The sequence below is a fragment of the Hypanus sabinus genome, chromosome 2, assembly GCF_030144855.1.
Source record: "Hypanus sabinus isolate sHypSab1 chromosome 2, sHypSab1.hap1, whole genome shotgun sequence".
NCBI lineage: Eukaryota > Metazoa > Chordata > Chondrichthyes > Myliobatiformes > Dasyatidae > Hypanus > Hypanus sabinus.
The window spans coordinates 12,545,734-12,617,822 of NC_082707.1; the positions used below are offsets into that span (position 1 = coordinate 12,545,734).

Genomic DNA, 72,089 nt, shown 5'->3' on the forward strand with positions numbered 1-72,089 from the left:
CTTAGAAAGGTTGTACTGGCATTGGAGAGAGTTAAGGGGAGGTTCGCAAGGATGATTCCAGCATTGAATGGGTTATCATACAAGGTACGTTTGATGGCTCTGAATCTCTACTCGCTGGAATTCATAAGGATGATGGCTGTGATCTCACTGAATACTTTCCAATGTTGATAGGCCAATGCAGAGTAAATGTAGCAAGGATGTATCCCCTGGTGAGAGAGACAAAACAGAGATGCGCAGAAATTTATTTCCCAATAGAGTGGTGGATTTGTGGAAATTGATGACACATACCGCTGTGGAGGCCAGGTCGTTGGGTGTATTTAAGGCAGATATTGATTGTTTCTTGATTGAACAAGGCATCAACGGTTACGGAAAAGTCCGGGAGCTTGGGTTGAGTTGGATATAGAAAAAGACAATTAGCCATGTTTGAATGGTAGAGTAGACTCGATGGGCCAGCTGGCCTAATTCTCCTCATATATTTTATTTCATAGGTATTATGCCTGGAGTAGAGCTTAGGGCATCAATAGTGTTGGGCATAATGGCTGCGTTGCTATCTGTCATACAGCATTCGTGCTCATTAGCAGCCTTCTGATCTTGTTCCTCCCAATGTTTTGTCTGATATTTACGGTTCTTCCAAAATGCATGGCTTGTACGGTTTCAGGATAGTCGGATTCTCTTTGTGATCTAAGAGACTGCAGATGCTGGAACCTGATGTTGTAGTGGTATAGAAAGAGAAGTGGGCGCAGTTGCTGCTACAAGAGAGAAAGTTCTCAAAATATCGAAAGGCATGAAAGAATTTAAGTCATCCGTACCAGATGAACTGCACCCTAATTTTCTGGGAAATGTTAGCGGTAGGTTTTGTAGTGGCAGTAGAAATGATCTTTCACAATTTATTAGACTCTGGCATGGGTCCAGAGGACTGGAACATTGCAAAAGTTACTCCACACTTTACGAAAGGAGGAAGGCGGCAGGAAGGAAATAATAGACCTGTAAGCCTGACCGCAGTAGTTGGGAAAATATTAGAGTTCGTTGATAAGGATGGAGTGATGGAGTCCTTGATGACACAGGACAACGTTGTGCAAGTGCCGCATGGTTTATATCAGGGAAAGCCCTGACTACCGAACCTGTTGGAAGACTTTGAAAATATGACAGTGGATGCTTTATATTTGAACTTTTAAGAGGCTTTTGACAGGGTGCCACAGATGAGGAAGCTTACCAAGGTAAGAGCCCATGGTGTTACAGGAAAGTTACTAACGTGGTTAGAGTATTAGTTGAATCGTAAAAGGCAGCGAGTGGGAATAAAATGATACCTTACTCGTTGGCTGTCAGTGACTAGCGATGGTCCGCAGTGGTCGGTGTTGGTACTACTTTTTTTCTGCGATATATAAATGGTTTAGATGATGGAATAGATGTTTTTGTTCCCACGTTTGAAGGTGATAGGAAGATTGGTGGAGGGGCTGGACGTTTTCAGGAGAGGGGTAGGATGCAGAAGGACTTAGAATGATAGGGGAATGGGCAAGAATATTTTGAAAAACGCATGTTAACGCACATTGGTAGGAGAAATAAATGTGCTGACTATTTTCTAAAAGGAGGGAAAATCCCGGAATACGAGATGCAGAGGGACTTGGAATTCCTCGTGCAGAATACCCTGAAGGTTAACTTGCGGTTTGAGTCGAAGTTGAGAAAGACAAATGACATGTCAGCATTAATTTCAAAAGGTCGAGAATACAAGAGCAACGATGTGATGCTGAAGCTGTTTTAGGCACTGGTGAGGCCTCCCCTTGAATATTGTCAACAATTTTGTGCACAACCTCTTTGAATAGTTGTGCCGGCGTTGGAGAAAGTCAATAGGGAGGATCACTAGGATGATTCTAGGAATGAAAGGAACGAGGGAAGTTTGATGGCTCTGGATCTGAACTAGCTGGAATTCAGAAGGATGATAGCAGATATTTTGGAAATGTTCTAATGTTTAAAGGCGTATTCAATATGTTTCCAAAGGTGACTGAAACAAATCAGAAATGCGCAACAATGTCGTTAACCAAAGGGTTGTGAATTTCTGGAGTTTATTTCCAGGTGAAGATGGGGAGGCCTAGTCGTTGAGTGTATTTATGGCAGAGCTTCATAGTTTCTTAGAGAATAGACAACAGACAATAGGTGCAGAAGTAGACCATTCGGCCCTTCGAGCCTGCACCGCCATTCTGTGATCATGGTTGATCATCTACTATAAATACCCTGTTCCTGACTTGTCCCCATATCTCTTGATTCCCCGATCCATAAGATACCTATCTAGCTCCTACTTGAAAGCATCCAGAGAATTGGCCTCCACCGCCTTCCGAGGCAGTGCATTCCAGACACCCACAACTCTCTGGGAGAATAAGTTTTTCCTTAACTCTGCCCTAAATGACCTACCCCTTATTCTCAAACCATGCCGTCTGGTACTGGACTATCCCAGCATCTGGAACATATTTCCTGCGTCTATCTTGTCCAATCCCTTAATAATCTTATATGTTGCAACCAGATCCCCTCTCAATCTCCTTAAATCCAGCGTGAACAAGCCCAGTATCTCTAACCTCTCTGCGTAAGACAGTCCAGTCATCCCAGGAACTAACCTCGTGAATCTACGCTGCACTTCCACTACAGCCAGGATGTCCTTCCTTAACCCTGGAGACCAAAACTGTACGCAATACTCCAGGTGTGGTCTCACCAGGGACCTGTACAAATGCAAAAGGATTTCCTTGCACTTGTACTCAATTCCCTTTGTAATAAAGGCCAACATTCTATTAGCCTTCTTCACTGCCTGCTGCACTTGCTCATTCACATTCAGTGACTGATGAACAAGGACTACTAGATCTGTTTGTATTTCTCCCTTATCTAACTCTACACCGTTCAGATAATCATCTCCCTTCCTGTTCTTACTCCCAAAGTGGATAACCTCCCACCTATTCACATTCAATGTCATCTGCCAAATATCTGCCCATTCACTCAGCCTATCCAAGTCACCCTGAATTCTCCTAACATCCACATCACATGTCACACTGCCACCCATCTTAGTATCATCAGCAAACCTGCTGGTGTTATTCTCAATGCCTTCATCTAAATCATTGATGTAAATAGTATACAGCTGTGGTCCCAATACCGAGCCCTGTGGCACCCCACTTGTCAACACCTGCCATTCCGAGAAACACACATTCACCTTTGCTTTCTATTTGCCAACCAGTTTTCTATCCATGTCAATATCTTCCCCCCCCAATACCATGAACTCTGATTTTACCCACCAATCTGCTATGTGGGACCTTATCAAATGCCTTCTGAAAATCGAGGTACACTACATCCGCTGGATCTCCCTTGTCTAACTTCTTGGTTACCTCGTCGAAAAACTCCAATAGATTAGTCATGCATGATTTGCCCTTGGTAAATCCATGCTGGCTCGGCCCAACCCTATCACTGCTATCTAGATATGCCACTATTTCATTTTTAATAATGGACTCAAGCATCTTCCCCACTACTGATGTTAGGCTGACAGGGCGATAGTTCTCTGTTTTCTCCCTCTCTCCTTTCTTAGAAAGTGAGATAACATTAGTCATTCTCCAATCCTCAGGAACTGATCCTAAATCTACGGAACATTGGAAAATGAGTACCAATGCACCTGCAGTTTCCAAGGCCACGTCCATGAGTACACTAGGATGTAGACCATCTGGACCTGGGGATTTGTCAACCTTTAGTCCCATCAGTCTACTCATCACCGTTTCCTTCCTAATGTCAATCTGTTTCAATTCCTCTGTTACCCTGTGTCCTTGGCCCATCCATACAACTGGGAGATTGTTTGTGTCTTCCCTCGTGAAGACAGATCAAAAGTACTTATTATATTCTTCTGCCCTTTCTCTGTTTTCCATAACAATTTCACCCAATTCATTCTTCAAGGGCCCAACATTGTTCTTAACTATCTTCTTTCTCTTGGCATACCTAAAAAAGCTTTTGCTATCCTCCTTTATATTCCTGGATAGCTTGCGTTCGTACCTCTTTTTTTTTTCTCCCCGTATTGCCTTTTTAGTTAATTTCTGTTGTTCCTTAAAGATTTCCCAATCATCTGTCTTCCCACTCACCTTAGATCTGTCTTCCTACTCACCTTAGATCTGTCATGTTTCCGTTTTTTTTTAGTGCTATGCAATCTCTGACTTCCTTTGTCAACCACTGTGGCCCCTTTCCCCCTTTGATTCATTGCTTCTCCGGGGGACGAACTGATTTTGCACCTTGTGCATTATTCCCAAGAATACATGCCATTGCTTTTCCACTGTCTTTTCTGCTAGGATTTCCGTCGAGTTAACTTTAGGCAGCTCCTCCCTCATGGCTCCATCGTCTCCTTTGTTCAACTGCAACACTGACACCTCCGATCTGCCCTTATCCTTCACAAATTGCAGATAAAAAACTTACATATTGGTCACTACCTCTTAATGGCTCCTTTACTTCAAGATCGCTTATCAAATCCTGTTCATTAGACAGTACCAAATCCAGAATTACCTTGTCACTGGTCGTCTCTCGGACAAGCTGTTCCACAAATGCATCCCGCAGGCACTCTACGAACTCCTTATCTTGGGGTCCAGCACCAAACTGATTCTCCCAGTTCAACTGCATGTTGAAATCCCCCATAACTACTGCGGCATTAACTTTACCACATGCCAATGTTAACTCCATATTCAACTTGCATCCAATATCCATGTTACTGTATGGGGGACTGTAGACAACACCCATTAGGGTCTCTTTGCCCTTACTTTTCCTCAGTTCTATCCACACAGACTCTACTTCTCCTGATCCTATGTCCCCTCTTGCAAAGGACTGAATCCCATTCCTCACCAACAGAGCCACCCCAACCCCTCTGCCCATATTTCTGTCTCTACGATAGCACGTATACACTTTTACATTCATTTCCCAGGTCTGATCTCCCTGCAGCTATGTCTCCGTTATCCCAACAACATCATAGTTACCCATTCGCACCTGAGCTTCAAGCTCTTCCGCCTTATTTCTGACACCGTGCATTCAGATATAGAAATTTTAGCCCATTTCTCCTCTCTTTGTTTAAATCGTTGCCTATTGTGCTTAACCCAGCTCCCCGAACTCACTTCGGGCTAGATTCCCCTTGAATTTTGTTGTCCCTTCTAAATTTATTTATTCTTTCTGCACATTTAACTCCATGTTCCGTCAGACCATCCCTCTGTACATGTGTCCTCCTTATCACTTGTTCCGCCTCACCGTTCTCTACTACACACTTAATATTCCGGAACCATGTAGTCCCCACCTGCCCTTTAGTCTTCATCTCGCTAACCTCTCTCGTATTCTGGATCCCTGTCCCCTGCAAATTTAGTTTAAACCCCGCCGAGAAGCACGAGCATACTTTCCTGCAAGAATGTTAGTACCGGTCCAGTTCAGGTGTAAACCGTCCCGTCGGAACAGATCCCACCTTCCCTGGAACAAAGCCCAATTATCTAAAAACCTGAAGCTCTCCCTCCTCACCATCCTCTCAGCCACGTATTAATCTATATAATCCTTCTGTTCCTTGCCTCACTCGCACGTGGCACAGGTAGCATTACTGAGAGTGTTACCCTGGACGTCCTGCCATTCAGCTTCGTACCTAACTCCCTGAACTCACGACGCAGGACACTTTCACTCAGCCTACCCACGTCGCTGGTCCCTACATGGAGCACAACATCTGGGTTCTTGCCCTCTCTCTCGAGAATAACCTGCACCCGATCTGAGATGTCCCGGACCCCGGCACAAGGGAGGCAACATACCATTCGAGACTCCCGATCTTCCCCAAAAAATCTCCTATCCGCCCCGCCCCCCGACTATAGAATCCCCTATCACTACCGCTCTCTTCACTTCCCTCCTCCCCTTCCTAGTCGAGGGTCCAACTTCAGTGCCAGAGTCAGGACCACTGCAACTTATTCCTGGTAGGTCATACCCACCAACAGTATCCAAAACGGTATACTTATTGTTGATGGGAAAGGCCACAGTGGTGCTCTGCTCTCTCTGTCTGCTCCGCCTGCCTCTCTTGACTGTCACCCATTTGCCTACCTCCTGACTTTTCGGTGTGACTACCTCCCGATAACTCTTATCTATCTCTGCCTCTGCCTCCCGAATGATTCGTAGTTCATCCAGCTCCTACTCCAATTCCCTATCTCGGTCTGATCGGAGCTGCAGTTGGAAGCAACTTTTGCAGGTGTGGTCATCAGTGACAACTGTGTTGATCCTGACCTCCGATATACTGCATACAGAGCACATCACGGCTCTAACTGTCTGCCTTATTACCTGATCCTAGATTAGTCAGAATAAATCAAAAAAGTACCTAATGATCTTACCTTTTTTACCTCAGCAAGCACGTACTCAGGCTCACTGATTTCCTCTCATCGAAGCCCCCTTGCGCTGAAGCCCGCTGAGCCAAAGCCCAGCCCTCTGCTCCCACGCACTCCGCTGCCGGCACCGACACTGACCGCTCCTAAAAGTGGGCCTCTTTTTAAAACCCGCGCTCGCCGCTGACATCATCCGCGCCTGCGCAGTTTTACCTTCCTCCTCCGGTACTGTCCAGGAAGGTCCGACGGTCGCGGCCTACCTACAACGGCTGATCCTCCGATCTTCCGTCTCAAGTCGTCTGTAGACCTCGAGCACTCCTTGCTCCTTGTTCTTGATTTGACATGAAAATGAGATTAAATGAGATTCAGGAGAAGATGGGAAAAAAATAGCATGATTGAACGGTGGAACAGACTCGATGGGCCAATTCTGCTCCAATGACTTATGTCCCATGTATTATAAATGCAGTAGTGTTTTGAAGATATCTGATGCTGAGCACGATCGTAGTAGTGGCGCTGCTACCTCACATGAAGCATTCGTGCTCATTATCAGCCTTCAGCTTTTGTTCCTTACCATGTTTCATCGTCTGGTGTTTACTGTTCTTCTAAAATGCGTGCCTTGTGTGGTTTTAGGACATCTGGGTTCTGTTGGTGATGTAAGGGAATGCAGATTTTGGAATCTGGATGTGTGTTATGTGGATTCTTGGGGGCAGAGACAGAATATAACAAATGGATTTTAAGCTCAACTCTGGTCTGTCATTGATGATAGCTGTATCATTGTTCCTTTTAAACGCAGGACATAGAACATAGAACACCGAAATTTCCAGCACATTGCAGTCTGTTCGGTCCTGTTAGAATTTCTCTAGCGTACAGTCGTCTTTTTGTTTCGAACTCCATGTCCCTATTTAAGAGGCTCTTAAAATAAGCTATTTTTTAAGTCGTCTGTTTCCACCACAGACGACTTCTGTGAAATCCACGCACACATCACTCTCTGTGAGAAAACAAAACTTACCTCTGAGCTATAGTTTTTTTTAATTATTTCTATTTTTCTGTAGTTATTATTTCACTTAGTATTTATTTCAGTTATTCTGGATGGGTTCTGTAACTAATGAAGGAATTAAAAATGAGTTACCAATTATTAACCGTAAGAAATCTTCATACGCTCGTGGTTCCTTCTTAATTATTGTAATGCGTCTACTCTCTGCTGGGATTATAGATGTACCTGCTATTATTAGATATATATATATATGTATATATAACTCACTGTGAATTCCGCAGCTGTTACCCCGACGTACCAGCATCAATAAATGATCCCTGGAGTACCATGTCATCATCGGAGATGTAACACATTAGGATAGTTGTAGCTGTTGTAAACCGCTTTGGGATGACTTCAGATCTTCATTGAGACAATATAAATCCACGTTTTCCCGATCATCACAACAGGTCCCTCCAACTGAGCAATGAATCTGTTTCTGCTCTTACTGTTGCTCACATCTTCGCCACAAACACATGGAATCGTTTGCAAACGTCGAACAAAAGCCATTTTGCCCAATTTATTCAAGGATGGGGATATCATTCTCGGCGGAATATTCACCATGCATTTAGATGTAATTCATGACTTCTACTCTTTTAATTTTTCACCGGAAAGCTCTATGTGCAAAAGGTGAGTTTACTGCATCCGGTAGAAATTGTTCTTAGCCATTCATTTGAACATTTAATTCAATATCCTATTATCATTTGAGAATGTTGCATATTTTTATCGTTGACTTTTACTGCTTTAGATACAGCATGGTAGGACAGTATGTTTATCTTTGTGCATCAAAGTGAAATAGTCGTGCGTTTCGTACGATCCACATCCTACATAGACAAAGAGTTATGAACAGCTAACATTCATATTTTGTTAATAACCACGTTAGTCATCGTGCCAAGGGGGAGTGATTTTAATAGTTTTGGGGGAATCTGAATTGTCCTCTGCACTGTATTTAAAAAAAAACACAGGCACAATCTATATAGGGGCCTAGACCCTTAAGCCAGACAGAAAAGGGAGAGGCGAAACCAGACTATGGGGCTGGCAGTGTGGGGTAGAGTAGGCGAAGGAACACAAGCAGATAGAGGATAGATAAGAAAAGGTGAAAAGAAATATGGGCGCATGGGACGAGGAGCTAAAGCAAGAAGGCGGAAAACATTCCAAGATGGTTAAGGTCTTTCATAATATCAAGTGATTTATCACGCAGTAAGAAGTGTGAATCGCCGGGCATGGTAGTTTACATGGTATATTGAGATGTGTCGACAACCTAATTCGTTTTCTGCAATAATTGCAGTTTTCTCAATAGCGCACTGTCATTCCCAGTCATGATGCAACTGGATAGGATTATTTTAATCATCGACTAGAACAGTTTTGAATATCAAGACGACTTTCCAGGTTATGCATTTCTCAACGGAAACTAGATTAGTGTTATGCCAAACCTTTCTAAATTCCCTGTGTATTTATAGTTAATTGATATCGCACATTCCAATACTGTTCAAAAATAATGATGAACATTACTTGAAGATACCAATTACATTAACCCTATCGTGAGTCTTGATGAAAGGTCTCAGCCTGAAACGTCGCCACTGTATTCCTTCCGATACAAGTCGTTCGACCAGTTGAGATCGTCTAGAATTCACCATGGAACCATAGAACATTACAGCACCGAAAAGAGACTTTTGGCCTTTCTTGGCTGTGCTGGAACATTTTTCTGCCTTGTTCCACTGACCTGCACCTAGACCATATCCCTCCATAGACCTTCAATTAATGTACCTGCTTTTCTTAAATGTTAAAAGTGAGCCTGCATTACCACTTCAAATGGCAGTTCATTCCACTCTCCCACTACACTCTGTGTGAAGCTCCCCCAATGTTCCCTCTAAACTTTTCCTTTAGCATCCTTAACCAATGCCCTCTGTTTTTTACTCTTCTATCCTCAGTCGAGAAAACCTGCTTGCATTCACTCTACCTACACCCATCATAATTTTATACACTTCTATCAAACCTCCCCTCTTTCTTCTACGCTCCAGGCAATATAGCCTTAATCTATTCAGCCATTCTCCGTAACTCAGTTTCTTACATTCCGGCAATATCCTTGTAAACATTCTCTGTACTACTTCATCTTTATTAATATCCTTCCTGTAATTACTTGACAGTAACTGCACACAATACTGCATACTCGGCCTCAGCGATGTATTAAACAACCTCATCATAACATTCCAACCCTTTTACTCAATGCTTTGTTTTATAAAGGCCAATGTGCCAAAAGCTATTTTTAAGACCCTATCTTCCTGTGACGCTACGTTTAGGGAATTATGTATCTGTATTTCCAGATCTCTTGGTTCTACTGCACTCCTCGGTGTCCTACCATTTACCCTGTATGTTCTAACTTGGTTTGCCCTTCCAAAGCGCAGTTCCTCATACTTGTCTGCATTAAACTCCATCTGCCATTTGCCAGCCCATTTTTCCATCCGGTCCAAATCCCTCTACAAGCTTTTAAAACTTTCCTCACAGTCCACTACACCTCCAATATGTTAGGCCTTTGTTACAAGGGGAATTGAGTACAAGAGCAAGGATGTCCTTTTGCATTTGTACAGGGCCCTGGTGAGACCACACCTGGAATATTGTGTACAGTTTTGGTCTCCAGGTTTAAGGAAGGACATTCTGGCAATTGAGGAAATGCAACGTAGATTCACTAGGTTGATTCCTGGGATTGCAGGGCTGTCTTACGCAGAGAGATTGGAGAGATTGGGCTTGTACACGCTGGAATTGAGGAGATTGAGAGGGGATCTGATTGAAACGTTTAAGATAATTAAAGGATTTGATAGGATTGAGGCAGGAAATATGTTCCAGATGTTGGGAGAGTCCAGTACCAGAGGGCATGGATTGAGAATAAGAGGTCAGTTATTTAAAACAGAGTTGAGGAAGAGCTTCTTCTCCCAGAGAGTTGTGGAGGTGTGGAATGCACTGCCTCGGAAGACGGTGGAGGCCAATTCTCTGGATGCTTTCAAGAAGGAGCTAGACAGATATCTGATGGATAGGGGAATCAAGGGATATGGGAACAAGGCAGGGACTGGGTATTGATAGTGAATGATCAGCCATGATCTCAGAATGGCGGTGAAGACTCGAGGGGCCGAATGGTCTACTTCTGCACCTATTGTCTATTGTCTATTGTCTAATATTTGTATCATCAGCAAATACGCTGATCCAATTTACATTATCATCTAGATCATTGATATAAATGATAAATAACAATGGACGCAGCACAGCTCCCTGTGGCACACCACTAGTCAAAGGCCTCCACTCGGAGAAGCAATCCTCCACAACCACTCTTTGGCTTCTAGTGTGTAATCCATTTTGCTACCTCACCATGTAGAGCTCGCGACTGAATCTTCTAACCATCCTCCCATGCGGGAACTTGTCAAAGGCCTTACTGATGTCCCTGTAGGCAAAATCTACTGCCTTCCCTTCATACACTTTCCTAGTAACCTCCACGAAAAACTCTAAAAGATTGTTTAAACATGACCCACGACGCACAAAGCCATTTTGACTCTCCGCAAATAAGTCCCTGTCTATCCAACTACTGGTAGATCCTATCACTGTGTACTCCTTCTAATAATTTACTTACCAGCGACGTCAAAGCTTCAAGCCTATAATTTCCCGGATTAATTTTGGAGCCTTTATTAAAAAATGGAACAATATCTACTGAGCTATTCGCCAATCCTCCAGCACCTCATACGTGGATACAGACATTTTAAATACATCTGACAAGGACCCTGCAATTTCAACACTAGTCTCCTTCAAGGACCTGGGGTATACTCTGTCAGGTCCTTGGGATTTATCAGCTCTGATTTTCCTGAAGACAGCAAGTAACTCCTCTTCTTTAATCTGTATAGGTTTCATGACTACTTGTTTGCCTCATTTCCATAGATTCCTTGCCAGTTTTCTTAGTAAATACAAATGCAAAATCCCATTTAAGATCTCCCCACCTATTTCGGCTCCATAAATAACCGACCACTCTGATCTTCGAGGGGAACAATTTTATCCCTCACTATCCTTTTGCTCTTAATATACCTGTTGAAGCTCTCAGGATTATCCTTCACCTTGACTCCTAAATCGACCTCATGTCTTCTTTTCGCCCTCCTGATTTTTTCTTAAGTATTTCCTTCCACCTTTTATGCTCATCAAGCACCCAATTGGCTCCTTGTTGCCTATACCTGACAGATATCTCTCTTCTTATTTATCAGATTTCCAATATCCCTCAAAAACCAAGGTTCCTTATTCTTCTACACTTTGCCTTCAATCCTGACAAGAACTTACAAAACTCTGCACTCTCAAAATTTCTTCTTTGAAGGCCTCCCACTTCCCAATCACATCCTTGCCAGAGAACAACCTGTCCCAATCCACGCTTTTTAGAAACTTTCTGATACTTTCTGATTTTCCAGTTTGATAACTCAACCCGTGGGCCAGATCTATCTTTATCCATTACCAAGTTGAAACTAATTGTGTCATGATAATTAAACCAAAATTTTCTCCTACAAACACTTCCGTCATTTGCCTAACTCGTTCCCTAATAGGAGATCTAATATTGCATCCTCTCTAGTTGGTACCTCTATATATTGATTTAGAAAATTTTCCTGAACACATTTTACAAACTGTAACGCGTCTAGACCTTTAACAGTATGTGTTTACGAATCAAAATGTCGAAAATAAAATCCCCTACTATCACAACTTTATGTTCTCTGCAGTTGTCTGCCAAATCTTTGCATACGTGCTCCTCTAATTCTTGCTGACTATTTGGTGGTTTATAGTACAACCACATTAATGTGGTCATAACTTTCTTGTTTCTCAGCTCCACCCTTGAGGCCTCGGTAGACAAGCCCTCTAGTCGGTCCTGCCTCAGAACTGCTATAGCATTTTTCCTGACTAGCAATGCCACACGCACCACCCAACACTTCATCCCTCTGCCACTATCAGGTCTGAAACATCAGAAGCCTGGAACATGAAGCTGCTACTCCTGCCCCTCCTGTAGCCTCGTTTCACTAATGGCTAAATGCCTTAAATCTATGTGTCAATCCATGCCGCCAGCTCGTCGGCCTTCGACAAAATATTCCTCGCATTGAAAGGCACACCTCAGAAGATTATTACAACTCTCGTATTTCTGACGTTGCATGAACTGTTCACATAATTTATTTTCACTCCCGCTTCACTAACCACTGTGGCTGTCTGGTTCCATCCCCCTGCAAATCTAGTTTAAACCCTACCCAATAGTACTAGCTAGCTTCCCTGTAAGGATATCGGTCCCCCTGTAGTTCAGGTGGAACCTGTCTCTCTTGTACCGGTCCCACCTGCCCCAGAAGACGTCGCAGTGATCATGAAATCTGAGACCCATCCCCATCCACCAGCTCCACAGCCACAGATTCATCCTCCAGTGCATCATATATTTACTTTCACTGGCACGTGGCACAGGTAGCAATCATAAGATTCTACCCTCGACGTTCTGGTTTTAAACTTCCTACCAAGCTCTCCATTCACATTTTTCAGAACCTGCTCACTCTTTCTTCCTACGTCATTGGTACCGATATGTACCATGATATCTGGCTGCTCACCCTCCCACTTCAGAAAGATGTGCAGGGATCAGTGTCATCCCTGACTCTGGCACCCGGGAGGCAACAAACCATTCGCGCGTCTCTGTCATGACCACAGAACCTCCTGTCCGAACCTCTAACTATCGAGTCCCCAATCACTACCGCTCTCCTCTTCGTACACCTTCTTTTCTGGAACTGCCGATCCAAACAGTGCCTTAGATCCGGCTACCGCAGCGCGACCCAGGTAAGTCACCCCCCACCCCCAACAGTATCCAAATCGGTATACATGCTGTTGAGTGGAATGGCCACAGCCTGTCCTTTCCCCTTCCCTCGCCTGACGGTAACCCAATTACTGTGGCCTGTCCCTTTGGCGCAGCTACCTCCCAGAAACTAATTATAAACTCCTCATTTCCACGAATGATCCGGAGGTCATCCAGCTCCTGCTCCAGTTCGCTAAGTCGGTTTGTGAGGAGCTGCAGCTGTATGCACTTCTTGCAGGTGTCGTTGTCAGGGACATCGGATGTCTCCCTGACTTCCCAAACCCTGCAAGAGGAACATTCCAACATACTGCCTGGCATTCTCTTTAAACTTACTAGTTAAAAAGAAATCCAATGAGAGAGAGAGAAAAGTAACAACAACAATAACTTACCCGAGCCTGTTGAGCCAAAGCCGTCCCACTATGACTCAGTGCTCTCCGACGATGGTCGCTTCTTTTATAGTGCGCTAGCTGACCGGCTGTCTTCATCTCCTCCGCTCTCAATTGGTTTGCCATTTCAAAAAACACTGAAAAAGCTCACGAATCCTCTCTTTCTCAAGCTCTGACAATGGCCGTTTCCCTACACAAAACTTCTTTTACAGCATTTGTGTGTTTGTTCCTCTGGATTTTCAACATTGTATACTTTTTTGTGTGTTTCTATACTGATTTATTTTCTGCCTATCCTGTTTACAAGAATGTTGCCCGGACTTGAGAAACTGAGTTACAGAGAATGGTTGAATAGATTAGGATTTTATTCCCTGGATCAGAGAAAAATTTGGAGAGATTTGACAGAGGTGCATAAAATTATGATGAGTAGCTAGATTGAATACAAGCAGGCATTTTTTCCACTAAGGCTAGGGGAGAAAAAAAAAACAGAGGGCATGGATTAAGGATGAAAAGGGAAAAGTTTAAAGGAAACATTAGAGGGAGCTTCTTCACAATGACAGCAGTGGGAGTGTGGAATGAGCTGCCAGTTGATGTGGTGAATGTAGGCTCACTTTCAACATTCAAGAAAAAACGGGCAAGTAAATTGATGAGAGGGGTATGGAGGGACATGGTCTAGTCTAGGTGAAGTTCAGTGGAATTAGGCAGAACAATGATCCGACACAGCCAGAAAGTGCGAGAAGACCAGCTTCTGTGTTGTAATGTTCTATGGTTCTATGGTTCTACCCACCAGCAGCTTAAATTACATAATTGTAATGTGATGTTAACGGTACTGGCTAACTCGTTAACGGTACTGGAATGTAACATTGCTCAAAGAGGATTCTGATCATTCTGTCAATGGATGAAATCTTATAGGGCGACCATATAACATGCCATCAGGTCAGCCCATTCCATACTCGTTATAAGGACATAACAGATCCTGACGTTGCTAGAAATCTTGAAAAACGCATACAATGCTTTGGTGGAACTCAATGGCGGAAACAGTATCTAACGTGGGGAATAATGAGTGACTGTTTCGGTCTGGAAACCCATTATTAGAACTGGAAATGCGACTATTGTCTGGTTCTGCGCACTTCTGCTCCAGTTCTGATGAAGGGCCTCCGTCCAAAGTTGCTTATTTCCCAATGGAGAGTAAACTGGTATGTAGGTGAGCTCAGCATTTAGGATCTATTGTCTTTGCCTTGTGTTCCATGTATTTGTGAAGTGGATCGCGTACTACTAGGTATATGTTCGCTGTTCACCTCTTGTATGGTGTCCTCTTTGAGCGAATTTTGTATCTTGAGCTGGTGAAATTGGCAACAATTAATGTACGTCCGGAGCCAGGATTAGTGCTGTGAATATCTTTTAACGACAAGAAAATTGTTCCATTTTAAGCCTTTAAAGATTCAAATTGTTTAATGTCACATCCTGATTGAATTAAAAATCTGCAGACTTTTATGAACTTATCTTATGTTTATTCAGTTTTGGGTTTGCAGGTTTCCGACTGGCTCAGACGATGATCTTTGCCATTGAAGAAATAAACCAGAATGAGAATCTACTCCCGGGAATCACACTTGGATTTCAGATTCACGATGACTGCTGGTCCTCCACGATCGCCTCAAAAGCAGCACTCGCTTTGATCAACGGAGCTGAAGAATCAATTGAATACCCTGAATGTACAGTTTCCTCCAATGTCGTTGCCATTATTGGCTGCGGTCCATCTGCGAATTCCATTGCAACTGCAAGAACAATTCAATCCTTTGGGATCCCAATGGTAAGGTGTTAAAGTCTTGACCTCATTTCAATTATGGCGGTATATTTCTTAATTGGCACATACACAATAACAATAAAAGTGCTTTTTGTGATATTGCAGTCGACGAAATAAACCAAAAAGTCGATATGCAGCAGTTACAATAATTACCTGCAAGAACTTTATTTTTTCGTCTATTTATTTTTCTATCATATAACATTGAACACTACATAGAAAGGTGCAGCCCAGGAACATTCGCTGCAGACCGTGTGCGGTGCCGACATGATTGAACTATTATTTAAATGACCAAATAGTTGTTCACTATTGCCTAAAAAAAGCATGTCCATGTCATTCCTTCTTGTGCACATTCATGCAGCCACACAAGAGCTTTTAAAAAAATACTGTTGTATTTACCTCATTCAAAACCCCAGGAAATGCATTCCAGGTACTGGACACTATGCAGAAAATGTGCCCGGCACATCTCGTTTTATCTTTCCCATCCCTCGCCTTATATGTCTTCACAATGGTATGAAAAATAAGCATTTAGAGAAAGGAACAAAACAGGAACAATCTACTCTATCTGCAATTTGTTTATATCAACTCACCCCTCATCTACTTTTGCCCCAGAGGAAACGATCAATTGTTTCCAAATTCTTCATACAGTTTATGTCTTTGAAGAAAGATACCATCCTGGTAAACCTCGCCGGCATCCAAAGTATCCATATCGCTCATATAATTAAGCTACCTCGACCTGAAGTCCCATGTGGCTAACCAATATTTTGATACATGATCAATAAATGGGTTGTTTATGCAACGTTGTAAATTATGCCATTGATATTATGTTTATTTTTCATGTTGCATATTTAATAACAGTTATGAAGAATCAAAAGTAGATTCACAAAGCAACGCTAGCCATGTATCAATCACTTGTAGTCAAAAGTCGAACGCAAATTTTCATTTATTTATCTCCATCTGTACAGGTTAGTTACTACTCAACCTGTTCCTGTCTCAGCGATAAGAACGAATACCCAAACTTTTTTAGAACTATTCCCAGTGACCAATACCAGTCAAAAATTCTCGCTGAACTGGTGAAATCTTTTGGCTGGACTTGGATTGGAACAATTAGAAGTAACACTGATTACGGTATTTTCGGAATGCAAGGATTTGTGGAACATGTGGAGAAATTTGGGATCTGCATTGCCTACTCTGAGTCATTTCACAAGACCGACCCAGCAGAGAAAATCAGTAAAGTTGTCCAGGTGATTAAACAGGCGTCTACTAAAGTGGTTGTCGCCTTTGTTGATGATAGTGACATGAGAATTTTATTGAAAGAAATAAAGCGTCAAAATGTAACCGGTATACAATGGATTGGAAGTGAAGCGTGGGTGACAGGAAATTTTCTCTCCCCTGAAGATAAAGGAATTTATCTAACCGGGACAATTGGCCCGGCCACGCGAAGGATAGAGATAGATGATCTAAGAGATTATCTTCAGAATATTCATCCTTCCAACTTTCCTGGCAATATTGTAACGGAGTTTTGGGAAACTCTATTCAACTGCTCTTCTACCACAGACAACGGGACAACTCCAGAATACTTTCGAAGTCAATTTCGGCAATGCACAGGAAAGGAACAGATGCAAGGGATAGAAAATGACTACCTTCCGGCGATAATGGACGGGAGTTCATACCACGTGTATACAGCTGTCTACTCTATTGCTTACGCACTACACAATTTGTTAACCTGTGTAGAAGGCAACGGACCCTTTATGAATAATACATGCGCGCATCTTGCAAATTTCGGGTCTTGGCAGGTAGGCATGTATTTGATTTGTTAAGTCAGGTATGTCATTACGAACGCTATCAGGTATGCGTTCATTGTGAGCATATAATTTGTTCCATTTTCATTTGCGGGTATTCCACCATAACTACTATATTTTCAGAAATGATTTTTCCCTGTGGTAGTTAAACATATATTCACTGAAAGTCTTTTCTAATGTTTAGCGCATCAGTTTGTGAATAATAGCGGAAGGGATCAGCTAATATCCAAAAATCCGATCTCTCCCAATAACAGTGTTGTTCAATTTTGCCCGTTTGTAGAGGGTATAGTTTGAAGAATGAATGTTGCACAAGTCAGTATTTGAACACGCCCAATTTACAGCAGCTCCCAGTAGATTTTAGTACTCTTAATTAGTTGGTAGTGAGGGGGTAGACTCGAAAATACAAAAACATCGAACAGACTGCACTTCTATGGTTTTGCGGTTGTGCTCACGCCTTGAGGAGGGGTGTGGGTCTCTTCGTTATATCGACAAACTACAGCTTCTTTTTCAGTAGTCATACCTGGAGATTCACGTGAAATGTATATTTTCTTAAACACCCTCACCAGAATTATGTAGGTTATGTTTCTGACCCGCTTCCAATATCAATAGAGAAAAAAACAGATTTCTGGAGGAAAACACCGGGTCGCGTAAATGGCAGTCGATCCAATTCTAGTCACGAATTAGGACGGCCTGTTGAATTCGAAGAATATTATTGTGATTTTTGACATCAGTTATTTTAGTCCGGTCTGGATAGTTGGCAATCTCAGATTCCACCTCCTATTTATATGGTACATATACAGCTCATTTCAATCATTTATTGTACAATAACTTTGAAAGTCTACTTACTTCCCTGCTGAAGAATAACCTCTATTGTTTCCTCCAACCACCTCACCCCTCCCTCCCCCGAAGTTGATGCACTACCTGCGTACCGTGAATTTCACAGCGAAGAAGGGCGAAAATATGTATTTTGATAAAAATGGAGACCCGGTTCCAAGATACGAATTTGTGAACTTACGAGCGAATTTCCAGGGGAGCCTTGACATTGTAAGCGTCGGATATTACGATGGGTCGGCTCCGCCAGGGCGCGAACTAATGATAAATGCCGGAGATATCTTGTGGAGTACGACCGGGAATACGGTATGGTCTCTCTCTTATTATCTATTTGCGCTGCCGAAATGCAAAACATTTTCATACCCTGGATATGGCTGATTTTGCTCTGAATGCACTCGCTTAATGTGATGTTAGGTCAGTCTCCACCGTGTGGTGCATTTTCTTAAGTGTTTTAGTTAATGAGGCATGAACTTATTCCAACTTATAGGTAACAACGATAGAAGGTGAGATCGGATGTCCAGCTGGAGAGTATCGAAGAAGGAAAAAGATCACGATAAAGACGCTTATCCTTTCCAACAGAGCTCCGCAGGCATTTTATTACTGAGATTTTCTTGAATCTCTGCGATTCTCTAGCCCCAAGGGTGGTGAAGGCAAAATTGTTGATTGTGTTTAAAATGGAGTCAGATAGATTAAACGTGAAGGAGAACTGGCACATAAAGTAAGTTGAGGCTGTCGTAGATTCGTAATGAACAGTCTGAATGGTGGGACAAAATCGAAGTACCGAATAGTCTACTTTCCTATCGCTTTGCTCTCGAGTAAACTATACTTTCTATTTGTTTGTGCCGCTATAACATTTACTAACCTTGCATACAGTGTGGATGAACGCCATCTTGGATTTGCTGAGACATAGACTCATAGATTTATATACATATGGGCATATGTACAAAATAAAGGGAGGGAAGTTTTGGGGAGGCATCAGGAGTAAGTTTTTCACACAGAGTGTTGTGAGTGCCTGGATTAACTTGCCAAGGATGGCAGTGGAGGCTAAAATATTAGGGGTATTTAAGAGCCTCTTGGACAGGCACATGCTTATAAAAAAGATGGAGGGTTATGGGGTAGTGTGGGTTCAGTACCTTTTTTTAGGGATTATATGGGTCCGCACAACATGGAAGGCGAAATGGCCTCTACTGTGCTGTAGTGTTCCATGGTTCTATGGTTCCATTTATGGAACATTACAGCACAGAAGGAGGCACTTCTAACGATCTCGTCCAAGACCAAGTACTAATTTGTGAGTCCCTTAAACCTGAACTCCGACCTCAGCACTCCATGCCTTTCCTATCCATGTACATATCGAAACATCCCTTAAATTATATAAAAAAATACAATTTTGCATCCACCACGTCCGCTGGCATATTGTTCCACAATGGCATGAACCTCACAATGAAGAAGCTTGCCCCTAAAGTTCTCCTTAAACTTTTCACCTTCGTTATTTAATCCAAAACCAAAAGTTCTATTGCCACCCTCCCTGAATAGCGTAAAAGAATACACTCATGTATTGTTCCTATCTGTACGCCCCGCAGTTTATTACACCTTCGTCCAAACTACCGTTAGTTTTTGAAGGTCTAGGAAATTAAGCACTAACCAGTACAAAGCTTCCCTATAATTCAGGGCCTGAAGTCCAAACAAAATCCATCTCACTTTCCTCTACACACTTTCAATCTTATTGAAATCCTTCCAGCAGGTAGGTAACATCACTGCACACAATACTCAAAATTAGAACTCACAAACGTTATATACAACTTCAATATAAATCCCTACTCCAGTACTCAATACATTGGTTTATGAAGGCCAATATGCCAAAAATATTTTTGAAACTCTCCACTTGTACCGCTAATAGTCAGAACTTTTCAAATAAGATTCCATAATAAGTATGTTGAAGTCCCAGTGAGAGAATGTAAGATACCTAATCATTAATAGGGAACGAGGCAGAAAAGATGAAAGAACTATATTTTGAGGAACATTTAACGTCTGGTGATCACAATGACGTTGCTTTCAAAACAGATATGCGAGAAGATAATCTGTACCGTAGGGTGAGATTCTAAGTTGGAGAAACGCCACATTTGATGGTGTGAGGAATAATTTCACACCCGCGTATTGGGACAGATTGCTTTCTAGTAAAGTTGTACTTTGCAAATTCGAAACTTTCACTCTACAATATTTGTATCAGCATATCCAAATAAAATGCAAAGAAAGCGCATGTAATGAACCTTATTCTTCAAACAATATTGAATCACTGTTTACACAGAAAGGGAAGGGAGATGCACAGCAGGCAGGTGCAGGTAGGACCTGACTCGATGCTTATGGCGTAAAAGAACTACAAGATAGCAATTAATAAAGAAATCAAGAAGGCTGAAAGAAGGAATAAGGTTGTCCAGCAGATAGGTGCACACGAATCCTAACGGAATCTCTAGATATGTTAAGAGCAAAATGAAAGCGTGGATGAAACTATGTCATCTGAGAGATCCGCATGGTAATCGATGCGTAGAACCAAGAGCGATAGACGAGATATTAAATGTTTTTCTTTGTATCTGTATTTACTCAGGAGACGGGACAGATTCTATAGATGTGGTGCAACGCGGCATCAGCTTCATGGACCCTATGTAGATTACAGGGGAGGAGCTGTTTAATTTGGCAAATTAATTTTTTGGATACGACCACAGCGCCTGACAAAGTGTTTCTTCGGATCCTGTGGAGGCAAGTGTGACAATGGCTGGGGCCCAAGCAAAGATATTTAAGTTATGGGTGGCAACAGGTGAGGTACCAGAGGATTGGAGGATCGCAAATGTTGTTCCACTGCTTCAGCAATGTTCCTCAATAAAACTAAGAATTCATAGTCACGTAGCCTGACATCGGTTGTGGGAAAATTATTGGAATGTATTCTGAGTGACAGGATATATTAAAATTTGGATAGACATAGACTGCCGAAGGATAGTCAGGTAAGGCTTTGTGCGTGATAGGTCGTGTATAACCATTCTCACAGAGTTTATCAAGGAAGTTCTATGAACATCCATGAAGGCATGACAATGGATGTTAATTGCATGGATGCAGCAAGGCATTTAACATGGATCTGCACTGAAGGTTGGTCAAGATGAACCATTCGTTAAGAATTCAAGATAAGGTAATGCATTTGATTAAGCATTAGCTTGGAGAGAGAAGCCAGAGACTGCGAATAGACGGTTGCTTCCGTGCCTGGAGTGTCCAGTGGAGTGCCACAGGCTCTGCGATTGTTTGTCTACCTCAACAATCTGGATGATTACGTGATTAACTGGATGAGCAATTTTCCGAATGCCACCAAGGTTTGAGAAGTCCTGGATAGCAAGAAGGACTATCATGACTATCATGACTATCATGATTTGAATCACAAGAAATAAAAGGGCTGGGAATGGCTGGAGATAATGCAGATAAGTGCCGGATGTTAGACTTCGATCGGACCAATTAGGGTAGGTCTTACACTGTGGAAGTTACAACAATGGCATTTTGGAATACAGTTTCTAGAATTCACTGAAAGTAGTGTCACAGTTGGATAGAGTTCTAAAGAAAGCTTTCGGGACATTGACCTTCACAATTCAAGTAACTGCGTACAGGAAATGGGTTGTAAAGTTGAAGATGTATCAGATAATATTGATCTCTAATTTGGAGAAGTGTGTCCAGCTTTGACACCTATCGTGAAGAAAGATGGAAATAAGATTTAGTAAGTATAGAGAAGTTTTCCAAGGATGTTATAGCTCACCTAATTGAAAAAGTAAGATTGAAAGGGTCAGGACTTTATTCAGTGAAATATAAAAGATTGAGATGAGATTTTATGGTTATACAGAATACGAGGGGTCTTGATAGGGTATTTTCAAATAGGTATTTATTTTCAACAAAGATTGGGTGGGACAATAAATAGAGGTCAAGTGTTAATTGTGAAAGGTGAAAGGTTTAAGGGCAACACCATGAGAAACGTATCCATGCAGATGATCGTCAGAGATTGCAATGGGCAGCCAGCGCAAGTGGTGCAAGCCAGCTAGATTTTCATGTTTGAGAGAAGCTTCGATAGTTACATCTACAGTAGGTGTATAGGGGGCAATGGATCCAGCGCCTTTCGATGGCAGAAGGCTATGTCCCTGTAACTTAATGCAGTTTTACCTCACATGTAGTTGCTGTATATATTTTCCGAATAAATGCAGATGGAAGAAATTAATTTAATATGCCCTTAAATTGAGCTGGCGCCGAACGTGCGGGAGACAGAGTGGGACGGCTATGGCTCAACGAGTCTTCGGCGAAAACGGGTCGAGGCGGGGGACGTTACTTGTTTGGAATAAAAACCGGACGTGTGGCTGTGAGGCAGATGTTCTCTACAAGTTTTCAGGTGTGGCATGTCCGGTAAGAGTCCCAGCCTCCCGGAAGGTCTCATCTGTTCCAGGTGCCTCGATCTACAGCCCTTTAGGGACCGAGATAGGGAACTGGTCAGAGAAAGTGAAAAGCTGGTGGGGAAGAGCTCGCGACAAGTAGTCACATCGGAACCTTGGAGGCAGATAAGCGCATAACAGTCAGGAGAGGGAGCCAGATAGTAAGAAGTACCCCTGGGCCTCTTCCCCCTAAAAATAACCAATCTTGTTTGAGTACTGTTGTGGGGGGGGGGGGGCAGTGCCTACTTAGTGAATGCAACAGTGGCCAAGCCTCTGACACAGACTCTCGATTTGTAGCTCATACGGGTAAGGAAAGAAAGAAAGCAGCAGTACCAGGGGCAATATAGTTATGGAGTCAAACAGGGGATTCTGTGGACACAGTAAAGAAACACAGGTTGTAGTTTGCCTCCCGGATGGTTCTGATCGCATCCAAGATATTTTGAAGTGGGAAGAGGAACAGCCAGAGGTTGTAGTACATACTGGTGACAACATAGGTAGGAAAAGGGTGGATGTCCTGAAACCAGACTCCAGGGTGTGAGGAGGGAAATTGAGAAACAGGGCCTCAAAGGATGTAATTTCGGTATTAATGCTTGTGGCATGCGACGTTGAGTACAGGAATAGAGTGCGGTGGAGGATAAATGCGTGGCTAATGAATCGCAGCAGGGGGGAGGAATTCAGATTTATGTATCTTTGGGACTTCTGTTGGTGGTGGGGTGACCTACAGAAAAAGGATGGGATGCTCTTGAATCCAAGGGAGACCAAAATCCTGGCAGGGATCCTAGACAAAGTTCAAACTAGAATTGCTGGGGTTGGGAAGTGAACTGAATAGAAGGAAGAAGGGGCGGTTGAGTCACAAGTAGCGAAGGCTGGGAGACAGTGCGAGAGGGATGATAGGCTGGTGATAGAGAAGAGATTCATTCTGTTCGATGGTTTGAGATGCGCCTATTTTAATGCTGGAAGCTTCATGAATAACGGGGATGACCTTCGAGTGTGGATCAATACTTGGGCTTATGATGTTGTGGCCTTATAAAGACGGATACTCAGGGGCAGAAATAGTTACTCAGAGTGCCATGTTTTAAGTGTTTCAGAAAGGACAGGGGTGGAAGGAAAAGAGGTGCGGGCGCGGAACTGCTGATCAGAGATAACGACCCGGCTGCAAAAAAGGAGGGTACATTGGAGGGAATGCCTACTGAGTCTCTGTGGGTGGAAGGTAGAAAGCCGAAGATGCTAATAACTCTACTAGCTGTTTAGTTTAAAAGCCAGTTAATGGAAATAGGGACATCGAGGAGCAGTAAGTGAAAGGTGTAATGTTAACTGTGTTGTGGTGTTATTTGTGGTGGTGGTGGGATATTTTAACCTACAAAATATTGAGTGCATGTACCTAGAGCAAGGATGGGTTGGAGTTTGTTAGGTGTGTTCAAGAAGGTTACCTGACACATTATGTAGACACGGCTACAAAAAGAGAGGCTGTGCATGATCTGGCATTAGGAAATGAACCTGGTCAGATGTCAGATTCCGCAGTGGGAGAACATTCTGGAAATAGTAATCACAATTTTATCTCCTTTAACTTAGCATTAGAGATGAACATACAAGTTGGAAAACTGTTTAGTTGGAGTAAGGGGAAGCGTGAAGCTCACAAGTAGGAAATTGGAAGCAGAATTTGTTAAAATATGTTCTCCGGGAAATACACGGCAGAAGTGTGGCAAACGTTCAGGGAATATTTGCGTGCTGTGCTGCATAGGTACGTTCCAAAGAAACAGGGAAAGAATGATGCGGTAGAGGAAACGTGGTGAACAAAAGCTCTTTGAAAATCTAGTCAAGAAGGAAAGAAATGCATACGAAAGTTTCAAATAACTTGACGATCTAGAAGATTATAAGGCTTGGAGAAAGTAGCTCAAAAATGAAATTAGGAGAACCAGAAGGGGTCATGGACAGACCTTAGAGAGAAGGATTAACGAAAACCCCAAAGCATGCTATATATAACCATATAACAATTACAGTACGGAAACTGGCCAATTCGGCCCTTCTAGTCTGTGCCGAACGTTTACTCTCACGTAGTCCCACCTGCCTGCACTCAGTCCATAACCCTCCATTCCTTTCCTGTCCATGTATCTATCCAATTTTTATTTTAAATGTCAAAATCGAACTGCTTCTACCACCTCCATTGGAAGCTCGTTCCACACAGCTACCACTCTCTGATTATAGAAGTTCCCCCTCGTGTTACCCCTAAACTTTTGCCCCTTAACTCTCAACTCTTGTCGTCGTGTTTGAATCTCCCCTACTCTCAATTGAAAAAGTTTATCCACATCAACTCTATCTATCTCGCTCATAATTTTAAATTCATCGATCAAATCCCAACTCAACCTTCCACGCTCCGAAGAATAAAGACCTAACTTGTTCAACCTTTCTCTGTAATTTAGGTGCTCAAACCGAGGTAAACATTCTAGTAAATCTCATCTGTACTCTCTTTAATTTGTTGACATCGTTCCTATAATTCCGTGACCGGAACTGTACACAATACTCCAAATTTGGTCTCACCAATGCCCCGCAGTTACTTGCAAGGTAAGTGGACTGGAGTCCGTGCTAGGAAAAAGCAAGCCCCAGCCGGGATGCTTTCCCGTACATTGTACTCTGCAAAGGAAATTATATTGGACTATATCTGTACAAGGAGATTCTCGGCGGGAGGACAGAAACGAACGGAATCCCGGACGCCGCCATTCAGCTCTTTACTTATGTAACAGATTTTCCCCCAAGCCATCGGACTACCAAACTATTGCCCTCTGCTGTGCCTATTGTCTTGTTTAATATTTATGGTAATGCCTGCACTGTACTGTGTACTTTATGCAGCCCTGGGTAGGTCTGTAGTCTAGTGCAGTTTTTGTGTTGGTTTACGAAGTTCAGTGTAGTTTTTTATTGTTCATGTAGCACCATGGTGCTGAAAAATGTTGTCTCGTTTTTACTGTGTACTGTCCCATCAGTTATGGTGGAAATGACAATAAAAATAGACTTAACTTAACTTGACAAATATGTGAAGGGCCAGAGAATAAGACAGGAGAGAATAGGACCAATCAAGTGTGTCAGTGGAAAAACTGGGAATGCAAACGGAGCAGAGAGCAGAGTTACTTAATGAATACTTTACTTCAGTATTCACTGCGGAAAAGGAACTTGGCGATTATAAGGATGACTTACAGCGGACTGAATAGTTTGAGCATAGAGACATTAAGAAAGAGGATGTGTTGGATCTTTTAGAAAGCATCAAGTTGGATATGTCTCCGGGATCGGAAAAGATGTACCCCAGCCTACTGCAGGAGGCGGTGGAAGAGGTTGCAGAGCTTCTGGCAATGATCTTTGCATCATCAGTGGGGACAGGAGAGATTGCGCATGTTTGGAGGTCTGCAGATTTTGTTCCCTTATTCAAGAAAGTGTGTCGAGATACCCCAGGAAATTATAGCCCAGAGAGTCATACGTCAGTGGTTGGTAAGTTGGGGAGAAGATCCTGAGAATAAGAAATTATGAATATTTGGAAAGGCATAATATGATTATGAATTGTCAGCATGGTCTTGTCAAAGGCATGTATTACGAGCCGGACAGAATTTCTTGCGGATATGACTATATATATTGATGTAGGCTATCCGGATTTTAGCAAAGCTTTTGATAAGGTACGCCATGCCAGTTTTTTTTGCGAATATAGAGTGGCATGGTATCCAAGGGGACATTGTTTTGTGATTTCAGAATTGGCTTTTGAAAAGTGTTTATAAAGGAGTCAGATTCTACATGGAGTACTTTGAACAGTGATGGGCCTCATGGATCTGTTCTGGGACACCCACTCCTCGCGATTTTTATAAATAACCTCGATGAGAAAATGAAGGAATGGATTAGAAAATTTGCTGATGGTACAAAGGTTGCGTGTGTTGTAGATATGTTGAGGGTTGTAGGAGGTTACAGCAGGACATCAATAGGATGCAAAAATTGCGCTGAAAAACGCCGAAAAGTGTCCAAACCAGATTATTGAAAGATAATTTTCATTAGTGGGTCAAATATGATGGCAGGATACAGTATTAATGACAAGACTGTATATAGTGAGGAGGATTAGAGACAACATTAGGTCCTAGTCTATAGGACACTAAAAGCTGCTGCGCAGGTTGGTTGTATGGTTAAGAGGGTTTACGGTGCATTCGCCTTCAACAACCGTGATATCGAGTTTAAGAGCCTCGAGGTAATGTTAGAGCTATATCAGGTTCTTGTTAGCCCCACTTGTAGCACTGTGCTCAGTTCTGATCACCTCAGTACAGGAAGGATGTAGAATCTATAGAAAAGTGCATATGAGATTTACAAGGATGTTGTCTGGGTTGGGGAGCATGCCTTATGATCATAGCTTAAGTGAACTTTGCCTTTTATCCTTGGAGCGACGGAGGATGTGAGGTGACCTGATAGAGGTATATAAGATAATGAGAGGCATTGATCGTGTGGATAGTCATAGGCTATTTCCCAGGGCTGAAATGGTTGACACAAGAGAACACCGGTTTAAGGTGCTGGGGAGTAGGTACAGAAGAAATGTCAGGGGTACGTTTTTTTTACGCAGAGGGTGGTGAGTGCGTGGAAAGGGATGCCGGCAACGGTGGCGGAGGAAGATACGATAGAGTCATTTAAGAGACTTGTGGATAGATGCATGGAGCTTAGCAAATTAGAAGTCTATGGATAGTCCTAGAAATTTTTAAGGGAAGGATATGAGGTGCAAGCTGATAGGGGTGTATCGGATGAATAGAGGAATTAATCGAGTGTATAGTCAGAGGCTTTTATTCCTAGGGCTGTAATTGCTAAAACTAGAGTCACATTTATAAGGTGCTGGGAAGTAGGTACAGAGGATACGTCAGGGTTATGTATTTTTTTATTACGGAGGGAGTGGTGAGTTCGTGGATGGGCGACGGTGGTGGAGCAGATACAATAGCATATTTTAAGAGATGCCTGAATAGTTGTAAGGAGCGTAAAAAAAATAGAGGACTGTTGGTAACTCTAGGAAATTTCTAAAGTATGTACATGTTCGCCACTGCATTGTGGCCGAAGGGCCTGTACTGTTCTCGAGGTTTTCCACAGTTCTATGTGTTTATGTCCTCCATTTTTTTTAAACTCCATGCGTACATTACCATTCTAATGGTTCAGAGGACCGAATTGCTAACCTTTTGTTCTTAATATATCTCCAAAAGCCTTTAGGAATCTCCTTCAACTTTTCTGCTACGTCGATTTCTTGGCTTTTTTTTTAGATAATCGTGATTTCTTTTTTCACTGTTTCCTTGGGTTTCTTATATTTTCGGTAAGTTTCTTGCTTGTTCCGGCAATGCCTACTCCTTCTGTGTACCACCTTCTCTTTATAACCGGGGCCTGAATATGCATGACCTAAACTCACTTGTTTTTCTTACAATTCCTCTTACATCGAAGCGTAACTAACTAAGACATCGGTCCACTGTGCTTAGCTATTGATTACAGACTTATCATATAGTCTGATCAACATTGATCCTTGCAGCCATTCCGCTCTCTTCTGTGCTACGCACACAGAATGTTGGAGGAATTCAACAGCTCTATCAGCTCTTCTAGAAAAGAGTAAATAGTTGATGTTTCCAGCCGATAATCTTCATCAGGACTGGAAAGAATGAGGAGAAGTCGACTAGAGTGTGGATGGAATACAATTATATAGGTGACTGATGAAAACATGAGATCGAGAAGGATTTTCAGTTAGAATCTGGGAAGTTAATTGATGAAAGAAAACGTGTTGTAGAAGGGGGATATGATAGGAGAGTTTATAGGATCATGGACGAAACGGAAGGAGGATGACCACCAGGGGAATGTAATTGACAATAGGATATAAGATGAGATTGAACCTCGAGAAATCAGTGTTAATGCCATCTGGTCGGATGCTACTGATGGAATATGAGGCGTTTAATTCCAACCTGAATGTGGCCTCACAGCGATAGTGGAGCAGGACATGGATTGATATTTAAGAATGAGAGTGAGAAGAGGAATCGAAAGGGATGGCTACCGGTTGGTCCTGCTTATTTTCTCTGGTGGACGGAGGGCACGTACCCATGAAAGTGGTCTCCCAGTCTACGTCAGGTCTTACCGATGGGCAGAAGGCCATACCGGGAGCTCTGGATACAGTATGTTGCAATCATCACCCCCCCACCACCCAACTAACCGTGATCAGTGAACCACAGATAATCTGTATTCACTGACAGGTAACTTCTTTTTGTTTCAACTAAAAAGCTAGTGGGTTCACAAAGTATCTCCCTGTGTGCACCCAACTAGAATTCCCTGGCATACCATGTAGGGTCAAAGGAGATGAAATGTATTACCCACGAAAATAGTCGACGTTCGTCACAAATTCCTCCTGGTTCCGATCTCCACGAGTCCGTTTCGTGCTCCTTGACCGCGATAGTTAGTCAAGGAGATCACTCATTGGAGAGTAATCTCCCCTATGTATTTGGAGCTCCTGAATCCTCCTCATAATTTGAACACGTCAATCTCCAAAACATTGAGTCAGCGTCACTAGTCCTACCTGGGTCAACTTCTTATTGGTCATTGTGCAATGTCACAATTCAGATTGCTAAATGCGACTGCCCACCCCACCCTTACGTATTTATTCCTTCATACTGACTAGTCCAAACCAGTTAAATGAGGAAACACAGGCAGTATCTAACAACATTACAGATGGTTTCTTTGGTACGTTTGTCATTTTAGATAATAAGTAGCTGCAACTCGGGGAATTGTCTCAGATATATTGCTCGAAATCATATTATCCCAGAGAAAAGAATCAGTTCAGAGTCCACGCCCTTTACATAACAAATGGCTACTTGCTTGAGAATGGTCTCAGGTTTAGCGGATCATTACCGAAAGGTTCCTGTCTTCTCCTTCAGTTGCTCTGGTTAGATTATGCAAGAGCAAAAATAAGTTCCGGGCATAGAAAATGGGGGGAAATAGTGGCTTGTATGTTTCCTCTGTCCTTCATTAGATTGTAGTTTCTTCTGGCCGACGTAGATTAGACCAGCAGGCTAAAACGTGTCACTGTACCTGGAAGGACTATTTTCGGTCCTGAATGGTAATGAGGGATGAAATAAACATATATAACCATATAACAATCACAGCACGGAAACAGGCCATGTCGGCCCTCCTAGTCCGTGCCGAACTCTTAATCTCACCGAGTTTCACCTACCCGCACTCAGGCCATAACCCTCCACTCCTTTCCTGTCCATATACCTATCCAATTTTACCTTAAATGACACAACTGAACTGGCCTCTTCTACTTCTACAGGAAGCTCATTCCACACAGCTATCACTCTCTGAGTAAAGAAATACCCCCTCATGTTTCCCTTAAACTTCTACCCCCTAACTCTCAAATCATGTCCTCTCGTTTGAATCTCCCCTACTCTCAATGGAAACAGCCTATGCACTTCAACTCTATCTATCCCTCAAAAATTTTAAATACCTCGATCAAATCCCCACTCAACCTTCTACGCTCAAATGAATAGAGACCTAACTTGTTCAACCTTTCTCTGTAACTTAAGTGCTGAAACCCAGGTAACATCCTAGTAAATCGTCTCTGCACTCTCTCTAATTTATTGATATCTTTCTATAATTCGGTGACCAGAACTGTGCACAATATTCCAAATTTGGCCTTACCAATGCCTTGTACAATTGTAACATTCCATCCCAACTTCTGTATTCAATGCTCTGATTCAGATGTGGCCCTTTCTCGGACTGCAACGGTAGTATCAGGTGTAAGAGCTGCAGTAAGAGAGGAAGTGAAAAGGGAAATGCACCTGAGTGACCCGTTCATGGTGAGAAAGGGAAATCCGTTTCAACTGCAACCTGCAAATTGTATTTCTTCGTACTCTCTCCACAGCTGCTTATACTATCATCTACAGTTTCATTCTCGGCCTGAGGAAGGATCTTGACTATTCACTCTTTTACATAAATACTGCTTGCCCTGCTGAATTTCTCCTGCATTCTCTATGTGATGGTTTAGAATTCCAGCGTTTGCAATGTGTTGTGTGGTTGCCATACCCCCGACTCATCTGGCACCCTAGTTCAGATCTCAGTAAAGCTCTGGTTTAAAGAACCCCAGTACCTTTAGCAAACTTTCCCGCAAGGATATCAGATGCCACCAGTTCAGGTGCAAGCTAACCCTTTTATGCAGGTCCCATATTCTGCAGACGAAGGCGAGGTGCTCTAAACAACGGACGCCGCCCCTCCTGCACCATCTCCTTATCCACGTGTTCAACGGAAATATCTTCCGGTTTCTCGCCTCACCAGTATGTGCCTCACTTGCACGTGGCATTCCTAAGATCATGACCTGGAGGTCATGTCGTTATCTTAGCACTTAATTCCCTTAATTTCCTTTATGGACTTCGGCAACCTTCCTTCCCATGGCTTTGGTAATGACATGGCGCACGGCCTTTGGCTGTTCACTCTGTCACTGAGGGATATTGTGGACTCGTTCCGACATGTACGTGACTCCGGTACATCGAATAAAACAAACCAACTAGAGCTCTCGTTCTCGTCCACTGAACTTCCTGTAATTTTCCCCAAAATAACAGATACCTTATCACTGTTTCACGCCTCTTTTACCAACCAACATCTCTTTCGCGGCTGCGCCAAAGAACCAGATATCTTTCCCCAAGCAGGCAGTTACCCAGTTACGTGGATCCTGCACTTTGCATGTCAGTACTTAGCCGTAAATAGGTCTCCCGATTGACGCGGTGTCCAGGAATAAACAGTTGCCAAGAATTGTAAAATAGTTTACCGTGTCTGTATCGTGGCTATTACATTCTAGTTATTTCATCTGTGACCATATACTGCTTTTTTTCTTCATTTCGGGGGAAGAACTCCTTTTTCGAAATCCAGAATTCATCTTCTGTGCTGGGACTGAAAACGCCAGCAACCATCGTCTGTGGCTTCGTATCCGTTCACATATAACTTTGCTTAGGTTTAACTCATTTTAACGTTCGCAGAACGATTACTTTTACTTTAGAGAATTAATTTCAACAGTTTTTTAAACTGCGCTGTATATTATATGGGTACACTCGAACATCAAATGGATAATGTGAGGATGTTTTCTGTTGCTTCAGATCCCGCGAGCAATTTGCTCAGAACCCTGTCTTCCTGGAAGAAGAAAGGTCAGCCGGAAAGGGCAGCCAATATGTTGTTTTGAATGTGCAGAGTGTGCTGATGGTGCGATTAGCAATGTCACAGGTAGGTTTCGAGAAAAGTAGCAATGCCTCTCAAATCCTGCATTTTATGCTTACATTTGTTTTCATATAAGATGATTTTTTTTCCAGATTCCACGGACTGCATCAAGTGTCCCTCGGACTACTGGTCTAATCAGGCAAAAACACAATGTGTTCTCAAGAAAGTTGAGTTCCTTTCCTTTCAAGAAGATCTGGGTTTAGTACTGGTGTTGCTTGCTCTAATAGGAATGGGTTTTACAGTGGGCATCGCTGTGATTTTCTACCGGCATCGCCAAACACCAATGGTCAAAGCGAATAACTCCGAACTCAGTTTCCTGCTCCTCTTTGCCCTCCTGCTTTGCTTTATTGTTTCACTCGCTTTCATTGGAGAACCGTCCCGCTGGTCTTGCATGTTGCGACGCACAGGTTTTGGAATTGTGTATGTTCTTTGCATTTCCTGCATCGTGGGCAAAACCATCCTTGTTGTGGTTGCCTTTAAGGCAACTCTTCCCAAAAGCAATGCGATGAACTGGTTCGGACCGGCGCAGCAACGTCTGGGTGTCTTCAGTCTTACTTTTTTGCAAGGTTTAGTGTGCGTTGTCTGGTTAAGCGTGTCACCTCCCTACCCACTTAAAAATATGAGTTATTACAGAGACATCATTATTCTGGAATGTAACGTGGGCTCATTGACCGCCTTTTACTTAGCGACGGCCTATATTGCTCTTTTGTCGATCGTGTGTTTAGTGCTTGCATTCCTTGCCAGGAATCTCCCGGACAATTTTAACGACGCCAAATACATCACCTTCAGCATGCTGATTTTTTGCGCTGTTTGGGTGACCTTTATCCCAGCTTACGTAAGCTCCCCAGGAAAGTACACCGTGGCTGTTGAAGTGTTCGCTATTTGGGCATCGAGCTTCGGTGTCCTTCTGTGCATTTTTGCACCAAAGTGTTACATTATACTATTGAAACCGGAAATTAATACGAAGAAAAATATGATGGATAAAGGGATGACACTGTAAATATCAGCGTAGTTTGTATCCGTGTAACATCAGTGTGTGTAGTCCTTATTAAATAAAGTAAGATTTCAACTTTTTGATGCCATCAAGGTTCAATTTTATCGAAAATCAATTTACCATCTATTGCAACATTCTGAGCGAATGTGACAAAGAGAAAACGTGATATCAGATTTACTGTATATTTTGGGTTTGGGGAATTATTTAAATTTGCTGGTTCAGACACCTCCTCTGCCAATACTGATCTTTAAAGTACACAAACCCTGTCTATAACTCAGTCCGACGGAACATTGGAGAATTGTAGAATTGCACTGTTACTTAGTATTATTATTGAATCAATTAACACGGGAGGCTTCATTGCTGGTGGCAAAGGTTCGAACAATGTCATACGTAGTCGTCAAGTCAAGTCACTTTTATTGTCATTTCGACCATAACTGCTGGTACAGTACATAGTAAAATGAGACAACTTTATTTTTCAGGACCACGTTATTACATGAGAAAGTGCAAAAACTAGACTGAACTACGTATTATACATCGAATGCTATTAGTAGATAGATTATTAGATTGCAAAATGAACTGATTCGCTGCCTACTGCTGCATTTTCCAGTACAATTTGGTTTCGACATTTTAAATCATTAGACCATAAACGTAGGAGCATAATTAGGGTTTTAGTGCCATCAAGACTGTTCCGCCATTTCATCAAAGCTGACCATTTTGCCTGTGCATTCGGAATGCATGTTTATGTGAGTTGTTGTCATTTTCCTGACAGCTTGAACGAGTCTGGACATTTTCCTCTGACGACACTCATCCAGACGACGCCTTCACCTACGAAAAGGACGCTCACTGGAATTTTTACGCGTTATTCATTGAAAGCAGGGAGAAGATAGGGAAACAAATCCGTATAAGTGTAATAATAACAGGGTTGTCGTGGTAGAAGATCGATTGGCATCTCATTAGAGCAAGGGGCTTAGATGGGGTGGAGTTTGTTAGGTGTGTCGTGGAAAGTTTCTTAACACATTATGCATATAAGCCTACAAGACTTGAGATGTACTTTATTTGGTATTGGGAAGTAAACCAGATCATGTAATAGATCTCTCAGTGGGAGAGCATTTTGGAGATAGTGTTCATAATTCTATCGCATTTACAATAGAATTGGAGAGAGACCGGAACATAAAAGTTAGAAACAGAGTTTAATTGGAGCAGGGCAATTATGAGGCTATCATAAAGGAAATTGGAAGCATACATTGGAAACAGTTGTTCTTGGAGAAAAGTGCGGAAGAAATGTGGCAAATGTTCAGGGTGTGTTTGTGTGGAGTAGTGCATATGTACGTCCCAATGAGACAGGGAAGATATGGTAGGGTACAGGAACGGTCCTGTACAAAGGTTGTAATAAAACTAGTCAAAACGAAAAGAAAGGATTAAAAAAGGTTCAGAGAGCTAGTTAATATCACAGATCCAGAAGATTATAAGGGTAACAGGAAGGAGCTTAAGAAGGAAATTAGGAGAGCTGAAGTGGCCATGGAAATGGATCTTGCTGGTTGTAGTAATAACTTGCAGCGGACTGAAAAAGCTTGAGGATGTATATATTAATAAAGAGGATGTAATTGAGCTTTTGAAAAGCATGAAGTTGAATATGTCGCCGGGACCGGATGAGGTGTACCCCAGTCTTATACGGGAGGCAAGACAGGAGGTTGCTGAGCCTCTGGCGTTGATCTTTGCATCATTAATGAGGATGGAAGAGGTTCCGCAGGAATGGCGGGTTGTAGATGTTGTTCTTTTATTCATAAAAGAGAGTAGAGATAGCCCAGGAAATTATAGACCAGTGAGTTTTATCTCAGTTGTTGTTAAGGAATGGAGAAGATCCGGAGAGGCAGGATTTGTAAACATTTGGAGAGGTATAGTATGACAAGAAATAGTCAGCATGGCTTTATGAAAGGCGGGACGTGCTTTACGAGCCTGATTGATTTTTCTGCGGATGTGACTAAACATATTGATGAAGGAAGAGCAATAAATGCAGTGTATATGTATTTCGCTAAGGTGTGCCCTATGTAAGGCTTATTAAGAAATTAAGGAGAATGCGAACCAAGGGGAGATTGATCCGTGGATCCAGAACTGGCTTGCCCACAGAAGGCAAAAAGTGGTTTAGACAGGTCATATTCTACATTGAGATCGTTGTGCCTCAGGGATCTATTCTGAGACCCTTATCCTTCGTGACTTTTTAAAATGACCTTATAAGGAAGTGAAGGGTTTGGGTTAGTAATTTTGCTAATGACACAAAGGTTGCAGATGTTTTGGATAGCGTGGTGGGTTGTCAGCTGCTACATCGGGCCATTGATATGAAAACTAGGCTGAGAAGCGGCAGAGGAGTTCATAACAGATAGATGTGAAGTGGTTCATTTTGGTAGATCAAATATGATCACAGAATATCGTATTAACGGTTAGAATCTTGGCAGTGTGGAGAATCAGATTGATCTTGGGGTCCAAGTTCGTAGAGCGATCAGAGAAAATGCTCAGGTTGACACTGTGGTGAAAACGGCATATTGTGTACTGGCCGTCATCTCTCGTGGAATTGAGTTTAGAATCCAAGAGGTAATGTTGCAGCTATAGAGGTGCCTGGTCAGACAACACTTAGATACTGTGCTCAGTTCTAGTCGCCTCTCTACAGGAAGGATGTGTACAGATGAGATTTACAAGGATGTTTCCTAGATTGTAGAGCAGGTCTTATGAAGAGATTGAGTGACTTCTAAGTTAAGGACATGTTCGGCACAACTTTGTGTGCCGAAGGGCCTGCATTGTATTGTAGGTGTTCTGTGTTTCAATATTTCCATATTTCTAAGCTCCTGTGACTGTTGTGCGTGAAAATCGCAGCAGATCATCATTTTCTGAAATACTCAAACCAGATCGAGCACCAGTAATCATTCAGGGTGCACGCCAGTCAGATTACATTCCTTCCCATTATGATATTTGCTGTGATCTGAAAATTAACCGATTAACCAGACATGTTTAAAGCATGTTTCAATTGTTATTAGAAACGAGGACGGTGCCGGAGGATTGGCGTATTGCTCATTTGGTTCCATTGTTTAAAACGGGTTCTAAGCGTTATCCTAGCAATTGTAGGGCTGTCAGTTTGACGTCAGTGGTGGGTAAATTAATGGAAAGCATTCTTAGAGATGGTGTACATAATTATGTGGGTAGACAGGGTCTGATTAGAAGTAGTCAGCATAGATTTGTGCGTGGAATGTCATGTTTGACAAATCTTATTGAATTTGTTGATGAGGTTACGAGGAAAGTTGACGAGGGTAAAGCAGTGGATGCTGTCTATATGGAGTACAGTAAGGACTTTGACAAGGTTCCGCACAGAAGGTTAGTTTGGAAGGTTCAATCGTTAGGTATTAATTTTGAAGTAGTAAAAAGGATTCTACAGTGGCTCGATAGGAGATCCCAGAAAGTAGTGGTGGATAACTGTTTGTCAGGTTTGAGGCCGGTGACTAGTGGTGTGCCTCAGGGATCCATATTGGGTCCAATGTTGTTTGTCATATACAGTAATGATCTGGATGTTTGGGTGGTAAATTGGATTGTCAAGTATGCAGATGACTCTAAGGCAAGTGGCGTTGTGGATAATGAAGTAGGTTTTCAAAGTTTGCAGAGAGATGTAGGCGAGTTAGAAGAGTGGGCTGAACGATGGCAGATGGAGTGTAATGCTGGTATATGTGAGGTGTTGTATATTTGTAGGATTAATCCAAATAGGGCATAAGTGGTAAATGGAAGGGCATTGAAGAATGCAGCAGAACAGAGCGATCTAGCAATAATGGTGCATTGTCCCTGAAGGTGGAATCTCATGTGGATAGTGTGGTGAAGAAAGCTTTTCGTATGCTGGCCTTTATAAATCAGAGCACTGAGTATAGGAGTTGGGATGTAATGTTAAAACTTTACAAGGCATTGGTAAGGCCGAATTTGGAGTATTGTGTACAGTTCTGGTCACCGAATTATAGGAAAGGTATCAACAAAAAAAGAGAGTACAGAGGAGATTTACTAGAGTATTGCCTGGGTTTCAGCAACTAAGTTACAGGGAAAGGATGAACAAGTTAGATCTTTATTCTTTGGAGAGTAGAAGGTTGAGGGGGGACTTTATAGAGATATTTAAAATAATGAGAGGGGTAAATCGATTTGACGGATAGGCATTTTCCATTGAGAGTATCGGAGACTCAAACAAGAGGACATGATCTGAGAGTTAGGGGGCAAAAGTTTAAGGGGAACACGAGGGGGCATTTCTTTACTCAGAGAGTTGTAGCTGTGTATAATGAGTTTCCAGTAGAAGAGATAGAGGCAGGTTCGGTATTGCCATTTACAATAAAATGGATAGGTACATGGGCAGGAAAGGAATAGACGGTTATGAGCTAAGTGCGGGCAAGTGGGATTATGTGTGTGTAAGCATCGGGACGGACTAGAAGGGCCGAGACGGCCTGTTTCCGTGCTGTAATTGTTATATGGTTATATAACTCACCCGCGTCAGTCCCCAAAACAAAGATCGATGGGCAACCTCGCCCCTCGCCCAAACATCAGATAATATAGTAAGTACCCAGCAGCTTCATTTCGTGAACAGTTGTAACAGTGAACCAGATGCCGATACGTTAACTTCACCTGCTCCTCTTACTGATCTCCAGAGTCTAGCAAGTTCCGAATGAACCTCTCAGTCTGGGGATCACCCTGCGGGTTATAGGTCTGGTTCTAGAGTCTTCAACTCCCAGCATGCCCAGCAACTCATAGGTGAAGTCGAAGTCCCGTCCCTGATCACTAGGTATCCGCCTGGGAAGGCCATAATGCACGAAATGCTTCAGCCATAACACTTTTGCCACAGCAGCCGACTTCTGGTCGTTGGTAGAAAAAGCCTGAGCACATCTCGAGTAGTGGTCTGTGATGACTAAGACATTCGCCTTGATATTTTCATCGGGTTCTATGGACAGAAAATCCATTCACACGAGGTCCAGGGGCCCTGCAGACCGAAAGTGTGACAAAGAAGCTGCCTGCTCAGGCGGTGTCTTCCGGCTTATGCAGCGAATACACGACTTGCTGTATTCCTCAACGTCAGACTTCATTTGGGGCCAGTAAAACCGATCTTTGAACAATTTACAGGTTTTGTTTCCACGCCCAAATGTCCAGAATCGTCATGAAGTGATCTCAACGCAATCTTTCGATATTTCTTTAGCCGGACCGGCTGCAAAGCCAAGGTCGGTCCGGCAATGCCGTGACCCGTATAAAATTCGGTTCCTTACTTCAACCGAGGTTATTCTCTAGTAATGGAGGCACCGATGCGTTTTTGGACTTTGCCGCCTGCGCCATGTACCCCCTTTCAACCTCGTACCAAATGGTACTAATGCCCTGGTCATTTGTTTGTCATATACATTAATGATCTGGATGATGGGGTGGTAAATTGGACCTTAACAGGAGATCCAACACTGACCTTTCTCTACTTGGTACCTCTATGTGTTGCTGTAAAAAACTATCCTGCACACATTTTACAAACCCCAAACCATCCAGCCATTTTACAGTATGGGCTTCCCAGTCTCTGTGTTGAAAATTAAAATCTCCCACATTCACAACCCTGTGCTTACTACAAGTATCTGCTACCTTCTTAAAAATTTGCTCCTCCTGTTTTCGCTCCCCATTAGGTGGTCTATAATACACCCCTATAAGTGTTACTACGCCTTTGCCATTCCTCAATTCCACCCAAATAGCCTCGCTAGACGATCCCTCTAATCTATTCTGCCAGAGCACCGCTGTAAAAAACAAAATATCTGACAAGCAATGCAACACCTCCTCCTCTTGACCGTCCAATTCTAACACTCTTGAAAAAACAAAATCCAGGAATATTTAGTTGTCAATCACATCCTTCCTGCAACCATGTTTCACTAATGGTACAACAGCATATTTCCCGGTATCAATCCATCAATCATCTGAAGTTCCAGTTCCCTAACAAAGGCTTGTCAGGAGCAGCAGCCCGATGTTCCTTTTACAGGTGTAGTCATTGGGGAAAATTGCGCTCGCCCTGACTTCCCACATACAGCATACGGACCACTCAACTGCCCTTATTGCTGCCTCCATTACCTAATTAAATCAATTAAAGGGACTTCAAACAACAACACACACAAAATGATGGTAGAACACAGCAGGCTAGGCAGCATTAATAGGGGGAAGCGATGTCGTCGTTTCGGGCCGAGACCCTTCGTCAGGACTAACCGAAAGGAAAGATAGTAAGAGATTTGAAAGTAGAGGCGGCAGGGGTAAATGCGAAATGATAGTAGTAGACCGGAGGGGATGGGATGAAGCTAAGAGCTGGAAAGGTGATTGGCGAAAGTGATACAGAGCTGGAGAAGGGAAAGGATCATGGGACGGGAGGCCTCAGGAGAAAGAAAGGAGAGGGGGGAGCACCAGAGGGAGATGGAGAACAGGAAAACTTATCCGGCCTTACTTCACTTACCAAACATAAAACCTATAGGCATGTTCAGTCGGTTCATTTGCTGAGGAAGAATTGTGATCGAGAAACGTCGACTGCGGATGATTGTTCGCGCCACTACGGGCGCTGATCGAATGTAATTTTTACGCAGTTATGTCAAGGCTTTACGGAGAATGGACTGAAAAATTCCAGTGAACGGCATTTCTGTGGTTGAAAATGCGTTGTTCACGACAGAGGTCAGAGGAGTGTGTTCAGACTTGTACAAGCTGACAGGGAAACGACATTAACACAAATAACCACGTACTGTGAACGCAGTGCAAAATAGATCAGCTATGAAGAACGGAAGGAGCAGTCTCGATGTGCCGAAAGGCATAATTATGCTCCTGTGATTTATAGCCTGATGGTCTAACATGTCAAAACTAAAGTGGATGGCAGAAAGCATCGGTAAACAGATTCATTTCCCAAACTGAAAAATTATCTACTTATTGCATTTGAGGAATAATATATAGGATTTGATTTCCAAATTTCAAAACCAGCATTCATTTCTCCCCAGACTAATGTCTCAATTGTTTCAATAATAATACTGAATTAACACAATACAATATATGTAATTTTCTAAGATTCAATCGGATTAACATATAACCATATAACAATTACAGCACGGAAACAGGCATTTCAGCCCTTCTAGTACGTACTGAAAGCTTATTCTCACCTGGTCCCACTGACATGCACTTATCCCGTAACTCTCTTTTCCTTTCCTGACCATATACCTATCCATTTTTCCAAATGACAAAATCGAACCTGCCTTTACCACTTCTACTGGAAGCTCGTTCCACAGAGCTACCACTCTCTGAGTAAAGAAGTTCCACCTCTTGTTACCCCTAAACCTTTGCCCCTTAACTCTCAACTCATGTCCTCTTGTTTGAATCTCCCCTACTCTCAATGGAAAAAAAGCTATCCACGTCAACTCTGACTATCACGCTCATAATTTTAAATACCTCTATCAAGTCCCCCCCTCAACCTTCTATGCTCCAAACAATAAACAACTAACTTGTTCAAACTTTCTCTGCACATTAGGTGCTGAAAACCAGGTAACATTCTAGTAAATCTTCTCTGTACAGTCTCTATTTTGTTGACACCTTTCCTGTAATTCGGTGACCAGAACTGTACACAATACTTCAAATTTGGCCTCACCAATGCCTTGTACAATTTTAACATTACTTCCCAACTCCTTTACTCAATGCTCTGATTTATAAAGGCCAGCATAACCAAAGCTTTCTTCATCACCCTATCTACATGACATTCCATTATTACAAATATTAGAAACGTTTTGTGAAAATATAAGATCGGTATTGGCAGAGGAAGAATTTCGACGTGCAGGGTTTAATAATGCAGTAACCAGTAATATGTAAGAAAACGGACGTCACATTTCCTCTTTCCATTTCTCTCTTTACCGGCCGAAAATTTCAAAATAAAATATTACAACAGATTTGAAATCGAATCGAAACACTTGATATAAATTCACATGAAATTGATTTTGGATAAAATTGAACGTCCATTTCAACTATATATTTAAAAACTTATTATAATAATGAGGACCACACACACGGATGTGACAATGGTACAACAGAAGCTGGCATTTATAATAAAGTCCCTTTATCCATCATATTTTTCTTCGTATTAATTTCCGGTTTCAATAGTATAATGTAACATTTTGGTGCAAAAATGCACAGAAGGACACCGAAGCTCGATGCCCAAATAGCGAACACTTCAACAGCCACGGTGTACTTTCCTGGGGAGCTTACGTAAGCTGGGATAAAGGTCACCCAAACAGCGCAAAAGATCAGCATGCTGAAGGTGATGTATTTGGCGTCGTTGAAATTGTCCGGGAGATTCCGTGCAAGAAATGCAAGCACTAAACATACAATAGACAACAGAGCAATATAGGCCGACACTAAGTAAAAGGCGGTCAATGAGCCCATGTTACATTCCAGAATAATGATGTCTCTGTAATGACTCATGTTTTTCAGTGGGTAGGGCGGTGAGACACCCAGCCAGGCAACGCACACTAAACATTGCACAAAAGTAAGACTGAAGACACCCAAACGTTGCTGCATCGGTCCGAACCACTTCATCGCACTGCTATTGGGAAGAGTTGATTTAAAGGCAACTACGACAAGTATGGTTTTGCTCAAAATGCAGGAAATGCAAAGGACGAATACAACACCGAAAGAAGTGCGGCGCAGCATGCATGACCAGTCGGATGGTTCTCCAATGAAGACAAGTGACAAAATAAAGCAAAGCAGGAGAGCAAATAGGAGCAGGAAACTGAGTTCGGAATTGTTCGCTTTGACCATTGGAGTTTCCCGATACCGGTAGAAAATCATAGTGATGGCCAATGTAAAACTCATACCCATCAGAGCAAGCATGACTAGTACAAAACCCAAAACTTCTTGAAAGGAAAGAAACTCAACTTTCTTGAGAACACATTGTGTTTTTGCCGGATTGGACCAGTAGTCCGAGGTACACTTGATGCAGTCCGTAGAATCTGGAAAAATAAGCATTTGATATCAAATCTTATGTAAACAAAGAACTGGCGAAATGAGAGACATAGTTGTTCATCTCTTCACTTACCAGTGGCGTTGCTGATCTCACCATCAGCGCACTCTGCACAGTCAAAACAACATAGCGGCTGCCCTTTACGACTGACCTTTCTTGTTCCTGGAAGACAGGGCTCTGAACAAATTGCTTTTGGGATCTGAAGCAACAAAAAACATCCTGTTCGTATCCATTTGAAGTGTAAGTGCACTCATTTGGCATGTGGAGCAGCGAACTAAACTCTCAGTTTCAAAAGCAAACGAAAATCATTCGTCCAGTGAACGTTGAACTGAGCTAAACCTGGGCAATAACATATGTGTCGGATGTGAAGCCACACACAATGGTTGCTAAAATGGCTGACTGAGAGAACTGGAGAAACCGGACTTTTCTTTCAAAGGATAAGAGATGAATTTCAGAATCATATCCAACATCAGGAATTCTTCGTCGGAAGTGAAAAAGGAGATATGAATAATCGGAGCACAAATACCTCCCATGAAACTGCGAACATAGTTGCAATAGCGAACAGAAGCTACTTTCTAATACCATGCAGCTGTTTATATCTGAACTGCACATGAATAGGGAGACAGATGTGTCGATCAACAGGGTACATAAGGAGGTAGTTGTCCCCAATGTTCGTGATCCAGCTGAGTGGATAACTAACTGGACTGGGAAATGGGACAGCCAGCCTTTATATCAGGGAGTTTTCCTCAGCAGGGAAGGCGGTGGGAGATGGTAGAAGAGGCGTGCTGTTGTCACAATACAACCACTGTTATGGATAAGAGACTCGACGTTCTGAGGTCGAGTGCGAGATTTCCGGTTAGTATTATTCCTTCCATGTGCCAGGGTCAAGTGCATCTCGAACCGCGTCCTCAGCATTCTTAACTAGGTTTGTGAAAAGCCAGGTGTCGTGTTCCAGGTCCAAACCCAGGATTTGGGTGGTAAGGTTGACATTTGCAGCAAAGTAATTTCAGAGAATTAGGTGCTAGTTTAAACGACAAGACCTCCAGGGCGTGACTGAAACTAGCGAACATATTAATAAGATTCAGGTGAGTAAACGTAGGGTGAGATAAGGAGGAAATTCATCTCCCCACATTTGGTGAATCTGTAGAATTTTCTGTCCAATAAAGCAGTGGAAACCACCTATGTAAATATATTTAGTTAAGGTTGGGTAGACTTTTGCATAGTAGTTGGATTAAAGGTTATGGTTTAAAAGCAGGAGTTGAGTCCATAGTTTGATCAACCATGATCTTTTCGCCAGGTGGCCTACTGGTTCTATTATTTCTTAGGCTCTTATGTATATAGATCTAAAGTTCACTGCATTTGCAACGTTCCAGTGAACTCAGATATAAGAAGTTTGACGCGTGGCTAAAGGCAGACTGCAGGGATTGCGGGGGGGGGGGGGAGATGTTCAAATGCTTGACCTTTCCAGAGGGATTGCTCCTTCCTCTTGAAAATCCCTACCACCCTATTAACCTCCGCGTTTATCACATAAATCTCCATAAATTCTGCATTCTCCAGCGAGATCCCAACACCAAGCACATCTCTCCCTCCGCACAGAACCCCCACCCCCGCCCCGACCCATCTCTACCCGTTTCAACAGTGATCACTTTCTACGCATCTCCTATGACGACTTCTCCCTTATAACAGATCGTCCTCATGGTACTTATCCTTCCAAGAGACCAACTACCACGCCAGTCCCTGCACCATCTCACTCACTGATACTCAGGGCCCAAACAGTCCTTCCCGTTGGAGCCGCACCTACGAGTCTATTGGGATTTTCTTCCGTATCTGGTGAATCGGATATAGTCTGCTGCATATCCCTAAGACCGCTTCGAAGAGCACCTACACACCGTCCCCCAGACAAAAAAAAAAGCAGGTTCGCACGGTAGGCTCTTATTTGAATTCTATTTCCCATTACCATTTCCACGTGACAGTCTATGACCAAATCTACTACTGCAATAAGGTTAATCTACGTTGGAAGTAAAACACCTTATATTCTGCCAGGAGAGCATCCAACATGATGTTATTAAAAATTATTTTTCGGTCTTTCGGTAATTAGTTCCCCACTTCTCCTTCAGACAGACAGGCAGACAGACAGACATACTTTATTGATCCCGAGGAAAATTGGATTTCGTTACAGTCGCACCAACCAAGAATAGAATAGCAAAATAAAACTAAAATAATTAAATTATAATAAGTAAATAATGCCAAGTGGAAATAAGTCTAAGACAAGCATATTGGCTCAGAATGTCTGACACTCCGAGGGAGTAGTTGCAAAGTTTGATGGCCACAGGCTGGAATGAATTCCTATGACGTTCAGTATTGCATCCCGGTGGAATGAGTCACTGGCTGAATGTGCTCCTGTGCCTAACCAGTACATTACTGAGTGGATGGAAGACATTGTCCAAGATGGCATGCAACTTGGACAGCATCCTCTTTTCAGACACCTTCATGATCCCTCATTGATAATTTCCTCTCTCAAGTTATCTCCTTACCTACCCATCACCTCCCCTTGGGGCTTGTCCTCCTTCCCTTTCTTCCATGGTCTTATAACCTCTCCTATCAGTTTCCCTCTTCTACGCACTTTATCTTTCACCATCTCACAGTCTCGCTTGTCACATACTACTTGTATTCTCCCTCCTTTCCCCTACCTTCTAACTGTAACTTCTCCTCCTATCTTCTTCTCCTGCTGAAGTGCTTCTGCCCAGAATCGTAACTGTTTATTCTTTTTCATGGATGCTGCTCAGCCTGCTGAGTTCCCCTTACATATTTGCGTGTTGCCGTGGAGGAAGTGCGTAAGTTGTAGGGAAAATTCTTGCTAAGCCTGCCTGGAAAGTATGTAATCAAAATCTGAGCATCGTGGCCTAATGTCTGAGTTGGGTAGGTTTCAATTCTCAGCATATTGTAGGAAAACCTGGTGAGCGTAGGACATGGCCAATCACGAACTGGGAAAGAAAATAAACGAAGTAAGCTAGAAAGTTTATATTTGGAAAGAACAAACGAGGGGCCTGTGTAATATAAGAAATGCAATAGAAAATTTAAAATTCTCCATGGGTAAAAGGGAGACATGTAGCTGCTCAGGCAAACAACAGGAAGGAAAATACGAGAAGGTATTTTTAAAAGAATAGGATAGAAAGGTGTGAATTTCGTCCTCCAATAGATGAGGATAATCAACTATGCGTGGAGGCATAAGACACAGAGGACATCTTAACTGAATTTCATCCATCTTCCATCTTTATTCACTCGGGAGACTGATATATACTCTAGAGAAGTCAGGTAAGTAAAAGAGTCATAGCCTACTGCGATGGAGCTGCAGCTGGCCCATCACTTTCCATACACTTGCTATCCATGTAACTGTCCAATATTCTCTTATGCACCACTGGTGCTAGCTGCCCGTTGCAAACTTTGACGAGCCTCTAAGTGAAGACGCGTTGCCTAATGTTGCCAGTGAACCTCTCAACATTCACCGTAAACATAGGTTCTCTGGTTGCAGTCCCATTCAATCTCAGTGAGAAAAGCATACCTTCAAATACCGTATCAGAATCCCTCGTAATTTTGTATCCCTTCATCAAATCCCTTTTCAATCTTTATTGTTTCGTTGAATAATGACATAAACCATTCAATATTTCCTACGTAATCAAGTCCTCGTAAATTGGCAACATCCTTGGTACCTTTTCAAACTTGCTAACAACTTCCCTGTAGATAGTTAAGACAAACTGCATACATTTCTCCAAATGAAATTTCACAAATATATCATGCAACTTCAACATGACATCTCATCTCCTGTAATCAGTCATTTGAATTATTAAGGCCAATGTGCCAACAGCTTTGTGATAAGCGGACAGGAGGCTGGACCCAAGTGCAGGATCCAGGCACTGAAGTACTAGGGGCAGGACCGGAACCACTAAACGAGAGACAAGACGTGGAGACCATGGTTTGCGTGAGGGAGGTGACGTTCAAGGTAATGCTGGGGTTCCTCGAGAGTCTTAAAGTTCAAGCAGGAAGGAGGATCCCAGAGTTCTGGCAAGGTAGGAACTTGGAGTTCATTGAGCGGGCCGCATTACTCCTGGGCAGGGCCCGATCACCAAGGCAGGAACAAGGGGGCCTGGACAAGTCACGGGACACTTCGATAGGTAGCGGGGCACTACCCGTCGACAACTACAGATAGGTAGAGGCAGATACCTCTGGGCGGGCTGCATATCACCTAGGCAGGGCCCGAACCTCCCATGCAGGAACACGAGTGCCTGAGCAGGTCGCGGGGCACCTGGGTAAGTTGCAGGACACAACCCGTAGGCAGCGAGGGAAGGAAAGGGGCAGAGACTCCGCCGGGGAGCGGCAGTGCGGCCAGGCTTGTCCGGCATGGGCAAGGGATACGAAGTGAACTAGATCCAGGGTGACTGCCAGACTTACTCGAAGAACTTGACTTTAAGGAGGCGAACTCCAAGCCAGTGCAACCGGAGGAACGGAATAAGCAGGACGACCAGAATAGGCCGGACAGTCAGGACAACCCCCTCAACTCTACGCAGTCCCCGAGCCTCCTCTATATAGCGCCAGCCGATGGGCATCACGTGCGCCTCCTTGGGTCGAAACAAGCCACGATGATCACAGGTGTGGCTAATTGGCTCAAGGGTGAAATGAGGGACGGCTACAAGACCCGGGGACCGCAGTACACGGACCGGATCAAGAACTGGAATGCGGGCGCAGGACCGGACCATAAGAGCATCCATCCCCCTCAAAGGGAGGCTCCAGGCGACCGAGGAAGGTCTCTAGGCCCAGAGAAGAGACGGGGGCGGGGGAGGGTGTTCAGACAAGAGGAGACCCCAGGGTGACGGGAATCGACTACAGTGCCTGCGTAGCTGGGTCAATGCTGGCGGGGTCGTTCTATCATAAGGGGACAGGAGGCTGGAGTCAAGTGCAGAACGCAGGTACTGAAGTACTTGGGGCAGTACAGGAACAACTAAACAAGAGACAATACGTAGAGACCGTGGTGTGCGTGAAGGACGTGACGTTCAAGGTGATGCTGGGGTTCCGAGTGAATCTTAGAGTTCAGGCAAGGCAGGAGGATCCCAGAGTTCAGGCAGCGTCGAGGTGTTCACTGGGCAGGCCACATAACTCCTGGGCAGGACCCGGACATCCTAGCAGGAACACGGGGGACTGAACAGGTCACGGGGCACCTGGGTAGTTTGCGGGGCACAACCCGTCAGCAGCGAGGGATGGAAAGGGGCAGAGTCCCCCGCCGAACAGACCTACACGACAGAGGCAAGGGATAGGAAGGCACCTATTTCGAGGGTGACTTCCAGTCTTACACGAAGAACTCGTCTTTAAGGAGGGGAACTCCAAACCAAGGCAACCAGAAGAACAGGGTAAGCAGGACAACACCCCAACTCCACTCAGTCCCAGAGCCCCCGATATACAGCGCTGCCGATGGGCATCAGGTGCGCCTCCTTGAGTCCAAACAAGCCACGATAATCCACAGGTGTGACTACGTGGCTCGAGGGTGACCCGGAGTCCGAAGTCCATGGACCGGATCAAGAACTGGAATGCTGGCTCCGGACTGGACCATAGCATTTTCCTTACGATTCTATCAAACTCTAATACCACTTTCAATGAATTATGGACCTGTAATCCCAAATGTCATTGTTCTACCGGTCACTGTGTACGCGTTTTCCTGTTTGGTCCTATCGAATTGTAATACCTCGCACCTATCTGCATTAAATTCTACCGCCATTTTCATCCCGTTTTCCATTTCGTCCAGATTTCACTGCAAGCCATTGTAGTATTCCTTGCAGTCCACGATACCTCCAATCTGGATGCCTTCGGCTCTTGTGCTGAACCAGAGAAAGACGTAAACTTGAAGATTGTTGATACGGGTGACAAACGACGGGCCCAAAAGTACTTTCTGTGGCTTTCCAGTAGACACATCCCCCAAGTTGGAGTGGCAACCATCTATTGACCCTTTCTGGCTTCCCTCTCAAAGTGAATTTCTAATCCAAATTACTACCTCAGCTTGACTGATTCTACTTTTCCAACCTCCCCTGCGAGTCTATATTAAATTTATTGCCAAATCAATGTAGTCAACATCCACTCACTTGCTTTCATTAAACTTCCTGGTAAGCTCTTCGAAGAACTCTTTGAGATTGGGTAGGCATGACCTATCACGCAGGAAGCCATTCCTGACTATCCTTCGTGAGTCCATGTCTATCCAAATACTCCTATATCATATCAGTGTATATGCATTCTAAAAATGCTCCACAACTGAAATATCTGGATAACTAGCCTATAATCTCTTTGATTCCTTATGGACCATTGTTTAAGCACTGGAACAACATGCATATTCTCCAATCTTTCGGTCCCTCCCCTGCATCTAAAGATGATATAAATATCTATACTAGGGCCCCTGCAATTGTCGCAGTTGCCTCCGTTTAACCCAAGAAAACGCTTTCTCAAACCATGCGGACATATTGACACTAATTTGTTCTAACAGAGAAAACAACTACTCCGCTCTATTCTGTACAGGGTTGATGAAGCTGATGCTACTTTGCCTCAATTCTAAAGACTACTTCCGTCTCCTGTGTAAATACAGTCAAAAATAGCATGTAATATCTGAACTTAGTAGAAAATTCACCACTCTGTGGAGACAGCTCTTTAAATTGCAAGAAAATATAAAAGTAATATTATCCTTATCCAGGGCGAGGAACTGTTTTCCATTTTGGCAAAGGAAATATACGGTTAAAAAAATGCATACCGTATTTCCGGTCGTACTCCACATGATATCTCTGAAATTCATCCTTAGTTCGCGTCCTGGGATTGCCGACCCGTCGTAGTATCCGACGTTTACAATGTCAACGCCCCCTTTAAAATTCTTTTGCAAGTTCACAAATTCATATCTTGGAACCGGGTCTCCGTTTTCATCAAAATATATGGTGTCTCCCGTCTTTGCTGTGAAATTCACGGTGCGGAGGTAGTGCATCAACTAGGTGAGAGGGTGAAGGAAGCAGTGGATGTTATTCTTCAACCAAGACGTAGATACGGAACACACAAATACAGACATTCAAATTTGTGCTAAACGAAAATGATTGAGATTGGCTGCATGATAAGTACGATATAAACCAGTGGTGTAATTAGAAATTGGAAAGACGTGGATCCAGAAATAAAAATCTAATTTGAAAGGAACTATTGCTCATGGACCGCTTCATTCGTGCTGGAGTTGGAACGACTGTCCATTTAAACTACCTGGCGATTTCCTGCGACAATTTCATTTCTGCTTTGACATTGGACGCCGTTCAGAAACATGACGAATAAATGTCTGGGGTTTGTGTATTGTGTGTAAATAATAATATAATTGCAATTTATCCGCAGATATAACCAATGACGAAGAGAATGTGGATTGTAGACCTAAGGTAGAGACACATACTCCTGTAGGCTTACGAGGCGGATAGAATTGCAAATCTGTTGGAGTACTTCCATGTTCGTTATTTTGCATGTTAGATATGCAGTCTCACGATCATCTAACAAAGTGTAATAAAATCCGCTGGGGTCAGTTACACAGTAAGCAAGATATTTCAAACAGTTTTCTTGCCAACAATCGAACTTCAACCAATGTCCTCTACAAAGGATCCAAGCGTAAATAACAATGTTACTGGAGAGATTGCATCTCGGTACATGAGCTTATCTAGACCAATCTCATCAACAGATTGATTTCCAAAGGTATTGGGAAATATCTTTTGAGAATAAAAGTCTGACTACCACAAACACAATTCATTGCTAAAATATAGTATTTAGAGGTTGAATATCAGCAAATGAAAATGGAACACAAAATACGTTCAGAATATACAACTATCTAATTGCTTTCTTAATGGCATTATTGCTCTACCAAAGGAATTACATGCCTACCTGCCATGACTCGAAATTTGCAATATGTGCGCATGTATTATTGATAAAGGGTCCGTCGCCTTCTGCACAGGTTAGCAAATTGTGGAGTGCGTGAGCGATGGAGTAGACCGCTGCATACACGTGGAATGAACTTCCGTCCATTATTGCCGGAAGGTAGTCATTTTCTATCCCTGCCATCTGCTCCTTCCCGGTGCATTGATGAACTTGAGATGGAGAGATGACCGTGTTTGTCCCGTTGTCTGTAGTAAAAGAGCAGGTGAATAAATTTTCCCAAAACTCCGTCACCAAAATATTACCAGGAAAGTTGGAAGGATGTACATTATGAAGATAATCTCTGAGATCATCTATCTCCATCCTTCGGGTGGCCGGACCAATTGTCCCAGTGAGATAAATTGCTCTTTGTTCAGGCGGCAGAAATTTCTTTGTTACCCATGACTCACTTCCGATCCATTGTATACCAGTTACATTTTGTCGCCAAACCTCATTCAATAAAATTTGCATATCACCACCGTCAACAAAGGCCACCACCACTTTAGTAGACGCCTCTTTAATCACCTGGACTACGTTACTGATTTTCTGTGCCGGATCGGTCCTGTAAAATGACTCCGAATAGGCAATACAGATCCCGAACTTTTCCACATATTCCATAAATCCTTGCATTCCAAAATTACCGTAATCGGTGTTACTTCTAATTGTTCCAATCCAGGTCCAGCCAAAGGTTCTCACCAGCTCAGCGAGAATTTTGGACTGGTACTGATCACTGGGAATAGTTCTAAAAAACGTTGGGTATTCTTTCTTATCACTGAGGCAGGAGCAGGTGGAATAGTAACTAACCTGCAGGGAAGGAGGTAAGTTAATTAATATCTGTGTCTGGCCTTTGCAAGAGACTGATATACAGCTAACTTTTCTTTGTGGAGTTTCTTATGAGTCTACATAGCTAATATAAAATATGCAACATGAGAAATAAACAAAACTTTTCAGGCATAATTTATAACGTTCGGTAAACAACTTATTTATTACTCTTGTAATAATGCATCTGTTAGCGACATTAGGATCTTCTTTGCTTCAGATGTCTTAATTAGAGGAAGGATGTAGAACTTTGTTATGGATTTCTGCGAGCTTTACCGGGATGCTGCATGGATTGGAAGTCATGAGCTATAAGAATAATTTGAAAACTCTTTTGTTTTTCAATTCCTCTGAGCGACGGAGGATGACGGGCGATTTCGTGGAAATAAGTTCAACATTGACAGAACAGACTGTCCCTGTTTATTCTTTTTCACATTCTCTAATTCCTTAAATGTGCCATATCGTAGTGCAAGAATTTAAGGTGATGGATGAGAACTTTCGCACGGTACCTGGAATACGTTGACTGGGTCCATGAAGGGGATGAGTACGATAGAAACTATCAAACGTCTCGTAGATGGGTGCATGAATGTGCAGTGATAAGAGTGACAGGGCAATTTGCAGTTCAAAGTGACTGATTTGTTTCTCACTGAACTAATTCTTTAATCAAATCGGTACAGCCTATGTTCCTGGGCGTTACCGTTCTATGCTCTTTGTTCTATCTTCTATTATAATGCAATTTAAGATACAATAAGTTAAAATTTCACTGAATTGTGCATAACGACTTTCTGGCAAATTGCATATGACTGTAAAATCACCAAAAATATAATATTTTTATTGTGCTAGTTGGGAGATGTACCGCGGTAGTTGCAATGCAGTCAAATCTATGACACGTTACCAGCGGGATTCCGAAGGATCCAATTGCTCTTGCAGTTACGATGGAATTTGTAGATGGACCGCAGCCAACAATTGCAGCGACGTTGGAAGAACCGGTACATTCAGGATATTCAATTAATTCTTCTTTTCCATTGATCAAATCGAGTGCTGCTTTTGAGGCGATCGTGGAGGACGCACAGTCATCGTGGATCTGATACCCCAGTGTGATTCCGGGGAGGAGATTCTCATTCTGGTTTATTTCTTCAATGGCAAAAATCATCGTCTGCGCCAGACGGAAGCTGGTAAACCTAAAGCTATGGTACAAACGTAAGAGAAGTTTATAAAGTTTCCAGATGCTGAATTCAATCAGGACATGACAGTAAACATCTCTGAATTTTGAAATATTTAATATGGAACATTTTAATGTACTCGATCCAAGAGGTTCACAGCACAGATCTTGGCTCCAGAAGCACAGTCATTTTCGGTAGCTTCACCAGCTCAACAGAGAAAAATGGTTCAATTTCATAATAAACATGATTGAATGGACACTATCCAAGAGGGTTCAAAGGCAACACTCACGAAATGCTGGAGTAACACAGTATGTCATTTTGTATCAACGGAGGGAAGCACTTCACACTTTGGATCGAGACCGCTCATCTGGACTGGAACAGAAAAGCACAGAGCCGGTGAGTAGCTGCCTCTCCAGTTCTGATATAGTTCCGAACCAAAACATCTATGTTCTTTATCCTCCATGAATACCCTCTCAGCTACTGAGTTCCTCCAGTACCGTGCGTACATTGTTCAGTATTTCCAACACATTCGGACTCTGTCTTGTACTTGTAATGAGGATGGAGTGCGCTCAGGTACTGTGGTCGCCTCGTCACTGTCCGTTAATTGCCAGACAGTGATCAGAGTCTTTCGTGAACCTTGTGAAATACCATTAAAGGTAACGAGACAGCTATGGACATAAAATATTGTAATTCGACGTACTGGTGCGTAGGCACCAATAAATATTCATTGAAGCACTGAATTTTTTACAATCCAGGAAATCCTGAGGAACACACAATAAATGCTGAAGGAATCATAAGGTTAGACGGCATCTATGGAAAGGTAAAATATCGACGTTGCGGTCTGAGACCTTTCATTTAAACTCACCATAATTTAATGTATGGTATCTTCCATTAATTGACGTCATTATACTGTATCTGAAATGAATTTAAACTGCTGGAAGATATCAATTTAATTTCAGTACACAGGGAACGTAGAACACTTCAGCGCCATAGATTTAAGAATAATAATGACCGGGCAGCCGTGCTCAACTGTTGGTTCGATATCTAACTAAATTCATCCTCCCTGCAAAAAAAACGTTTCTCTATCGCTCCACACTCTACGCGTTCATGTGTCTATCTAAGAGCTCTTAAGCGTCTATATAATTTCTACCTCCACCACAACCCCGACAGTGAATACTACGCACACAGCACGCACTGCTTAAAATTGACGCATTCCTTTGTCGTAATATAAATGTATAACCATATAACAATCACAGCACGGAAACAGGCCGTCTCGGCCCTCCTAGTCCGTGCCGAACTCTTAATCTCACCTAGTCTCACCTACCCGCACTCAGCCCATAACCCTCCACTCCTTTCCTGTCCATATACCTATCCAATTTTACCTTAAATGAACTGGCCTCTACTACTTCTACAGGAAGCTCATTCCACACAGCTATCACTCTCTAAGTAAAGAAATACCCACTCGTGTTTCCCTTAAACTTCTGCCCCCTAACTCTCAAATCATGTCCTCTCGTTTGAATAAACGAGAATATGCCAACGAATATGCCAAGCAGTATTAAACATTTCTATACTGATGGAATTAAACCATGTGTTTCCTTGTTATATAAAGAGTAAGGTGAAAATGAAGTTGTATCCCGGTGAGAAATTGTCATCGTCAGGCAAGCCCTTTTTGACACTCGGCAAATTTATTAATGCATCATAAAAATAATCCCTATTCAGGCACAACATGGTTTGGTTTAGCACTGCTCTAACTGAGTTCACAAAAGCTGCATCAAGTTGTGGACAAATCTCAGCGCACCTTCCCAGCTATGGGTACATTCCTCACTGCCAGATAAAGCAGCCAACATTAAAAATGAGTTCTCCCAAATTGGGCATTTTCCCCAAGTTCTTACCTGATCACTTCTCCCCACACACCCTTCGTTCCCCCCCCCCCCCCGCGAACTTACTTATCACCTGTCTGCTTCTATTCCGTCCGTCCCCACTCGCCCTCATAACCGGTTTAGTATTCTGGCTCTACTCGGTCGGGTTCAGTCTTGCATACGCGTCGAACACCTAAAATAAATTCTCTATTCCCCAGCACAGATGCTGTTTGACATGTTAAATACCAAACACAGGCCACACCGTATACTATTAAATAACACTTTCCTATTTAATGATAACTTACATAGTTATTATTTAAACATGAATTCCAGCTGCTCATATCAATGACTCATTTAGGATGTGCGCACAATTAAGTGTTCCGCGCCGAAACGTCGACAGCTCATTTTCTTCAGTAGTTTCTGCCTGACCCATCGAGATCGTAAAGCAGTTCTTATTTTTAATCACTGAAACACCATATTCTATCAACGGTCGTATTTTGCGTTTCCGTATATTATATCTCACTAAAAATATACACATAGCCGATGAAAGAAATAGTAACACAGTATGTATTTTACGAAAGTACAACTGTTTAGTGTTGTGGACGCAGAATATTCTAACTGGAAGTGTTACTTGGTGGGCAACAATATAACTTTATTTGGCCCATGATAAATACCTTCAATTGATCCCTTTTCATTTGAGTACATTCTTCCCATTACGACGCTGGGTAAAAGTTTAGCTCCTGACAAAAAAAGCAGTTTTTCCCCTCAAAAAATCTCTGAAATAGAGAAAAATAATATGACTTCTACTCCGTTAGGTGCATATTCTTAGTGCCACACACAAAATGCTTGAGGCACTCAGCAGGTCAGAAAAAAAATAGTTGTAGAAATGAGTACAGTTGCCGATACACGTCAAGTCCTGCTGAAGGGTCTCGGTCCGACGTGGCCGACTGCACTCTTTTTCATCGATGCTGCATGGCCCAATGAGTTCTTCCAGCAATATTTGCGTGTTACTTGCATTTCCAACAATTGCAGGTTTTTCATGTTTGTCACAGAGAGGCAAATAAAGATTAGAATAATAATCAAATACGCTTATGAGGACAGAAGAGACTTTTTTGAACGATCATTCAACTTTTTCACTTTCAAACACAAATTACAACTTACTATCCTACCACGCTACATCAATAGGACATAAAGCGAACGATACCAATGAATTTTTTTTTCAAATGATAATTAGACCTCCAATTGAATGATCAAATGAATGAGTAAGAGCGATTTCTACTAGAAATTACCAAACCAGGCAGGGTGATAATATGACAGACAGACTGGTATTGCAAACCAGACAGTCTGCAAGAGGGGTGAACTTACCTTTTGCACATAGTGCTTTTCGGGGAAAAGTTAAATGAATTGAAGTCATGCGTTACATCCAAATGCATCGTGAATATTCCGCCGAGGATGATTTCCCCATCTTTGGATAAATCCGGCAAATTGTCTTTTGCTCGACGTTTGCAAATGATTCCATGTGTTTCTGGCGAAGTTGCGAGCACCATAAACAGCAGAAAACAATACATTGCTCGGTTGCAGGGACTTGTTACGATCAGAGAGAAGAACATGGATATATATTTTCTCAGGGAAGATCAGAAGCTATTCCAAAGAGATTTTCAGAACTGCTACAAATATTGCAACGTATAAAATCCCCGATGATGACATGATTCCTCAGGGATCTGTATTGAAAATTGCACATCACCATAACAGCTGGGGTATTGCACAGGGAATAAAAATAATGTCTAATAAAAATAGGTAAATCTGCACTCCCAACAGAGTGTAAATAGCTTCCAAAGAAATAAGAAGGAACCTCGAGGGTAGGCAGTTTTCGTACTGCTAATAATTCACACTACATATGCAGGTCCCTCGTTAGTTACCCAGATCTATCATGAGTAACTGAAATAACAAAAATAAATAATAACTTCAGAAAATAAATTCAGTCAACCCTATTCCCCTGTCTTTTGCCCATCCCTTTTGATGACCTGGTTAATCAAGTACCTATCTCTCTCTGCCTTAAATGCACCCGGTGTTTGGCTTTCACGGTCGCTCGAGAGAACAAATTCCATCGATTTAGCGCCCTCTGATTAAGATAATTTCTCCGCATCTCTGTCCCAATTGGATGTCCTTCAATCACGAACTCGTGCCCTCTTGTCCTGCGCTCGCCTATCACGGGATATATCTTTCCCATATCTAATCTATTTATGGATTTTAACATTCGAAATGTTTCTCTGAGATTGCCCCTCATTCTCCTGAACTCCAGGGAATACAGCCCAAGAGCTGACAGAAGTTCCTCTTCCCGTAACAATACAGTACAGAAACAGGTCAATCGATCCGCCTACTGCATGCCGAGCAATTAATATGTCTTGTATCATCGAACTTGTAGATCTACAAATCCACAAAATCTCAACTTATGTAGTCAATTCCTTGATATACGACCTTGACTATGCATGATGCCACTTTCATAGAATTAAGGATTTGAATAACTATGTTCATCTGTTTTACTGCACTCATTAATGCACGGCCTCTTGTTGTGTAAGCTCTACACTGATCGGTCCTCTCAAAGTGCAAATGATCACTAACGTTCTCATTAGAATCAATCTTTTATTTCCAGCACTTCTTTTTCCAATTGGTCCAATTTCCTTTGCAAGCTTTGTTGGTCTTCCTTGCTGTCCACTACACCCCGAATCATCTTACCAAATTTGCTAATACAGTTTACCAGGTCATCATCTAAATCATTGATATAGATGAGAAATAACACTGGGCCCAGCAACAAACCCTGCAGAACAAAGGAAGTCACATGACTCCATTCAGAAGGGCAGCCATCTGCTACCACTGCCTGGTTTCTCCAATGAAGCTAAAGTCAAATTGAACATACTATCTCATCATGAACCACAAGTGAATAAAGCCATTTAACCAAAATCCCATGAGGGAACTTGTCCGAGCCCTTGCTAGAGTCCATGTGGACAACATCCAATATCTTATCCTTATCTCCCTCCCTGGTAAAGTCTACAAAATAAGTTATACAATTACTTAGAATCCGGTTACCACACACAAAGCCATTTTGGCAATTGCTAATTAGTCCCTGTCTATCCAAATACTTATACCCAAGTCCCTAAGAATAAGTTGCAACAGCATTTCCACCGCTGACGTCAGTCTCACAAGCCAATAATATTCTGCCTTATTTTGAGAAGCTTTCTTAACCTGCAAAGTGACATTAATTCTCCCCGAAACCTCCGTCACTTCACTCGCAGCTAAGGCTTTTCTTTAAATGTTATTGCTAGGAAACCTGCAATTTATTCACGTCTTCACATTTACTGAGGGAACACCTGGACAGGTACTGTGATTTACACGCCTCAAGACACGAAACAGCTCCTCTTCTGTTACCTGTCTCTGGTCAGCTGCTGTGCTTCACTGCTATAGACTCTGTGCATGTCTCCGGCAAAAAAAAAATAATTAAAACGTGTCCCATTTCTTTTTTCTTTCGGATTAACAGGCATCTGACCAATTTGATGCAGACGGCCATTTTTTCCCTTGTTACCATGGTATGGATCTGAGAAGCCCTAAGGATTCTAATTTACCTTGTCTACGAGAGCAAACTTATGCTTTCCATTTGCTCTGCTGCTTTCCTTCTCAGCTGCTCTATTTTATTTGTTACAAACGTCGAGTTCCTCCCTTCCTATAACTGCTATGCAACTCCTTCTCTTCTTCACCAGGGTCTCAATCCCACTTTTCTTAAATTTTAAGAAGTAAACTTCCCTTTCGACATTTGACAAACCCGATCAGATCAAACACTTTTACCGTCAATATTTGGAAAATCAATATCACCGACTATCACAACTTTAAGTGTCAAGTAACTGTCTGTAACTTCTCAGCAAATATGGTTCTCTGACTCACACGGACTTCTGGGTGTGTTTTTGCGAATCCCATTAATGTGTTCATCCCTTTCTTATTCTTCAGGCTCAACAATATATCGTCATTATAAAAGGTCGGTATGCTGTGCATTTTGAGCACAGCCCTGTTCTTTTATCTAACTCGTACTGTCACTGCACACCTTTTACTCCCTCCCATTCAATCACGTCTGAAGCAACAGATACACGGAATATTGAATTGCCAGAACCGTCACTCCTCCAATCAGGTCTTGCAAATGACTACAATGTGTTAATGCCACTTGCTACCACTGCCCTTAACCTATCCTCCACTCCACTAATAGTCTTTGAATTGAAATATTGAAAAATACTAAGATCAGTACTTTCACCAGACTCAACCGATCAATTCCAGGTATGCAGCTGGACTTAACTGCATCTTTATCCAGAATAATTCCTGTACCTGCTCTGAGGCTGTGCTTCCCATACCCCTGCAAATGTAGACTAACACGCCTCCGTAGAGCAACAGCAAGCATTCCCACGAAGTCATTACCCGCTCCACCGTCTTTGGAAGAAATGTCCAATGGTCAAAAAATATCATACCCTCCCTTTTGTCACAACTCCGTAGCCACCTGTTAATCGTTCTCAAATTTGTATTACTTCAGCTCAGTCGATTATGGCACAGGTAGCAATCCTGATGGCACAGCTCCGGAGATTCTGTCTCCGAGATTTATACCTAATTGCCTGACAGCACCTTGTCAGACTTCGTAAACATTTCCCATGTAACCCTGTTTCCGACGTGGAGCGTAACCTCTTCCCGCTCATCCTCCCACATAAGAATGCAATGTATGCGATTTGAGATGTCACAGATTCTGGCTACTGGGCAGAAACATACCATCTGAGAACCGTGCTGTCTGTTCTACTAAACAATTAACATACGACCACGACAGATGGCCCCTTCTCTTCCTCCCCACGCATATTACCTTCTAAGCCTCAGAGCCGGCCTCAATGCCAGACACGTGTACACTGTAGCTTTCCTCTGCTAGTTTATCCATGTCCCGTAGTTTGTCCCCAACAAACAGTCCCAAGTTTGTTCCTGCAATTCATGTAAATTGCCAGATGTACCTGTCCAAGAATCTTTTAAACTACACAATTGTTTTCGCCTCCACCATCCTCACCGGCAGCCAAATCCACGCACTCACGGTTCTGCGTAAAAAAAAATCCTAACCCTGTCTTCTCCTCTGTACCTACTCCTGAGCACGTTAACGCTGCGCCGTCCTGTTTTGTCAATTTCAATAAACAATAGGTGCAGGAGTGGGTCCGTCGGCCCTTAGAGCCAGCACCACCATTCAATGTGATCATGGCTGATCATCCACAATCAGTACCCCTTTCCTGCCTTCTCCTCATATCCCTTGACACCACTATCTTTAAGAGCTCTATCTAACTCTTTCTTGAAAGCATCCAGAGAATTGGCCTCCACTGCCTTCTGTGGCAGAGCATTCTATAGATCTACAACTCTCTGGGTGAAAAAGTTTTCCCTCAACTCTGTTCTATATGGCCTACCCCTTACACTTAAACTGTGGCCTCTGTTTCTGGGCTAACCCGACATCAGGAACATTTTTCCTGCCACTAGCGTGGCCAATGCTTGTGATAATCTTATATGTTTCACTCAGATCCCGTCTCATTTTTCTAAATTCCAGTGTATACAAGCCAAGTCACTCCAGCCTTTCAACATATGACAGTCCCGCCATCCCGAGAATTAACCTTGTGAACCTAGGCTGCACTACCTCAATAGCAAGAATGACTTTCCTCAAATTTGAAGACCAAACCTGAACACAATACTGCAGGTGTGGTCTCACCAGGGCTCTGTACAACTGCAGAAAGACCTCTTTTCTCCTAAACTCAACTTCCCTTGTTATGAAGGCCAACATGCCATTAGCTTGCTTCACTGCTTGCTGAACCTGCATGCTTACTTTCAGTGACTGATTTCACAGAAACATAGAGGACATAGAAAATCTAAAGCACAATACAGGGCCTTCGCCACACAAAGTTGTTCTGAACATGTCCCTACCTCAGAAACTACTAGGCTTAACTACAGCCCTCTATTTTACTAAGCTCCATGTACCTGTCTAGAAGCCTCTTAAAAGATTCTATCGTATCCGCCTCCACCATCGTTGTCGGCAGCCAATTCCACGCACTCAGCACTCTCTCGTTAAAAACCACACCTCTCATATCTCCTCTGTACGTACTTCCCAGAACCATAAACCTGTGTCCCCTTGTAGCAACCATTTCTTCTCTGGGAAAAAGCCTCTGACTATCTACATGATCAATGTCTCTCATCATGTTGTACACCTCTATCAGATCACATCTGATCCTCCTTTGCTACAAGTAGAAACGGCCGAGTTCACTCTAACTATTTTCATAAGGCATGCTGCCCAACCCAGGCAATATCCTTGTAAATCTCCTCAGCACCCTTTCAATGGCTTCCACATCCCTCCTGTAGTAAGCCCACCAGAAATGAGCACAGTACTCTCAGTGGGGTCTGACCGGGTTCCCCTACAGTTGCTACATTACCGTTCGGCTCCCAAATTCAATTCCACGATTGATGAAGGCCAATGGGCCATACGTATTTTAACAACAGAGTCCAACCTGTCCAACTGGTTTGGGTGTCCTCTGGACTCGGACCCCAAGATTCCTCTGATCCTCCACACTGCCAAGAGTCTTAACATTAACACTATATTCGCCCATCTTATTTGACATACCAAAATGACCCACTTCACACTTATCTGCATTGACCACCATCCGTCACTTGTCAATCTAGTTTTGCATCCTAAAAATGTCCCACTATAAACGCTGACAGCGCTCCACACTATCCACAAGACCTTCTGCTCAGCACAAGATAATCTTCCTTCTGCTCAGCACAACAGATTCTTACGACAAACTGTTTTAGATCTAACTGCTGCCTTCAACACAATTGACCACAGATTCATCTAGATTGTGTCGAGAAGTGGTTGAGGCCGTCTAGTAGTTTCGTTAATTGGTTTTGTTCATGCTTGTTAGAGAGAGAGTGTTGTTTGGCCAGTCTTGTGGCCCAATTTTCAAAGCGATACGTATACACAGACATATAGAAAGTAATGAGGTACGGATCCAATCATCCATCGTTGAACAATTCCCTGAAACGAAATGAATATAAAATCGGCATTATTTTGATTGGCCCCAAAATCTTAAGAGATAGGTTGTTAATTCAACAAGGAAACTGGACTCCATTTATAAAATCAGAGGTAACGAGGCACAGTTCGTATTTTGATTTGAAATGCCGCAAAAAGAACGTAACCAGAGCAGATTTTCTACATTTTAAAATATTGCTAAGGCACAATTTATTTTCTGTAACAAAATGAGGCTGGAAAACTGATTAACGCTTTTATATCACACCGAATAGATTACCGCAATGCAGCACTTTTGTTGGCTTTCCAAAACATTCTATTGACAAACTTCAACTCGTCCAGAACTCCCCTGCTCGACCTTTAACCGAAACCAGGATTAAGGTACAAATCACTCCCGGACTAAGTACCCAGCTGAATTCCTGTGTCTTCTTCAACAGATTTTAAGATTGTCCTACTTGTTTTTAAAACTCTTAATGGTCTATGAACGGAGTACAGCAGAGAAACTTTCTTCACTTTGATCTCCTGCCCGCGTTCTCAACTCTTCGTCTGAAAGAGTAATTTTTAAACAATCTCCCTCAAAAGGTAACTTTCAGGTCAATATTTTTGAAAAAAGCTTCTAAACTGACGGTACACCAGAGTAAATGAGAACCTGTGTCAAGTATAGCTCTTTGATAAAAGCCCTCGATAGGTCGCAATTCACTGGAGCTTGGCCCCATTCAGCCTTCAGAAAAAGGTGTTTTGATACTTTAGGGAGTACCTTGCTATTTTGCTTGGAACGCCTTTCCGCCGAGACCCCAGACCGTTTCCTCCATAGGCCCGTTCTAACCTTTCGACGACTCTCCACTTAGTTGCATTCGGGGCCCATCTCCAAGAGTTACCTCGTCATCGCACTCCCGCCTGAAATGCCTTTCTTCACCACAGTTCCAACAGATATTACTGGTTGTACCCGTTCTCACAAAAGCCCGTTCAATAGCAGCCTTCTACTTCAATGGGTCCGTCTTCCTGTGGGCTTTGCCATGCTTGGTGGTTGCACACGCTGATGACAATCGGAACACTTGGGTTCTAAACTTTGCGTCGAACTCTCTTAACACGCCCGGGGTTGTGAGATCAAGGACCATCGAGTCTGCTACCGAGAGCTGTACCCCGCTAAGTGAAGCCTCAAGCTCCTTCATCGCATTCTCCTCCTCTCTTTTTCTCTGTTCAGCTTAAGAACGACGGAGGGGGGCGCATATTACGAAGTAATCGGAGAATGCAAGCGATCGTGTCCTGTAACTGTGCGTCTTTCACTACTTGCTCCATTATTGACGAATTCAGCTCAGCCATTTTATCGGCCCCTAACGTCGCAAGCAGCTCAGCTGTCCCTCTAGCCGAAATATGTAAGCGGAAAGTTTCGCCCCCTTTTCCACAAATCTGAGTCGAAACCCTGCTATGAGCTGCATTGGGCTTCCCGTCGCTTAAAAAAACATTTTATAGCGCTTGCGTGTAACCCGCGGAAGAAGCAAAACCGTTCTATATCTTTACGGATCTCATTACATCAGCAGCTGGGTCTTTCAGACTTTCTACCAGTCGCAGTTTATTCATGCCATCCGAGTACAGCCATTCATCAAGTATCTGAGACGTTTGCGCAAACAAATTTGATAATCCCCTTCCCGTTCAGGGGTGGGCTTTTCCCCAAAACATCCTGAACCTGCAATAACTGGGCACTTGTGAACTGGTCCATTCTTCACCGAAGTAGCTGAAGGTCAGTACCAACTCAGAATGCCCACACATTGCAGGAGAACTCATTTGGCCTTCCAAATCAGATTTGGGATGGCTGTGACTTAGCAGGCTTTGGCCGTGAGCAGACTTCGGCGAGGGCAAGTTCCACTAAGTTCTGTTTTGTTCGTTTATAGAATTGCCAGGCAGGATGTTGGAATGCTTCACTTGCATGATGTGGGAAGTCATGGGGACATTCGATGTCCCTGACAATGACACTTGCTAGAAGTGCATCCAGCTGCAGCTCCTAACAAACCGCGTTAGGGAACTGGAGCAGGAGGTGGATGACGTCCGGATGATTCGGGAAAATGAGGAGTTTATAGATAGCAGTTTCAGGGAGGTAGTCACGCCAAGGAACAGCGCACAGGTAATTTGGTTACCGTCAGTCGAGAGAAGGGATAAGTGCAGTCAGAACAGGCAGAGACAGAAGGTTCTGTGGTCGTGACAGAGACTCCCGGATAGCTTGTTGCCTTCCGCCTGCCAGGGTCAGGGATGTTTCTGATCGCGTGTACACCGATCTGAAATGGGAGGGTGAACAGCAAAATGTCATTGTACACATCGGAACCAATGACGTAAGAAGAAAGAGTGAGTGAGGAGGTCCTAATGAGTGATTATGGACAACTTCGTAGGACGTTAAATACCAGGACTTCCAGGGTGGTAATCTCAGGATTACTACGTGTGTCAAGTGCCAGTGAAGGTAAGAATAGGATGCTCTGGAGGTTGAACATGTGGCTGAGGAACTGGTGTAGGGACAGGCTTTCAGATTTCTGGATCATTGGAACCTCTTCTAGGGCAGATGGGACCTGAAAAAACAGTCGTCTTGCACATGAAACACAGGGGTAACAATATTCTTGCAGGGAGTGCTATTGTTGGGGGGGGGGGAGTGTTAAACTATTTTCGTAGGGTGATCTGAACCGGGGTGCCAGAGCAGACAGTGGAGCAGCGGTGAAATAAATGATGTTAAATGCTCATGCAAAGTTAGAAATAGAAAGGCTGTGTATGTTGTTAATAATCTTCTGAGGAGTGTCTATTTCAATGCAAGGAGTCTGGTGGGGAAGTCTGACGAGCTGCGGAGTGGATTGACACGAGGAGTTATGACATTGTAGCCATTCGAGAAACTTCGCTGCAGGGGGAGCAGGACTGTCAACTTAATGTTCCAGGGTTCTGATGTTTCAGATGTGATAGAGGCAGAGGGATGAAGAGTGCAGGGGGATGGCATTGCTAGCCAGGGATAATGTTATAGCAGGTCAGATTAGAGGGCCTTTCTACTGAGGCCATATTGGTGGAGCTGAGAAACAGGAAAGGTATGACCACATTGCTGATGTCGTATTACAGACCAAACAACGGTCAGCAAGAATTTGAAGAGCAAATCTGCAGAGAGATATAAGACAACTACCGGAAACATAAAGTTGTGATACTAAGGAATTTTAATTTCCCACATATTGATTGGGACTCCCATACTGTTAAAGGTCTAGACGGGTTGGAGTTCGTAAAATGTGTTCAGGAAAGTTTTCTAAATAAATATATAGAGCTACCGACTAGAAAGGATGTAATATTAGATCTCATATTAAGGAAACGTGTTAGGACAGGTGATGGAATTGTGTGTAGGGGAACACTATGGTTCCAGTGATCATAACGCCATTAATTACAACTTGATATAGATAAAGATAGATCTGTCCAAATTTGAAGGAATGAGAAAGGATCTAAAAATCGTGGATGGGGACAGGTCAGGTTGTTCTCTGGCAAAGAAGTCATTGAGACGTGGGAGGCCTTCAAAGGGGCAATATTGAAGTGCAGAGTTTGTATGCTCCTGTCAGGATTAAAGGCAAAGATGAATAAGGATAAGAAACGTTGGTTCAGTAGGGATATTCAAACTCTGATAAAGTAGCAGACAGAGATGTATGACATGTACTGTATAACAAACAGGGAGCAAATAAGGTGGTTGTATAAAATGTGCAAAAAGGTTAACAAAGAAATTATGAAGGCGAAAAGAAGACGAGGTTTCTTTGGCAGTCAAGGTGAAGGATAATCTAAAGAGACTCTACAAGTACGTTAAGAGCAAAAGGATAGAACGGGATAAAATTGGTCCTCTTGAAGATCAGAGTGGTCAGCTGTGTATGGAACCAACAAGAATGGGGGAAATCTTAATTTATTTTTGTGTCTACATTTACTAAGGAAACTGGCATGGAGTCAAAGTAAATATGGCAAAAAAGAAATGAGGTAATTGAACCGATACAGATTGAAGAGAAGTAGGTGCTTGCTCTCTTGAGACAAATCAGAGTAGATAAGTCAACAGGAGTTGACAGGGTATTCCCTCTGACCTTGACCGAGTCTAGTGTTGAAATTGCAGGGGCCCTGGCAAATATAATTAAAATGTTGGTATCTGCGGGTAAGGTGCCGGAGGATTGGAGGATAGCTCATGCTGTTCCGTTGTTTTAAAAAAGATCTAAAAATAATCCAGGAAATTATAGGCCGGTACGTTTGACGTCGGTAGTAGGCGAATTATTGGAAGAAGGACTAAGAGATAGTATCTACAATTTAAATAGACAGGGACTTATTAGGGAAAGTCAACACGGCTTTGTGCGTGGTAGGTCATGTTCAAAAATATATTAGAGTTTTTCGAGGTGTTTACCAGAAAAGTGGATGACGGGGAGGCAGTGGATGTTATCATGGACTTCAGTAAGGCCTTTGACAAGGTCCCGCATGGAAGGTTACTTAGGAAGATTCAGCCGCTAGGTATACATGGTGAGGTTGTAAATTGGATTATACATTGGCTAAATGGAAGAAGTCACAGAGTGGTATAGGAGGATTGCTTAAGTGAGTGGAAGCCTGTATCTGGTGGTGTGCCATAGGGATCATTGCTGGTCCAATGTCATTTGTCATGTATGTCAACGATCTGGACGAAATTGTGGTAAATTGGATCAGCAAATTTGCTGATGATACAAATATTGGAGGTGTAGTGCACAGTGAGGAAGGATTTCAAAGCTGGCAGATGGATCCGGACTAACTTTAAAAATGGGCTGGAAAATGGCAGATGGTGTTTAATACAGAAAAATGTGAGGTATTGTGCTTTGGAAGGAAAAAAAAAACACAAGGAAGAACATACAAAGTAAATGGTAGGGCACTGAGAAGTGCAGTGGAACAGTGGGATCTAGTAATACAGGTATAAAATTCTCTGGAAGTGGCATCACAGTTAGATAGGGTAGTAAAGTGAGTTTTTGGTACATTGGCCTTTATAAATCAAGGTATTGAGGATAGGTGTTCGTATGATATGGTGAGGTTGTATAAGGCATTGGTGAGGCCGAATTTGGACTATTGTGTGCAGTTTCCGTCAACAAATTGCAGGAATGATGTTAATAAGGTTGAAAAAATTCAGAGGAGGTTAACAAGGATGTTTCCGGGAATTCAGAAACTGAGCTAGAGAGAAAGGTTTAATAGGTTAGGACTTTATTCCCTAAAGCTTAGAAGAATGAGGGAATATTTGATACATTTATAAAAAATTATGATGGGAATGGATAGAGTGAATGAAAGCAGGCTTTTTCCACTGAGACTAGGGAAGAAAAAAATCAGAGCACATGGGTTAAGGGTGAACGGCAACGATAGTGGAAGAAGGCTTCTTCACGCAGAGAGTGGTCGCAGCTGCCAGCTGAAGTGGTAAATGTGTGCTCACTTTTAACATTTGAGAAAATCTTGGACAGGCGCATGGCTGAGAGGTGTATGGAGGGACATTGTCCAGGCGCAGGTCACTGGGACTAGGCCGAAAAATGGTTCGGCACAGCCAAGAAGGGCCAAAAGGCCTGTTTCAATGCTGTATGGTTCTAAGGTCCTATGGCTCTATCAGAGAAATGAAGTATAAATAATGAAACAAAACGTCCAGCTATGACTTATGCCTCTCCTCGTCGAAGCCTCGAAAAATAAAAGCAAAAATACTAATACTGACCCACCTACACAATGGCCCCTCTTCTTAATCCTGTTGTTTTTTTTTTTCCCTTGGAACTTGCTGAGTTCACCTTTATGCACAATGTATACGTCTGCGGCAACAGTGGCGTCGAAAAAGAGCCAACTGTCCCACTTCGCTCCTTTGAATGCCACCAATATTCCAAACACTTTAGCCATATCACAGCCATGCACCTACTGTAGAATTCGCCAAGGAAGGAGGGCATATCGTCTTTACAGTCGTGCTAGACGTCAAACGGGTAGTCGAATCATTGCACGGGAAAACAGACGCTCCAATTTGCCATAATCATAAAATAATTCATTGAAATGTTATGTATGCGAAATACCACATATTCGACAGAAGCATAATTGAAACTGCAAAGTATCCGATCAAGAGAAAACCATCTGATGTAAGGAAAAAACGAAGGTGCTTCTGAAGTCAGTGGAGTGCAAGTTACTCGAAGCTATTCTAAGGGATAGGAACAATAACTGATCAGGGATACTCATCTGGGCTTTTTATGTCTGACGGGTGGCATCTAGCCAATATAATGGATTTTTCCAGGAAGTTGCCAGGAAGGTTGATGAAGGAAACTCAGTGTGGCTGTTGTGTATAGGGACTTTATGAAGGCCTTTGTCAATGATCTGCATTGAAAAGTGGTCAACAAAATGACCACTTCTTCTTGACATTTAAGAAGAGTCCTTAAATTAATTTCACGAGAACCGCCACAGAGTTGTAGTAAATGATTGCCTATGTGATTAGTTGTCTGGGGCAAGTTGGGGAGGCAGTAATCGGTGCAGGCCACTTTTATGCATGTAATGTCTGTCAACCATTTGGATGATAATGTGCTTTTCTGGATAAGGAAATTACTGGTGATACCTTTGTTGCATATATTGTTGACAGCAAGACCGAAGGTCGAAACTGGTAGTGTGATATTCAACAACTGCCGAAATTGTTTGAAAATGAAAGGTGAATTTAATGAAGGCAAGTGTCAGATATTGCAGTTTGTTAAAACAACCAGGGTAGGACTTACACACTGCGGCTTAGGACACTGAGGAGTGCGGTGGAACACAGTGGTCTTGAAATATGGATATGTAACACAATCAAAATGGATTTCAGAACCGGAATCATAGGGAAGATTCAATAGCGTAAGAATTAATACTGATAATACCTTAATACCAGAAGACCATGAGACATAGGAAAATGATTATTCCAGTTGGACAATATAGTCTACTCGAACATTCAATCATATGTGTTCTATGTTTCCCGCGACTGTCCCCTACCCCAGCATTCTCCTCAAAACCTTTGATGACGTGTCCAATCAAAATCTGTCTAGTTCTGCCTTAAATACGTCTAACGATCTGACCTCTACAGCTGCCTGTGTTAATAATTACCACAAATTTGCTACCCGTCAGTAAAATAAATTTGAAGCAATTCTGTTTTAACTGGACGCCCATCTATGCTGAGGATCTGCCCTCTTGTCTCAGATTCCCCAACATAATAAACATCCCTTCCACATCAGATCTTTCTAATTCTTTCAATATTCGAAAATTTTAAATGAGATCGATCCTCATCATTCTAAATTCCGGCTGGTACAACTCTACCTGCTCCTTGACACACCGCCGTCTCATTTGCAAACTTTGCAACGCAAACAAGTGGAGCAGATAGGGAGACAGATTCTGGAAAGAAGTAATACCTGGGTTGTTGTAGCGGGATATTATGACATCCCATATATTGATTGGCATTTTCCCAAACTGTTCAAAGGGACGGAGTTTGTTAGGTGTGTTCTGGAAATTTTTTGACACAATATGTAGAAATGCCAACAACAGGGGAGGCTGTAAATGATCTAGTATTGGGACATGAATCTAGTCAGGTGTCAGGTATTTCAGTAGGAGAGTATTTTCGAGATAGTGATCACAATTCTATCTCATTTACCATAACATCGGAGAGCGATAGGAACAGACAAGTTAGTGAAACTTTTAATTGGAGTAAGGGGAATTATGAAACAATCAGGCAGGAAACTGGAAACATGAATTGGCAACAGATGTTCTCAGGGAGAAATACGGAATAAATGTGGTAAATGTCACAGGATATCTGCTTGGGGTTCTGCGTAGGTACGTTCCAATGAGACACGCAAAGGATGGTAGGGTACAGGAACCATGGTGTACAAAGGCTTTTGTAAATCTAGTCAAGAGGAAAAGAGGAGCTTAAGAAAGGTTCCAAAAAGTAGGTTATTATTTACAAAGAAGATCTAGAAATTTATAAGGCAAGGAGGAAGGAGCTCACAAATGACATTAGGAGAGCCAGAAGTGGCCATGAGAAAGCCTTGACGCAGCGCATTGAGGAAAAATTGTTTTACAAGTATGTGAAGAGCAGTAGCAGAGAGAATAAAAACAATGAACTGGGACAGTGTAAAAGTGCGTTTTGAACAGGAGACAGAGGCACTTAATGAATACTTTGCTTCAGTATTTTCTACGTAATGGATTTTGGAGACTGCAGGGATGACCTGCAGCCGACTGAAATGCTTGAGCATGTAGATAATAAGGAAGAGGAAGTGCTGGAGCTTTTCCAAAGCATCAAGTTGGATAGGTCACTGTAGCCGGATGGGATGTAACTAAGGCGATAGTAGGAAAAGAGGGCGGAGTATTCTCAGCCTTTAGCGATGATATTTGCTTCATCAAGGAGAAGGGGAAAAGTTCCGGCGGGTTGTAGGATTGTGGATGTTGTTCCCTTATTCAGGAAAGAGAGTAGTGTTAGCCCAGGAAATTATGCACCTGTGAGTCTTACTTAAGTGTTTAGTAAGTTGATGGAGAAGTTCCTGAGAAACAGGGATGTATGAACATTTGGAGAGACTTAATATGATTAGGAATAATCAGCATGGCTTTGCCAAAGGCAGGCCGAGCCAGCCTGATATAATTTTTTGGAGAATGTGTCTAAATACATTGCTTAACATAGAGCTGTAGATATAGCGTATACGAATATGGATTTTAGCAAAGCATTTGATAAGGTACCCCATGCAAGACATTGAGAAAGTAAGGAGGCATGCGATCCAGGAGGATTTTGCTTTGTGGATCCAGAACTAGCTTGCCCACAGAAGGCAATGTGTAGTTATAGACAGGTCATATTCTGCATGGAGGCCGAAGACCAGTGGTGTGTCTCAGAGATCAAGTCAAGTCAAGTCACTCTTATTCTCATTTCGACCATAACTGCTGGTACAGTAGATAGCAAAACTGAGACCACGTTTTTCAGGACCATGGTGTTACATGACACAGTACAGAAATTAGACCGAACTACGTAAAAAAAAACAGAGAACGGTACACTAGTCTACAGACCTACACAGAACTGCATAAATTGCACAGAAACAGTGCAGGCATTACAACAAATAATAAACTGGACAGTATGTCAAGGTGTCAGTCCAGGCTTCGGGTATTGAGGAGTCTGATAGCTTAGGGGAAAAAAACTGTTACATAGTCTAGTCGTGAGACCCGAATGCTTCAGAGCCTTTTCCCAGACGGCAGGGGAGAGAAGAGATTGTATGAGGGGTGCATGCGGTCATTCATAATGCTGTTTCCTTTGCGGATGCAGCATGTTGTGTAAATGTCCGTGATGGCGGGAAGAGAGACCCCGATGATATTCTCAGCTGACCTCACTAACTGTCCTGGGGCTCGGACTCTGATTTTTATAAATTATCTGGATGAGGCAGTGGACGGATGTGATTTGTAAATTTGCAAATGAGACAAAGGAGGGGGTGTTTTGGATAGGATTAAGGGTTGTCAAAATTACAGCGTGAAATTGATGGGGTGCATAACAGGTAGAGAAGTGGCAGATGGTGTTCAATCGAAATAAGTCTGAGGTGGTTCTTTGTGGTAGGTCAAATATGATGGCAGAATATAACATTAATGTCAAGACTCTTGACTGTGTAGGATCAGAGGGTCTTTGGGGTCCGAATATATAGGATTCGTTGTCCGAACCACTCCGTGGTTAAGCTGTCAGCCAGTGTATTGGCCTTCATCAGTCTTGGGACTGAGTTTAAGATCTGAGAGGTAACGTTGCAGTTATGTATGAATCTGATCACAATCCATTTGGAGCACTGCGCTCACCTGGTCGCCTCACTAAAGGAAGGACGTGGAAATCATCAAAAGGGTGCAGAGGAGATTTACACTGTTGTTGCCTGGATTGGGGAGCATGCCTTGTGAGAATAGGTTGAGTGAACTCCTTCTTACTACTTGGAGCGAAGGAGGATGAGAGTTGACCTGACAGAGGTGTACAACATGATGACAGGCATTGATCATGTTGATAGACAGAGGCTTATTTTTAAGGTAGTTGGAAGAGGTAACAGAGGGTAGTCAGGGCATATTTTTAAAGTAGTTGGAAGTAAGTACAGAGGAGATGTCGGGGATAAGCTTTTTACACAGAGAGTGGTGAGTGCTTGGAATGGGATGCCACAGCACCCTCAAACTTTCAGACATCAGCAAATTTACTAACCCATCGCTCCACTTCTTCATCCAGTCAGTCATATTTGAAAATCACGAAGAATATGGGTCCTAGAACAAATACCTGAGGCACTCCAGTAGTCACCAATTTCCACGCAGAATATGACTCTCTACCACCATGCTTTGCTTTCTCTGGTCAAGCTTATTCTAGATCCACAAAACATGGTCCCCTTGGATTCCATGTCTCCTTAATTTTTCAAAATGTCTTGCACGGGACTCCTTATCAAATGCCTTGTTGAAACCAATAAACACTACATCTAATGCACTATCCCCATCAGTGTAATTAGTCACTTCATCAAAAATTCAGTCAGGCTCGAATGTCACGACGGGCCTTTGATAATGCTGTACTGACTAATCCTAATCATATTATGACTCTCCAAATGTTCATAACTCATGCCTCTCAAGATTTTTACCATCAATTTACCAACCACTGAAGTAAGACTCCCAGTAGAGATAACCCAGGGAATTTAATCAATTTCCTGGGTTATCTCTACTCCCTTTCTTGACAAAGGAAACAACAAACTTAAGCGTCCAATCCTGCGGAACCTCTCCCGTTCGCATTAATGATTCAAAGATCATCGCCAGATGCTCAACAGTCTCCGCCTTCTCCTTCCACAGTAGCCTGGGATACATAACCTAATTTTCCCAATCAACCCGTATGTTCATTCTTCCTGTAGCAATCATAAATTTGTCCTTTCTATAAGCCTTTTCTATTTGTCATGGTAATCTTTCGTCCACATCCCCACTTCTGGTAGGAGGCCTATACATAAGTGCCTTCAGTGTCCTTTCATCCTGGCATGTTGCTGGCTCAACCCACAGGCATTCAACATCTCCTGATGTTATGTCACATCCTTCTATTGAGTTGATGCCATTCCTTACTACCAGAGCCACACCACCGCTCCTGCCACTCTTCCTATTGCTCTGCTACAACGTGTACTGTAAGACCAGGCAGGATTTTCGTCATCATATCTGTCATTCTGTTTTTAAGCACCCATTTCACAGACCTTATTTCTTATAATCCGTGCATCGAGATACTATTCTTTGAGTGCAGCAATTAAGACACTTGTTTTATTCTGCATCCAGAATACACTGGCAATCTCCATGGTGGCGGCAAAAATGTCCAATCATTTACCTTCCCTTCCTGACAGTCTGACTGCTCGCTATCTTTGCATTTTACCATTTTCCCTGTCCTTTGTCCATTCCCACTGGTTCGTATACACCTGCCCGATTAGTTTAAACACTCCCCAACAGCTGTAACAAGCCTTCCTAAGAGAATATCGGTTCACTTTGTGCTCAGGTGCAACTAATCTCTTTTC

General features: G+C 42.8%; 2 protein-coding genes across 2 annotated transcripts; one reads left to right on the forward strand and one right to left on the reverse strand.

The window, feature by feature from the left end:
• Window positions 1–14,696: 14,696 nt before the first annotated feature.
• On the forward strand, window positions 14,697–32,715 carry LOC132403026 (extracellular calcium-sensing receptor-like). Its single transcript, XM_059986242.1, has 7 exons — window positions 14,697–14,793; window positions 15,126–15,403; window positions 16,360–17,149; window positions 18,089–18,316; window positions 22,365–22,373; window positions 31,578–31,721; window positions 31,808–32,715. The coding sequence occupies exons 1-7, from the start codon at window positions 14,697–14,699 to the stop codon at window positions 32,713–32,715; spliced, it is 2,454 nt and encodes an 817-aa protein (XP_059842225.1).
• Window positions 32,716–35,967: 3,252 nt separating this feature from the next.
• Window positions 35,968–51,653, reverse strand: LOC132403030 (extracellular calcium-sensing receptor-like; the record flags this gene model as incomplete). Its single annotated transcript, XM_059986250.1, has 6 exons — window positions 51,396–51,653; window positions 49,655–50,488; window positions 48,507–48,734; window positions 41,798–41,921; window positions 40,820–41,711; window positions 35,968–35,983 (listed from the first exon to the last, which is right to left on the reverse strand). Coding segments are annotated over exons 1-6 (2,352 nt in total), but the record flags the coding sequence as incomplete, so codon positions are not given.
• Window positions 51,654–72,089: the final 20,436 nt, after the last annotated feature.

Coding starts and splice junctions, on each gene's coding strand:
- LOC132403026 (XM_059986242.1), top strand. CDS start 14,697: ATGCGACTATTGTCTGGTTCTGCGCACTTCTGCTCCAGTTCTGATGAA. Junction 17,150..18,088: donor AGGCAACGGACCCTTTATGA/ATAATACATGCG, acceptor CAACCACCTCAC/CCCTCCCTCCCCCGAAGTTG. Junction 31,722..31,807: donor TGCGATTAGCAATGTCACAG/GTAGGTTTCGAG, acceptor TTTTTTTTCCAG/ATTCCACGGACTGCATCAAG.